General features: G+C 37.0%; 2 protein-coding genes across 10 annotated transcripts; both read right to left on the bottom strand.

Annotated features, from left to right (window-relative positions):
* Nucleotides 1-4,025: 4,025 nt before the first annotated feature.
* On the bottom strand, nt 4,026-4,651 carry LOC18422665 (zinc finger (C2H2 type) family protein). Its single transcript, XM_011625563.3, has one exon. It carries the CDS (start codon nt 4,600-4,602, stop codon nt 4,282-4,284), a length of 321 nt encoding a protein of 106 aa, XP_011623865.1. The 5' UTR covers nt 4,603-4,651; the 3' UTR covers nt 4,026-4,281.
* Nucleotides 4,652-27,747: 23,096 nt separating this feature from the next.
* Nucleotides 27,748-56,276, bottom strand: SUF4 (zinc finger (C2H2 type) family protein). Of its 9 annotated transcripts, none has more exons than XM_088860589.1 (7): nt 55,928-56,276; nt 55,096-55,196; nt 32,340-32,479; nt 30,985-31,433; nt 28,925-29,079; nt 28,714-28,767; nt 27,748-28,099 (listed from the first exon to the last, which is right to left on the bottom strand). In XM_088860589.1, the coding sequence occupies exons 4-7, from the start codon at nt 31,406-31,408 to the stop codon at nt 28,022-28,024; spliced, it is 711 nt and encodes a 236-aa protein (XP_088716715.1). In that variant the 5' UTR covers nt 31,409-31,433; nt 32,340-32,479; nt 55,096-55,196; nt 55,928-56,276; the 3' UTR covers nt 27,748-28,021. The 9 variants fall into 9 exon arrangements, with proteins under 9 accessions (XP_088716715.1, XP_006878607.1, XP_088716710.1 ...); XM_006878545.4 differs by having other exon boundaries at nt 32,356-32,479; XM_088860584.1 differs by having other exon boundaries at nt 30,985-31,430; nt 32,356-32,479.
* Between the last annotated feature and the right edge of the window lie 15,813 nt (nt 56,277-72,089).

Raw genomic sequence — 72,089 nt, 5'->3', positions numbered from 1 at the left:
CTGCAGAGGGTCAGCCCTCGATTTTGGGTGCTAATGTTGCGTGTATAAGAGTGGTGAGTATGGGGTCTTTCTTCCCAAAATTGAAAGAGGAAGAGGATTTTTTTTTTGGGTAAGTGAAAGAGGAACAAGATACAATCTACATAATGTCACCTGTTTCTTATTGTGATGATTCAATGAATTCACAATTTATTACACTTTGGATCTCATGATGGATAACAAAAAAAAAATCAATGCCTTGTATATATCTAACAGAATTGAGGTGATTCTATGAAATTGATTCCAATTTTTGGAGCAAATAAGATACTTTCCCCATAAAAAATACAAAACTTACAGGTCTTTTCATGCTGAATTGAAAATGCCAGTTTATCTTAATGTGTCGATAAATTGTTTGGCTGCTCAGAGGAATATTAATATGATATTTTATTAACATAAAGTTCTTGTTTGGATACTTCACAAAAGATTTTTATATGACCTCCTCCACTGAACAACCAGAACAGAGATAATCACACATGGAGAGAGATGTAGATATTGGATTGGAGTGAACATGTGTGTGTGTGTGTGAGAGAGAGAGAAAGAGAGAGAGCGAGACCATAAAGTGGGGTTTTTGGATTGAATGGAATTGCTAAAGAGAGAGGGTAAAAACTGATAAAGGCAGAGGCAAGATGCTTGTTTCTCTTTGAAAAAATGTCCCCACAGACATAGGAAAGCTGCTTCTTTCTCTTCATCCTCCTATTATCTCCATCTTCAAAAGGTATCTTCCATTCTTAGACATGTCTAGTTCCCAAGTGAACATAATAGCCTATTCCTCGTCATATCATTCCTCTCCCATCCTTACAATCAATAGTGCTTTCATTCCCAAAAAAATTTCTTTGCTTCCATCATAACTACACAAATCCTACTTCAACTGTCAATCCTAAGACAATCCTGCCATCTTTATTGTAAAAGCACTTCCTCAACATCTTTCTCTTCCCCTTGACAACTTCAACTTTGTACTCTGTTCTGAAAAGACATTTTTCACAATTAGAATCTCCTTCGCTTCCAAAGATTCCATTCTGGCCCATTTAACATCTCACAAAAAAAAACAAAATCCCAGTGGTTACTACTTTATTAGATTTTTCAGCCCTTTTCTTCTGAAGTTCTTTACAACAATAACCAGCAAATGTTGAAAAAGATATAAAAGACAAATTAAATCCAACATATTGTTTAAATCATTAGCATAATCAATATACTTGAGTCTTCATGCTGCTGGACAAGTAGGTCTAGGGTTTTCATGGGCTAGGTTAGAATTGAGATTTATGATTTACAGGAGATAGGATTGGGATGGACTGGAAACAATCTTAGGGTTCGGATGGATGTAGTTGGGTTGAGGGAGGTGTGGAAGAAAGTAGGTAAAGGGTTGATCACAAAGTTGGTTTGCAGTTTTGGATGGATGGCCAGGTAAGGAAGAGAGTAAAGTTTTGAAATATGCAGCAAGGCATAGATAGAAGAAGAGGTCTGCATGGTTTTAATGTTTTAGATGCAGGCGTGAATGAGAGGGTGATTACAGTTTCAGATTGAACGAAAAGTGGCTACTTCAGGTTTGAGGGTGATTACAGTTTCAGATTCAACAAAAGTGGCTACTTCAGGTTTGAGGGTGATTACAGTTTCAGATTCAACAAAAGTGGCTACTTCAGGTTTGAGGGTGTATATATTTGGAAGTGATGTGGCTGAAAATTGGATTCCAAGTAAGAAGGAAATGAAGGGATGAGATGTATGGTTGAAGCGGTACCACGAGGTTGCCTGAAGATGAGAGAGGTAACAGTGGATGGGTGTGTAGGTTAAAGCAAGAGGAGGGCGCAATGACAATGAGCAAGTAGGGTGCACAGAGAAGAGAGAGATTAAAACGAGGTGTGCAAGAACAAGAGACAGAAAGAACGGGATGGGACCCTAACATCAATGCAAAATCTCCTTCAAGAGATATATGGTTCTCTCCTCAATGATGGAGTCATGCCACCAAAACTGGAAGAAGTAGCTCTTTATTCAGACTTTTGCATGGTTCTGGTCATAGGCCATTACATGTATTTATAATGGTAAGAGACACGTATTGTCACCATACTTAGACCGCAAGTCAGCCCAAGATTGATGTGCAACACAAAAGGAAACATGACCAACAAATAGAATCCTATCTAACATGGGAAACTAAGGTTATATTTCGAAAAGGGTAATTAACGCATTACCATCGTGCATTAGGCCCTAAGGATCATATGGCAGCCAATAGGATATGATTTTTTCCATGCCTTTTTTGCAATTGAACAGGCATTCAAAATCCAGCTCTTTACCCCCAATTTACAATTGATCAGTAAAGGGCCCAAACCCTTTTTTTCTATTTACAAAGCTTAATTGGATGCCATATCATCGCGTTACTGATGTTAACGGGTGGCTCTCCCATACCCAGACCAACTCAAAGGAGCCAACTACGAAAGAAAATTGGGAATGGGGTTGGGGCATCGGTGGTTGAGGAGGCGGATGCCTCAACATAACATCCCTCCTTCCATTCCCACTGTTAACATATCCCCAAAAAAAAAAAAAAAAAAAAATTACAAAAGGAAAATCCAAATACATTATAGAAACTTAACTCAATTTGGAATCTAGAAAAAGAAAAGAAAAGAAACTCAAATATAGACGTCCTAAGCCTCATGGGATTCTTAGGGGAACCGATAGTATGATCCATAACTGAATCTAGGGCTAAAGACCCCAAATTCCTCTCAGTGGGTTCCACATGGTCCTCTCTTGCTGTTCCACGCTTTCTTAACGTTTTTGGACCAGCACCGTAATACTCCATGACCCAGGCTCACCTTTAGACCCGTGATGTTCACCAATTTACAACATAAATGGCAAGTATCAATTCCAGATGTGTGTTCCTAAGTAAAATATTTGCACTTTCATTTTTTAAAGATGCAATGACAAATTTGACCTTCTTAGCCAGTTTTTATATGCATTTTGGGATTTATACAAATGAAGCATCAGACATCCATATGGGGCTGCTCAGAGGTGGGTCCAATTTATCAACACCCACATGCCCACAGTAAGATGGCTATCAGGTAATCAGGTCACCGTATAAGCATTATGATATCATGTAGTTCAAACCCTCCCTTTTACTCTCTTTTTACAATGATTGGAGTACCGATTACTTCAGCCTCCCACGATATGTCAGCCATCCGAAAGTCAGTGTTCCCAATTATCTGAATCACCAAAGCGACTCATCCGGGTCTCTTCTAAACAAGAGGCAATATGTCTATAATTTGGGCTTATTCAGAATTCATATAATGATAAAGAAAACAGAGATCAACGTAATCAATGTCAGTGAATCACTCAAATAACTCAATCAAATGTAATAAAGCTCAACAGCTGGTTCAAGTAAACCCAGTAACATTATGACAGATATTTCTTTTCTTGTTACCAGACAACTAATCTTCCATAAACTTTTTTTTCCTAATACATAACTTAGCATCCATTGTCATATTTGAAATTAACCTACAACAGATGTTTCACAGTTTTAAAATACAGCTATTAAGATGCCCTTGGGAAAGGAATGTCATTGCACACATATGCATTCAACAATATTTTATATTTTGAGAACATCAATTACACATAGACCCCTAGGAAGATAAAAAATAAACCATAATTGGTACAAGCAAACAAAGTCCAAAAACAAAGAATGAGCAATTTCAGAAAAGATACTAACCATAATCACCGAATGCAAACCCCAAAAGGTTCTAGCCTCTAAAAAGGTGACATTAATATATTAATCTAATCCCTGTGATCATATCCCAATCCATTCCTCCCTAGTAATAATACTTACATTAATAATTACAAGCAGTCTCTTTTGGATCCCATTTTTCCTTGCTGAAAACTGACGTTAACTTATCATGACAACCCCAAAAAGGAGATATAGATTTGATTAGATTACAGATAGAATTCCATAATCATTCCATCCACCATACAGCAAGAAGACCAAAGAACAAAAACAATAAAAGAAATCAAGATTGCAGAATAAACATACAGGTCTTTCTTTTCTCATTTCCTAAAACTTAGGTCCAAACATCTTTCTATTTCCCCAAGCAAACCAACAAAGAGGCAAAACCAAGTCTTTTTCCAGGATTACAATAAGTGAACTTCACATAAAACAGTGACATCTCGACCTACATAGTAATAGCAGTAGTAATAACACCATTACCTCTCTCTTTCTCTCTCCCCCTCTTCATCCAAGGTTTTTTTAACAGTTCAAAGACACTCCATGCATCACTTCTTGAAGCTTCCACGGATACCCGGTTTTGGCTTTGAACACTCACTGACCTGGCCAGCATGAGCATGACGGTTCACGAGCTTGGATTCATCAAAAGGGATTTTGGGGTGCTTTGCATCATGGTGAATTTGCATGGATTTTATGTCAGGAGCTGTGGTCTTACAGAGAGGGCACTCATACTTGGCATGGCCGCCCTTCTCCTGGCCTGAACGATCGGCTTGACCGGCTTTTCCACCACCTCTGTTTGTTGTTGCAGCGTCAACTTTTGCTGCGATTTCCTTGGCAGTGTGCTTCTTAGGCTTTGCCTTTCCAGTCATGGCTGGTGGGATAACCTAGGGTTACAGATAGAAGATGCGTAAAGAAAAGTAGAGAGAAAAGGTTTGATTGGCAGGTCAATTCTGGAAAGAGAGATAGATGTATCAAATCGAATAATATGGATAGAGAGAGAGGGGGGCTTTGAAAATTGAAGATGAGGTAGAGAGAAGAAAGATGGGAATAAGTGGGAAATCATCCAAGGTTTTAGCTTTAGGGACAGGGGAGTTGGGAAGGGAGAGGAGAGGCATTTTTAATTATGAGAGATGGCAATTAAATAGAGGGACCGGGCCAAAGGGAAAAGGCGTTTAATACCCCGGGGGGAGAGAGAGAGACAATAGGGTGGGGTTTTAATGGGAAAGGCTTTTATGCTTCTCCTTATGTATACTTCCTCCGTCTGTGGGTCCATTTTATGCTTCTTCTGCTGTATATTTCACCCGTCTAGGCGTCCATTATATGCTTTTTTTTCTGTATGTTTCACCCGTCTAGGCGTCCAATTTAAGATTAAGTAAGTTCAAGATCCGACGTCTCAAAGTATTTTATTTGTAGTTTTTATTTTATAAATTATATGAATATGAAATTTAGTACATCCCATCATGTCTTTGGGGAGCAGCTAAAATATATATATAAAAATATTTTCAATAAAATAATATGACCAAAATACCACTAAAACTTTTAAAGATATTCTGGTTATTTTATTTTATCAAGAATATTTTTTTTATATGCTTTATAGGTATGAGAATAAGAGTGAAATGTACGCTCAAATTTGATGTCCAAGTGTTTGTTAGAAAAAAATTTAAAATAAAATAGTATAGATGTATGATATTGTAATTGGATCCATCTCAGTCGTTCGTTCATTCAGATCTGATGGCTAGATAAAAAGAAGTACATAATTTTCATACATTATGGGAAGTATAGCAAGCATGCCCGGTTTTAATAGCTTAGTGAGAGAGGGGGATGATATCGAAGGTTCTACTGTAGAGTCAATTTTTGGAAGTGTTGGTGCGCATGATGACCTCAAGTGGTTCTACCATCATGAACCCAGCATCATTTTTTTTTATGGAAGCGGTTATTATGAATTTCATTTACTAAAGAAGATTACAAGGAAGGATAAAAAAGGTGTAACCACTAACGTTGATTGGTGTACACCATCCTTTGCTAATAAATCAGCTTCAACATTAGTTTCTCTAAAACAATGACATATTTCAAAAGATCCACTTGTTAAAATTGTAAAAACTTTATAAAAAATACTGTTTAATTTTATCAAATACTTTTTTTAAATGGCAAAAGAATGTAACTTGTAAAGTGTGAACCTACGACATAAAGTTTGTGACACCTACCAAAACTAGAAGTTTTATGAGGAGAGATGGGATGCTTTGGAGTGTCTTACTTAGGAAGCCATGGCTACCGTGGCAACTCAGGAAGGAACTGGAGCTACAGAGATAGGAACATGAAGAGAAAATGGAGGGCTCACAACAATAGTGGCTATGATAAGGGGGGTCGTATACCATACAAGGTTCAGGAATGACGAACCTAGTTTACTATCTGGAAAAATCAATCGCTGCCCAACTTAGAGAAGTCGCATGTGTATGCTGGAACCCCAGCAGGTCGTTCTTTTGTGGATGTGGATGTGGTAGTAGGTGCAACTAAGGTTCAATTGGCCTCGAGAGGATCTCAGAATGGAGATGTTCGAGTGGTGGAACTAGGGGATTCGTTGTGAACCATGGAAAGTTATGCTTAAGAAAGCATTTGTTGGCTCCTTCTCCTGTGGAAGATTTAAGCATGTTTCAAGATTGGGATTCTAAATCGTGGAGGTGCTAATTAACTTGCACGAGGATTTTGGGGAACAAAGCTTTTACGGTCTTTGACAATGAGGATGATGCCAAGATGGTATTCAAACAAATATTCTTAAGATTCCGTGGTGCTCTAATGACCCTAGAATGGCGTTCTTCTTGCATGAACCACTCTTTGATTTCTTTGCCAACAACTTGGATCAGGGTAGAGGGTATCCCCATCCATGCTTGGACTAAAGAGGTTTTCTTCTTAGTGGCGAAGTAGTGCAGGAGGTTGGTTGAAATGGATTGATTCACCTCAGCGGGCCCGTCTTTGAGGGCACTTCGCATCAAGGTGCAGATCCAACAGGGGAAGCAGGTTCCACAATTTATAATTTTAAAGGTGACTTCTTTAAGGTGTCTATTTCTATGAGCAGGTACCCCCAACCATGGTGCTCTCCAATAATGAAGCTTCTTCCTCTTTTGTTTAATATGATGAGATAAGAGAGAGCCCGGTCCTATACGAGGATGGCTACAAGGTCATCGTGGAAGGGCCATGGAGGTTGGTTACCCATAAAAGGAAAAAAACTAGTTTCAATACTAGGCAATCCTTTCGCAAAAAGGAAACTGTTTGTAAAGTGTGGTGACAAAAAGAGACTGGTTCATTGGCTAGTCATTGGGCGAAGAGTGGAAAAGGCAAAAGTTTTTCAAGTTCAAACTCAAAGTAATATGCTAGATCACAACTCTGATCTAGCAGCACTTGGACAACCAGAAGGTCACTGCATTAGAATTGCACCCGTCCATACCGAGAGGCGTGTCCAAAGGAAAGGTTGCCGTGATTACAGAGATATTCTCAAACCAATGCAAGTTATGGCCTCTGGAGAAGATGCATTTTTGCATGTTGGTCATCAGGTTTCCCAACACCATCAAATTTGAGGATACGATGGCTACATAATCTCAATGTAGCATCACTGTCCGTTTTGATTTTGATTCACAGTGGAAGATTGATGACAGAAAGGTGGTGATCGTCAAGAGTGCTAAGGAGGACCTAAAAGGTCATATCTTTCCATAGAAAGGCATGCATTTTTCTGATTGATCATTCCCAAGAATGGTAACTCCCCCACGTAATCACCCTAGGCCTTCTTCATATACAAAGAAACACAAGAAGGTGGTTTAGATCCTTTTCTGAGTTTTCTGGTCTGGTAATGCTCTTGCCTTAACCAAAACATGGCTATGTAAACCCAAGGCCATGCCACACAAAGAGTAACCATCTTAGACTTCAAAAAACAACCCATTTAGTATCATCAGTCGGAGTCCATTACTGGTCTGCCAGCGAGGGCGGTGAAGAAGAATTTGTCCTAATGGAAGTTAGATATTAATTGAGGGCACATGTCCATAAGAATCCCGTTCATGAATACTTCAATTGAGAATCTCCCTCAGACTCTATTGATGGCCACTTGCCTGGGTACCCCTCCCATTCTGGTTACAGAGTCCTCTGACTCCTCTGAGAATGATCTCTTGCCTCATTCTCGAAATTGGTCAAACAAGCCTTACAACAGGATGGAAGTTTGGGGAAAGGCGATCGAGATGCTCAAGGGACTACACAAGCTCCATAGAAGTGATAGAGGATGCCATAGGCATCAGAGAGATCAACTAGCACCCAACGCCAAGGAGGAGGAGAGGCCGACAGAGCAAAATTCAGAGACTTGTTGCTAACCTCCCGTTCAACCCACCTGCTACAGGCCCATTGGGGTCGCTAGGGGTGGGATTGATTTCCATCTCCAAGATCTGCTCATGGAACTCAGGGGTTTAGGGGAGTCGAGGAAGAGAAGAGCTTTGAGATGGTTGGTGCGTGCACACAAATTGTATATTTTACTCTTGCAAGAAATAAAGATTGCTACCTCTAGTGTGTCGGACATGTGGTGCATCTTGGATGCGGTTGCACTGGATTTTTGCTTCTCTCCATCCAATGGAGCATCTGGTGGCCTTTTGATAGTTTGGGACCCTTTAGTCCTTAATGGAGCTATTTTGTCTATTTGTTTCTGCTTTCTTTTTTTTCTGGTTTGGGCCAACTTCGATATTTTGTGAAGAATATTTATGGCCCTAATATTGGTAGTGACAACCTTCTTTTCTTTATTGATATTTCAGTAGCATTATCTAATGTTAATGCGTTATGGTCCATTGATGGGGATTTTAATCAAACCAGAAGTCCAAGCGAGTCGAACTATGTGAAAAGATTTAATTTTCAGATGATTACGTTTGACAACTTTATCAACTCAAATGTCTGGTTGATGTGCAATATTGTGGGCACCAAATATACTTGGTCAAATAACTCAGGTGCAAACCCTCAATTGTCCAAATATGATCCATTTCTAGTATCACATAATTGTGATTCTATTTTCTTGAAGGTCTTGGTCAAAGCCCTTTCGCAATGGACTTTGTATCATGTCTTTATTATGTATATACTAAAGGGGACCAGTTTGGACTCTCGATGTGAACGACGTTTAAGATCATATTGACAAAGGTGTTGGGGTTTGATGCTTCGACAAACAATGAAATCTATTTTTGCATGTTCTAACTACATGTTTGGACAGTGTTGGCCTCATGCATTGGGTTGCTTTGGTAAACCGCGAGGTCTCTCCACCATTGGATGAGCTTGTCCACCGGCTTACCAGGCTCTTGAGTCATGATAAGGAGTTCGATGGCTTCAACGTCCCGTTCTACCTCATAAAAGCGCTTATAACATTATCGCTCCATTTTGGCCCAAGAGTGGATTGAGATGGGTGGTAGTTGGTGGTGTAGTGATCAATAGCTTAGCCATTGATGGTGTGTGTGGGTGTGTTTGAATGTGATGACTGACGACCTAAGTGTGGTGAGTGTATGGAGTGCAGTGATTAGCAGCTTATTTGTCGGTGGTGTGTATGTGTGTGAGGGGTGGCCTTTGGGCCACCCAAAATGAGTGCACTGACAGCTTGGCTGCCAATTAGGGAGATGGAAAGGGGATGGGCAGCCTTAGGGCCACCCTGAGGTCGACAGCTTGGCCACCAGTCATAGGAAGTAGGAGAGAGGGGTGGCCCTTGGGTTGCTATAGGGTGATGACAGATGGCCTGACCGCCGATTAAAGCATGAGAGAGGATGAAGTTGGAATTTGGGCCACCCTGATGGTGATGACCGGCAGCTAAGTCGTTGGTGACAGGGTGAGAGATATAAGGAATGGCCTTAGGGCCACCCCACCGGTCACTGATACTGAGAGCAGGGGGTGGCCTTTTGCCCACCCATGAATGATGTACCAGCCGCCAGGCTGCCGGTGATGCTAGCAGGGGGTGAGCGAGTGACCTTAGGGTCCCCTCTCGACTCGAGAAGGGCCGGAACCTTGGTTTCGGTGGTCATGCCACCACGCACAAGCAATATGGGAGTAACAATTTTGTTCGGAACCCAGTCCCTTTGGGTCAACCTTTCGAGTATGGGGATTACGAAGTCCCTAACCCGGATATAGGAGGAACATATGGACTCCCTAATCATAGTCTGCGCACAACTCAAGGAGCAAGCGCAATGATAGTGCAAGTGAGAGAGTTCGGGGTTACGTATCCCTAGTGGAGTCGTCAATTGGTCGGCTCGGTCTTGCACTTTGTGCCCCTCCGTGTGTGCGTTGGTGTGCATGTGGGTGACCTCGTGTGCCCATGCAGTTATATACATATAAGTTATGCAATGTAGTGTTGTGTGAACCAACAAATTTTAGGGTGAGGTGTTACTTACCTTAAGGTTTTGGATAAGATACGTGCGCGTATTTTGCCCTCTTAGATCCTGGTATGGCGTGATGTGGAAAGCTCACTGGTCTCTATCGAACGCGGTTTGACTCCACCCTCTTGTGCTTTCTTCTGCCTCGATTCTCTCTCACACACCGCTTGCTCGCTATGACTAGTTGTATCCTAGATACTCCTCGGCTTGACCTATCTTGTTTAGGTTAGATTTGGGGTTTGGCTTAGGATTTGATTTGAGTGGGTTTGAGGTAGGTTCAATGTTGGTTCAAGGTAGGTTTGAGATAAGTTCGATGTAGGTTCAAGGTAGGTCCAAGTAGGTTCGACGTATGTTAGATGTACATTCAAGATGGGTTCAAGGTAAGTTCGGGCCCGGTTTAAGAAGGTGGGGGAGTATGTTTCTTGTGTAGGCCCGAGCTGAATGTGAATGGGTTCATGGGTGTGAATGGTCCCGATGGGTTAGCACGCCTAGATATAAGTTATGAGCTAAGTTTGAAGGTGGTCAAGTTACTGACTAAGAGAAAGGTTGATTGGAATCCGACGGAGTTCCAGCAGCACCTATGCTAGGGAGTGGGTGGACCGCGGACAAAGGGTACCAAGCAAATGGCCAAAGTACCCCAGGGTATATTGGGCCATGCCCACCTTGACGCAGCACAGTAGTGGCTTCCTTGAGAAGGTTAGCCTAGGCTAGGAAGTGTAAGACGTGGAGTAGGTAACACTATAGACTAGGGAGTAAGGGGTAGTGTGGATTAGGGGAGTATGGTCTAGGTGTGAGGTATGGAGTACTACGGGCTTCTGGCATAAGATGATTTTCTCGATGGCGGATTTTGCCTGCCTGAAATAGAAGCCGGTAGAGGAAACGAGGAAGGACAATTGCCTGGTCCTATTGGATTAGCGGCTACGGGTTCATACATGTATTGATCCAGTCGAAGAACCTGCTCCAAAGCTACTACTCTGCCTAGCTTCCTGCCCACCCCTGTGGAGTCGACGTTCCAAAAGCTCCACTTGACAGGCCATGGGATAAGGTGGGGTTGGGTGGTTGGGTTAGGGTTTAGACAAACCGTGGTTAAGTGTAGAGACTTAACCAAGGTGGGTTAGGGTTTAGGTTAGCTTAATTTGAGAAGGCTAACCTAAGGTTAGAGGCAAGAGTAGGCTCTGTTTGTAAAAATATTTCTCTCTCATCTCTTCAAAGTAAAAGGGTATCAATAATGCTCAAAGCAAAAGTGGCCTTCACTCCCTTTCTCCCTCTATTTTTTAACCATTTTCATTAACCTCTCAAGCCTTTTGAAAGTTACTTATGGTGGGATTTATATAAAGCCCCCCCTTTGAAGTAGGATAGATGTTCAAAACCCATGGGAAATGAGTAAAACTAAAAACTACTAAATTAAAGTGGAAATTTGGGTAACATGAAAAATGATAAAAAAAAAAGTCATAAACAATACTCAAAATGACAAATAGGTCCCCAAAAAAGGGGCATGTTCCCATCCATATGAATTGAGGCCTTGGTTCGACTCCTCCAGGATCGGTTCAGACGATTTAACGCCGCGAAACATAGATCGTGTCAAAGCGATCGATTTGATATATGGTTTGCAACCATGAAGATTTGATGAAGTTCTTGACATTTTATACTTTCACGATTTTATGCGAACTTTGCTTTTCTTCTTTGATTGATCTATCTGAAAATGCGATGTTTATTGTATTTATTTTGGTAATAGATCAAAGGGGAGGTATCTATGGTAGTTTTGCACAAAAAACCATGAGAAATAACCTCCGATTGACCATTTTGAGATTTTGACAAGTTGTTGGAAAACCATGTTTCTAGTTTTTCAAAATCCATGTCCAATTTTGGGCCTTGGATGAGCACCTTTCTAGACTCTGATCGTGAAGTTTCTCACAAAAAAATTGAAGCGTGTTCAGTCACGATCGCAATGCACCAGTTTTGAGGTTGATTTGACCACATGACATCAAGTTGTGGCCATTGGAGCGCGGAGAGGTCACACAACTGTTTTTTTTAGTAAGCTTGAAATTTTTGCGAACTTCTCTCCAGAATATCACTTGCTTTGATTGTCAATCATGTCTGTGGCCGATACCAAAAGATCGTGCTCATCGAGGAGCACGACATACCCAAATTTGAGCTCGATCATACTAACGGATTGTGAGATTCAAGAGCGACAAGTTCGCCACCTTTTTGGATGAAGCATAATTGGATTTTGTTATTTATAGTAATTGGTTCAATTGTGCAAATCCTGAATAGCAAATAAACAACCTAGCTTTAGAAAGTGAGACTTAGGAAGGTCTATTTGGACTGAAATTCAAGGGTCGGGGGTCTTTCGACCTTCTGAAACCGCCTATAGTGGTATGGAGACCATATGAGATCAACTTCTAGGAGTTTTACTGTGGTGATTACTTGTAAACATATGTCACACAGTACTCAATGATTGTACTTTCCTCGTATTTCTTGGTAGCTTTGCCCAATTGGAGCAAAACTTGGGGAATATCTCCAGGGTATTAAGGGCCATTGTTGTGCATTTTCTGGGGCCAAGATGATACCTCATGGGGCTCTTCATAATCTGGGTGTTATTCTGCATATGCGTCTCCAGTCTTTCGAGCATATCTAGTGCCCGAAAGTAGTGGGTGCCATTGCCTCCTCTGTTATTCGCCTAGGGGATAGGTGCATAAAAAATATGTACAAATAAGAGGAACAAATTGAGCTAAAAAGGGATTTCATATTTAGAGTAGGTACATAACCTCCATCTGATCGTTGTAAGATTTATTTTTTGTATTGTTTTCACTATATTAGGACTAGAGTAGGTATATAACCTCCATATGATCCTTGTATAATTTAATTATATTATTGTTTCTGATATATTTAGACACCTACAATTTTTTCGTACATTGGTATAAGAGTGAATAAATGGAAGTTTTCTATTGGATATGATGATAGTGCACATCTCAAAGCAACTCTACTCAGTCTCACTCTTGAATCTAACTGTCACGAGTGGTATAAATAGCTCCGAATGCCGTGCTTTGCATATTGCATGATTTATTTTTCTCCCTTTTGTATTGAGAAATTGAATAAATATAGAAAAGCATAGGACAATCTTAAAACACATAGGCATCCATACTTTTCCCCCCTGTTCTCCACTTTTTTGGGTTTTCCTCACTTTTTTCAAAAACAAATTTGGCCCTTGCCGGTCAAAAAACATGATTGGAAGGGGTATGGACATTTTGGACTATGTGGTCTATCATGGTAGTTCAAGCAGTGCACTAGCGGTGCACATGTGTGGGGTGGGCTGGCATCCAATACCCCTTGCATGACCATTTCACATAGATGATCCCTTAGGACCATTGAAGAAGAAGAAAGAACAACAACAACAACATCCTCTAATTGATCATCTCAACATCAAGATGTATAAATATGAAAAAAAAGAAGAAGAAGAAGAAACAACAACAACATCCTCTAATTGATCATCTGAACATCAAAATGTATAAATATGAAAAAAAAAAAGAATATTTTGAGTTCCAGAAATAGTGCATCTTGCAACACATTATCTAGACAATCCATTTTCAAGATTTTCATATGTTTATAGATCTACTTGATTTTAATCATTTTTGTAAGTTACACTTTTATAATTAGATTTGAAAATAGATTTTCAGATAATCCTAAAAATGTTTTACACCAAGAAGGTCACAATTATTTGTACTCATTAGATGTCAAATTCGATGACTTGGGATAAGTGACAAAGTTTGAGAATTTATTTTAGAATTTTTTGTCTAATAAATGACACTCTTAGAACCACCCATTTTGAAATCTAAGAGACAATAACGATTGTGACCTTCTTGTACAAAAGGTAAATGATCACCTTTGTCGATAATCCCTAAACATAAACATATGCAACTATATTACATAAAGTGGATTCATTCAAACATGTGACATATAAAATATAGCATTGACTGCTTTTTTTTGTGAGCTTACCTCTATATGTCGTATCCTTATACGAAACACTTCTGGGGTGTGGTGAAAATTGAATGAATGATTGAACTTGAATAAAAGATGGGATTTACCCTTGCAACTCCGCTCTCTCTTTGTTCTTCCTCTTTCTTTAGCCCTTTCTTTCTATTCTTTTCTTTTGTCTTGGCTTTTCTTTCCCTTCTTCTCTTCCATCTTCTTTATCTCTCTTTTAATATACAATTATTCAAATATACCAACCCTCCTAAAGGCCTCACTAAACCCAAAACAACTGATACATCATTAATCAAACCATTAGTGTAAGACGAGGACAAAGAAAAGAACTGGATTGTCCTTTGTTCCACCAAATTGGCTCTATTAAGATGATAGGAAGAGAGAAAAATAGGCAATTAGAGAGTCTTAATACCTTGAGGTGAGATGCGGAGTTGAGTTCATTCTAGAGAGCACAGATAAACTTAAGTTTAACGCTAATAATAAGTTTGTAGTCTTAGCATGGAATATAGAATGGGGAATTTCTATGTTGTTTTGGATAGAGAAAGGGGAGAGGGGATGAGAGAGAATGTGGATTAAGAAATCCAGGAATAGAAAAAATTTAAGTTCAAATTTCACACATCATAAAGAGACTAAGAAGAGCTGGGATGGAATTGACATCGGTTGTTGGATTTGGAGCTTAGAAGTGGTTACAAGGAAAAGGGTGGCTACTGCCTCTGTTATATAAAAGTAGATCATCATGTTTGGAGAGGAAGTAGCTTCATTTCCACCCCTCTCTCTATTTAAACCCCTTTGTCTCTAGAACTATCTATTCATCTCTCTCTCTCTCTCTCTCTCTCTCTCTCTCTCCCCTTTTTGTTTGTGAGGCAACGAGCTCTTCAAGAAAATAAATCTGAACCTCTACCCCTAGAATCTTGGAGACCTCTATTCTGAACTATGAAACTTTTATTCCCTTTCTCTTGAGGCAAAACCAGGTCAACTTTATCAATAAATATTTGAAAGGTGAGCAATTTTGGAATTGTGGTATTAGGGCACATAGATGGACCAACTTACGTTAGAAAGCAGATTTCAAAATGATGATCACTTGAATTTCCCGCAAGCAATTGAAGGGAGAATGTCATCAAGTTACCAAAAATCACATAGAATGAGAACAAAAACCCAAAATTTTAACTCACAATAGGGGAACTCTCTCTCTCTCTCTCTCCCTCTCTCTTCTTAGGTAGCAGTAGCAGCAATAGTAGTATAATTAAATCACATCTGAGTCAATGTGGGGTAGCACAAATGTGTGGACACACGTATGGACCATGTGTGAGACGTGACCCCCTGAGCCTCTATGGTTTATGTGTGGTCGCGACCGAACACTATTTAGTGCAGCTGTAGGCATATACTTCTTTCTGTGGTTGTAGCCAATAATAGTAAATCACATGTGTAACCACATGTGTGTGTCGATGTGGGGTGGACACAAATGTGTGGACACACGTATGGACCATGTGTGAGATGAGTGATAGGAGTTTGAATAATGAAAAATTAAATCTAAAATAACAATGCAGAAAACTATAAGCAGAGAGAGAATGTACTTATCTTACAAATCTCACTTGCAATTACTTCAACAAAAAGCTTACATTAGAGAGGAAAGGCGGCTACATTCACTTCCACACTTTTTCTCTCTCTACACACTCTTGCTCAATCTCTTTCTCTCTCTCTCTCTCTCTCTCTCTCTTGTTTATCACTTTTCTTACATTCAATACTCACTCACTTGCCTCCCCCTATGACTCTCTATTCCCTTTTTATAGGGGTTGTCATATCAACTAGAATATTCTAGTGACCACCTACCCACATTTAATGGGTAGCTACTTTTCTTAGAAACTTCTACATGCTTTTTTATTTATTTTGTTAATATCTTATCTAAAAAGCTCGATCTAGAAAACTCTACATGTTTTCTTAAAGAAGTTTCTTCACCTTCTACTCACATCTAGAAAGTTCTTCTTTGTTAAGTTTAATTTTCCAACATTTCCCCTTAAATTTAACAAAGTTACATATATATCATCCCACAGAAAATGTTTCAACTTGTTAAATCTATTTGGTCTTAATGGCTTGGTGAAAACATCTGCAACTTATTCTTCAATGTTACAATATTTGAACTTGATTTTATTCTTCTCTATGTGATCTTGTATAAAATGATAATGTCTGTCAATATGCTTGATTTTTCCATATTGGATTGGAATTTATTGCTAATCTTCTTGTTGATAGGTTGTCCATATGGATCTCAGTGGGGCTTTCTTGTATAAATTTTAATTCTTTTAATAGGTTTCTTAGCCATAGTGTTTGTCTCACGCATGAGGCAGCTTCCACGTACTCTGCTTCACACTTTGATAGTGCCACCACTTTCTGATTTTCTGATGACCATGAGAATGCAGCCGTTCCAATGTTGAATGCAAATCCAGAGATGTTGTTGCTGTCATCTAAGTCTCCTCCCCAATCGCTGTCAGTAAAACCAACAAGTTCAACTTCTTTTGTTCTTGAATAAAGCGGGCCATGATTCAACGTACCTTTGATATATCGTAGGATTCTCTTGGCTGCTTGAAGATGAGTCAACTTAGGCGCTTCCATATATCTGCTAGTCAATCCAACACCATCTACAATATCTAGTCTAGTACAAGTTAGATGTCTTAAGCTTCCAACTAGACTTTGGAAATAAGTAGGATCGACCCCTTGTTCTTTTTCATTTTTATGTAGCTTCACCCCAAATTCCACAGGAGTGCTGATTGGCTTACAATTTTCCATGTTGAATTTTTTCAATATTTATTTTGCATATTTTTCTTGAGAAATGAAAATTCCATCATTTTCTTGTTTTACTTCTATTCCAAGAAAATAGGACATGAGTCTCATATTTGTTTCCTTGCCCTAGAAAATAGGACATGACTTAAAATCTTCAATCATTTCTTTGCAATTTTCAGTAAAAATAAGATCATCCACATAGATACAAATAATCATTATATCACCATTACAATTGTACTTTGTATAGAGTGCATGCTCATATGAGCATTTAGTAAAACCATTTTCCTGAAAATATTTATTTAGTCTAGTGTTCCATGCCCTAGGAGCTTGCTTAAGTCCATATAATATCTTCCTTAATTTATAGACCTTGTTTTCATGCCTTTTTTAATAAAACCAGGAGGTTGGTCTATGTATACCTCTTCATTAAGATATCCATTTAGAAAAGCTGATTTCACATCCATTTAATGAATATTCCATGAATTTTGTGCTGCTAGTGAAATCGTTAGTTTAATGGTTTCAATTCTAGCAACTGGGGCAAATACCTCATGGTAATTAAGTCCTGAGCATTATTTGTATCTTTTTGCAACAAGTCTTGCTTTATACCTTTCAATTTCTCCTTTTGAAATAAGTTTTGTTTTATACACCCATTTAACTCCAATTGATTTCTTACCTTTAGGTAGCTCTGTAAGTTCCCATATGTCATTTTTTTGAATAGTTTTAATCTCTTCATCCATTGCCTCCTTCCACTTTTTGTCTTGAACCGCTTCCTCAAAATTTAGAGGATCACAATATGCAAGAAGACAGAAAAAAATGAGATTTCTTCTTCATTATGGTGTTCAAATGTTAGCTCATAAATTTCTTGGAGACTTCTTGTTCTTATTGATCGTTCACACTAGCTTGAGCTTGGAGAAGCATTTCTTGAACTGGTGGGGTTGTTAGGAGGAATTAGATCTTGAGATTTTTCTTCTTCTTCTAGAAACTCCATATTTTTATTTTCTTTCTTCATTTCCCACACCCAAGAATCTTCTTCATCAAACTCCACAACACAAGAATCAAATACTTTTTTGTTTACAGGGTTATACAATTTGTAACCTTTTGTTCGTGAATCATATCCAATGAAAATGCATTTCTCACATTTGTCGTCGAGTTTTGTTCTCTTTTGTTCTGGGATGTGTGCATGTGCAATACAACCAAATAATCTCAAGTGCCCAACACCAGGTTTGTAGCCACTCCATGCCCCTTCTGGTGTTATGAATTTTATACTTTTAGTTGGGCATCTATTAAGAGATAGATTGCACATGCTACTACTTTAGCCCAAAAACTCTTGGGCAATTTTTTTCTTTCAGCATGCTTCTTGTCTTTTCAAGAATTGTTCTATTCCTTCTCTCAGACATACCATTTTGCCGAGGGGTGTATGCTACTGTTAATTGGTGTTTGATTTCATTCTCACTGCAAAATTCTTGAAAATTATTTGAGGTGTATTCTCCACCTCTATCACTTCTTAAAACTTTTAGGGGATATCCACTTTGCCTTTCAACATATGCTTTAAATTTTTTAAAAATCTCAAATACTTATGATTTTTCTTTTAAGAAATAAACCCATGTTTTTCTACTAAAATCATCAGTAAAAGTTAGAAAATACTTGTTATTCCATTTGACACTATTTCAAATGGTTCAGCCACATCAGAATACACAAGTTGCAAGGGCTTAGTTGCTCTCCATGATTGTCCAATTGGGAAACTGCTCCTGTGTTGCTTTCCCAATGTGCATCCTTCACAAATTGTATTTGGCAGCTCTATTATGGAAAATCCTTACACCATATGAGCTTTTGATAAAAATTTCAATCCATTAAAATTAAGATGTCCAAAGTGCAAATGCCATAACCATGATTTATCTTTTATGATCGAATTAAAACACTTCATTGAATCAACTTTAATATTCAAAGTGAGTAATCTATTCTTGGACATCTCTACCCTTGCAATCAATGTATTATTTTTATCTTTTATTGTGAGAGCAAGGTCTTTCAATTGGATATAATAACCTTTTTCCAAAGTTGTCCCAAGCTTAATATATTGTTTTTAATGCAGGAACATAATAAACATAAAAAATATATTGATTATCCCCATTTTTCAATTGTATCAAAAAATTGTTCATTTCTTTTTACTTAGGTTTTTGAGAAATCTCCAAAGAAGACATCTCCTTGAATTGATTCAATTAGATCTATAAATATTTCTCTTCTTCCACACATGTGATTACTTGCTCCTGTGTCCAAATACCTAGTATTATTGGTTCATTCATCCTTTTTATAAGGTAATAGCAAAGTTGACACGTTTTCATCATTTCTTTCAATAATATTTACTTGATCTCCATTTTCCTGTTCAGTTTTAAATCTGCATTCAGAATTATAATGTCCAAATTTCTTGCAATTGAAGCATTAGATATTAGATCTTCCATACCTTTGCTTATTGTAGGGACGTGTGAAATTTCCCTTACCTCTTCCTCTTGACGAATATGAACTTGATTCTCTTTCGTTTCCATTTTGAAAGTTTCGTCCTCCTCTTCCTCTATTTGCAAAACTTGTTCCTCTATTTCCAATACCTCTTCCTCTCTTCCTCTTGTCTCATATCTATCATCTTTTACTGTCAATTTGCTCTGCAATGCTTGCTCCAAAGAATCATTAACATTTTGATTCATCCGATACTCATGGGATTGAAGTGATCCTATCATCTCTTCTATAGTTAATGAAGACAAATCTTTAGATCCCTCAATAGCTACAACAATGTGTTTAAATCGAGGAGTCATAAATCTTAAGATTTTCAATTACTCTTTCATCATCAGTTTTTTCTCCATTTCTCTTCATTTGGTTTACGATAACCAAAATTTGAGGAAAATAGTCTGAAACGGATTCATTGTTATTTATGTGAATGGATTCAAATTCAGCTCTTAAGGCTTGAAGACGTGCCTTTTTTGCTTTCTCAACTCCTTTATATAATTTTTGTAAAATTTTCCATGTTTGCTTGGAGGTAGTCGCATCAGAAATTTTTTCAAATGCCGAATCATCAACTCTTTGATAAATGAGGAAGAATGCCTTCTTATCTTTTTTCTTTTCTTCTTTTTGCTTTTGGCTCAAATCGTCTTGATCATGTTCATCAAAACTAGTCTCTACAATCTTGAGAGTCCAAAAGAACTTTCATTTGAATATTCCATTTGTCATAATTTTCTTTGTTTAACTTAGGAATTTGTGGTTGAATCGTAGAAGACATTGTAATGGAGTAGCAAATATTGAATTGCTCTGATACCAGATGATGGGAGTTTGAATAATGAAAACTTAAATCTAAAATAACAATGCAGAAACTATAAGGACAGAGAGAGTGTACTTATCTTACAAATCTCATTTGCAATTACTTTAACCAAAAGCTTACACCAGAGAGGACAGGTTGCTGCCTTCACTTCCATACTTTTTCTCTCTCTACACACTCTTTTCAATCTTTTTTTTCTCTCTCTCTCTCTCTCTTGCTTCTCACTTTTTCTACACTCAATACTCACTCACTTGCGCCCTCCTTATGGCTCTCTATTCTCCTTTTATAGGGGTTGTTATACTAACTAGAATATTATAGTGGCCACCTACCCATATTTATGGGTAGCCACTTTTCTTAGAAACTTGTACATGCTTCTTTGTTTATTTTGTTCATGTCTCATCTAGAAAGCTCTATTTAGAAACTCTACATGTTTCTTAAAGAGGTTTCTTCATCTTCTACTCACATCTAGAAAGTTCTTCTTTGTTAAGTTTAATTTTCCAACAATGTGACACCTTGAGCTTACATGGTCTTATATGCGGCCGCTACTGAACACTATTTAATGTTGTTGTAGACATACACTTCTTGGTGGAGTTGCAGCCATACCCACATTTGGCGTGACTTTGGCCATACAATCCATGGTGCAGCTTGGGCCACAAAGTTTACTAGTGAGGCTACGACCACATGTTTTCATGTGCACTACGGCCTCACGGTAATTATCTGTGGCCTCAAATCCTAAAGGGGCATAACTTGGCCTCTAGGTGTTAGAGAGTGATATATAAAATATATTTTTTGGGCACCTAACGAAGCTAAACAACAGTGGTACCATTTGTTAATTCTGCTTCAAAACCCTGATTTAGGCCAGAAACCCATTTATACCTCCTCGACAGGCTTTTTCATGCGATATATGGATCCCCATGTTGAGCTTACCTAATCTTGGGGGATTCTATGGGCATAGACCATCATTAAATTGTATTTTTAGTGAGATTTTTCAATAGCGATGCAAACACTCGCTTAATGACAAGGGTTGTGGTGTCACTCCTCTAAAATTTTACTTGATGATAATTATTGACACTGGCCAGTATAGATGCACGAAATAATCAATTTGAGTATTTTCGAGTTTTAACTATCTTAATCATCAAAAAGACAATAATAAGTACAATGATATTTTATGTGATTGTGTATCGTGTATATAAAACTAAATCATCCATGTAGGCATGATCACTTTGTTTTTCATACGTATAAACTGCCATGACACCCAAGAATACGATCATCGATTTCCTCGGGGGAAGAAATTGGATGGCAAGAATTACAACATGCGGCATCATGAGATTCAGTACTTATTTGAGAAGCAGGGCGTGCTTGAACACTTGACCACTAGCATGACTCCCCCCGAGGAAGGGAGCGCTGCCCAAGCACTTCATAAATTATAAGCATATCAAGCATGGCTAAAAAACGATCATTGTGCACGTTTCATAATATTGAGTAAAATGACTTGATTAGACAATTGAGACATCTGAAGGCTAGGGAGATGTAGCAGGGATTGCGGCTCCATTTACCTATCACCTCAACCACTAGATTGCGTGCATCCACACTAGTATACGAGACATATATAATGCCACCAAATGTCTCCGTGATAGAGCATTTGAGAAAAATGCCACAAATGATATGTAACCTGAGTGTTGTAGGCAATGTGCTGAGTGACGAGCAATATATTATGTTATCCTTAGATCACTTCCTCAATCTTGACATGATATAAAAATTATGGTGACACATGAACAAAATGTTTAAACAGTTGCACATCTTTCTCATCATCTTGAATAGGAGGTTGAGTGTTGCTCTGCTAATGTAAGCCGGCTTGCCGTGTTTATCAAGCCAATCGAGCCCAAGAGTGGTAAGAAATCCAAGTGCAAGCCTAAGTGTAACAATCCTCCTGAAGAACTTTGCTCGTGAATGCGTTAAGCAGAATAAGGTACAAATTGGTCATTTTATTGAATTTATATTGTGTACACATAGGTGCTAGTTGCTCATCTGCTTTCCAATGGTTGGATTATGGATTCAAGAGCAATGGAACACATAACGAGGGATGCAGGCAGGCTCGTTGAGCATCACCAGGTTCTAGTGGAAGGTGTAAAGATATTCCTAGGGAATAGTTTCGCTAAGGATGTGGTAGGAATGGGGACCTACCAATTACATCCAATCTAATCAAACCGTGCTTCTCTGTTATGTTCTCTATACCCCTGTGATGAGGAGGAGCTTACTTTTAGTCCCTAGTCTCTCTCTGGAAGGATATTTAATTTCAATTTGGGAAAAAAATTAGAAATTAAACTTAAAAATAATTCTATTTTTTGTAGATTTTTGTTGATAGATATATTTTAAATATGGAATATTGTTCTTGTTCTCCTTCCTCTCCTCCACCTTTTTCTTATTGATGTATCTTCCTTCCCATCTTTTTTTTACCATTTTGCTTGTGCATGGTGATGACTTTGCATTTATCATGTGGCATGCCAGATTAGAGCATATAAGTAAAACCACTTCGCTTGTGCATGGTGATGACTTTGCTTTTATCATGTGGCATGCTAGATTAGAGCATATAAGTAAAGATATGAAGACTATATTAAAGAAAAAGGGATTATAGGATCCGTAGCCGAAGTAGATTTACCCACTTATGAATCTTATTTGATGGGCACTATAAAACCATTCTCTAAAGCTTAAGATCCAAAGAACCCTTAGAAATTTTGCACACATACATTTTTAGACCTTTTAATATGAAGGCCTGTAATATGTCTCACTACTTCATCAGTTTTATTGATGATTATCATGTGTACAATTGGATTCGGTACTGAACTCGCACAAGATCATAGCAAAATCTGCTCTTTACTGGTTAATTGAACTCAAGTAGATCGAGGTCCCGTCGAATTATGACCCAAAGGTGATCTGATCTCACATTAGAGATCCAACCCACCCTCTTTTGATCGTCGATATGGCCGACTTGTAAATCACATCAAAGTAAGTAAAATAGAATAAGAGATTCTAGGAAAAAGAAAACCAATGAAATAAGACAAAAAAAATGATAAAATCAAACTAAAAATCAAAATAAAAGCAAAAGGAAGAGATCTCATGACCCTATCGACAGCCCCATACTCGGAGTAGAGGCCTTTATCAGAGCTTAGATTGATTTAATGAACTGCTTTTAATGAAATGAATGATTGAACTTTTTCTTTGAATGAACTAGCTTGATGATGAGCCTAAAAGGTTCTTTGTCTCTAGAGTGTTGGCCATGGCTGCAAAAAAACTAAGGTTACTGAGGCTCTAGTTTGGGCTTCTTAGAGACTAGGGTTAGGGTATTGGATGGAGAGAGAAAATTAGGTTTTCTTGATAATGTGCGGCCCTCTCTTAGGAGGTCAGAAAATAGGAGCTTTTATAGGTAAATGTAACCTAAAAATGTGTGAGGTGGTTGTCTACACCAATCAGGAGTCGGTAGATGTTCATGCCACAACTTGCAAGACAAATTGCCTATATGGCACGCTGTAAGTTCCAGTGCAAAGGACAATCGAACCAGGCTGGCATAGATTTCTTTGAGATTGTGATTGTGGTGATCAGAAATTGCTATATTAGCTCACATTTCATGTTGTTTGGTAGTTTGACATATTATGTTTCCTTTTCACTTGTAAACATGCCAGTTTTTTTTTCAGAGTCTTCTAAAATGTGTTTTTGATAGAATATTTTGGATTTTCTAGGCATTCTAACTACAGTTTAGTGTGTTTTCGGTAGGGATATAACTATGATTTAGTGCCTTATAGTGTACTCGGCTAATATGGCCCTTAGGGCTTAAAAAAGGCTTATCTAGGGCTCATTTCATATGCTTTTGAAATTCAAAACTTTAAGAAAAATGTCAATTACAAAAATGGGATGTCTACAGCTACTCCTCTTTACTGCACCCAGCCTTTCGAAGAACAGGTGGGGTGGCAAAGATATAAATACATATAGTCATAAATAAAATGAATGGTAAAAAATGACTTAGAAACTTAGAACTAATGCTTAGAGGGTGTTTGTCCCTTCAATTTCGTCAGCACATTGACTGCCACCCATCTTGGTTGCCTGCCTAGGAATTTATGCATCTAGGGCTTACAGGCTGAGCATTCTCTGGGGTGCTCTTTGGCAGTATATGTCGAGATTGCTCTGGATTCACCATGTCCTTCATTCTTAATTTTGAAGCCTGATAAAATGAAATGGATGGTAAAATTGAAATTGACTTCCTCCTTTTAATCTCTTATTTCTCAGCTTTCCTTGCTGAGAAAGGACTCCTAAAGGTGATTCAAAGTCTTAAATCAACATTTCTTGCATCAAAAGAGTTTGCAAGGCTTAGTCTCTACTCTTTTGTTTCTGAAAATATTTTAGAAAAATTTTGAAAACAAGGAGAAGTTTTAGAAACAGAACTGAGCATTGAGTTACAATTTAAATCAAAATATATTAAGTTTTTAAAAACAACGAGGCACAAAATTTTGAAAACATCCAAACCAGGACTACTTCTGTATTTGAAGTTTGGAAATTGAAATTAAGAATCAGAAATTAAGAAATACAACTCAAGGGATTGGAACTAAGAATTAGAAATTAAGAAATAAATTATAGAAATACATAATTAAAATGAAGAACCAAAATTAAGAAATAAAAATTATAAAATTATAAAGAATATTTTGAAAAGAGGGAGATATCTGAAAATGGCTCAGTTAACAATTTTAGCTCATACAACCATAGAGCCAACTAAGCAGTTTAACGTCATGTAGTGATGGAGGAAGACGGCAATTTAATGTCTTGCTTAGGACATTTGCTCCTGTTTATTTTATGTCATATGGTTATATGTTTGAATTAATGAAATTAGCAGTTTACCCTAATGCATAGAGTTTACTGAATTTGATTGAAAATGGCAATTTGGATTCTTACCAACTGAGGAGATCTTTTATTGAAGGTGGTAGTTTGGATTGATGCCAAGAATAAGAAGAATTTTGACTGAAATTGTGGTAGTAGTTTAAGCTCATGCCACCACGTTGCACTGAAAGAATAGAGTGGTGGCAGTTTAGACTTATACCACCAAGTTGCACTGAAAGAATAGAGTGGTGGCAGTTTAGGCTCATACAACCAAGGAGCCCTAAAAAGAATTTTTTGAAAAATGAAGGGAAAATTATAGAAATAGATTGGTCTTAATTTAGCCTCATTTGACCAAGGAGCCCTAAGTAATTTTGGAAGGGGTGATGTATTTTTCTGGGATTGCCCTGAGAAGTTTGGCGCCTTTGCAAAATTTAAATGAAAGGGGAGGATTTTTATTAACTAAAGGGGGCTATTTGAAAATTTGTGAGAATAGGGGCTGATTTGAAAAGGTTTTGTTTTATTTTATTTCATTTCATTTTTCTAAGAAGGATGGATTAGTGAAGAGAAGCACGCCTTCATGCACTCAGAGTTACCTATCTTGGTGGGAGAAACCGCCCTTACCTCTGTCAAATGTTCCTGTTCGCCTGGTTCCTGAGGCAGTGGTACCCCAAGAACCAAATAAGAGAACTAGGCCTCAAAATTGGAGAGATCCTCATTGTATGAAAGGATCATTGTCGGAACTTTTTTACAATTTCCACTCAATTTTAGAGTAAAGAATAAAATTTATTTTTCTCATGTAAAGCAGTCTCCTTCTCTTCTTTCTTACCCTCGTATTGATTTTTCTGGCATTCCTAAAAAAAAAAAAAAAAGCTCTGGAATTCCTATCTACCCATTAGGGCTGGATAGGGCAGGGACAGGCTGCCCGGCCATTGCCAGAACTAAATAGAACATTGTTCTGGTTGCATAAGTGTTTAGGAAATAGTACGTTGAAGAATCATTTCCAAAAATTAGTTTGACTTGTGTATAAGCAGGAAGTCCAGAGAGAATAGATGATATTTATTAGGAAGGGTATATGATAAGAATTGGGAAATTGTTTGGGGATATCATATGGTTTCTGATGTAGTTATTTCACAATTGACTCAGATGTTACAGGAACTAAAGAAGATCTGTATTACCCTGAAAAGGAAGATTACGCAGTATTGGAGACAAGAGTCAGATGGTGCATTCTCGGTAAAATATTTTACATTGTTGTTTCATGCGAGCTTAGATGGGAAGAACCTAGAAAAATTAGGATAATATGGAAAGCTATTTGGGCAACCATTCCATGGGAAATCTAAAAGGAGAGAAATTGTAGGGTATTTTAAGAAGTCTTATTTAAGCGAGAAATGATTTAAGAATAGGATCCTGGAATCCTTATCCAATTCTGTTAAATTGTCTATTAAAAAAGATTAGTGGTATTTATAAGTGGGAATACCTAAAAAGGAAGATTACGCAGTATTGGAGACGAGTCAGATGGTGCATTCCCGGTAAAATATTTTCCATTGTTGTTTCATGACGAGCTTAGATGGGAAGAACCTAGAAAAATTAGGATAATATGGAAAGCTAAAAAGGAGAGTAAATGGAATATGGGTACTTCCTCATGTAGAAATAATTAAGCTTAATTTTTAACGCCTACCTAAAGTACAAAATAGACATGATGAACAAGAAGACTGGTCGGCGAATCACATGTTGAAGCTGCTGATGGCTGCTTAAACTTTATTTCCCTTAGGCAAAACGTGATCAATAGATGAGCTCACATGTCAAATACCCAGTTTTCACAAAATCGAACTGGAACAGCTAACCGGATATAAGTCCAGGTACAGTTTAACCGGCCTAACCGGTAAACTGGCCGCTTCAACAGTTCTAACCGGACAAGTCCCTAATGCTAAAAAAATTGTTCAAAAAAATAAAAATGATACATAAAATATCTACTAAAATATGAAAAAACATATAAAGAATGATTAAAACAAAATCCATTCAAATAAATTTGAAAATCAATGAAAAATTTGGATTTTAAAGAACCGATTTGCGCATGTGCCAAGGGGTATTTTTAAAATTTTTCAAAAAAAGTACAAAAATATAAAAATGAGTATTAAAGACCAACACAATTTCTAATCTTTACCCTAATGTAAAGAATATTAAAAACTGTATCACAAATCAAATTTTTTATTTTGAAATTTTATATACATTTCTTTTGAAATTTTTTGTTAAAATACCGACCGATCACCAGAACCACCCAAAACCCGAACTGGCCAGTTCCAATCTTACCAAGTGGTTACAGGATAGATCGCCCGGTTTCCAACATGGATCATACCTAATGGGCTAGAAAATGGGTTTTGAGTGCACATGTATCATCACTTTGCTCTTCACTACTCATACCGTAAACTATCCAAGTGCCGACATAAAGGCCGAAACAACAAACAACAGATCCTCATCAGTCTGCCAGGGCAAAGTTACTGCAACAGTCTACTTCTACATTTTTGGAATTGGCATTATGTTGCATGAGAAAACCCGCACATCAATAACATCGTCGAGACTGGAGGGTTAATCATATAGTAAAACGGCGGAGAGAAACAAGAAGCCCTAACAGATCAAAACGAAAATGACTCAAAAAGTCATTTCCATAACATTCATGTTAATGGCGATGACAATTTTGAGTGAATTAACTAGAGAGCATCTTTGATTGGAATATCACATTTTTTCAGGAGCAAAATTGATGAGCAAATCTTTAGCAGTCGTCCACATGAATCGACCATAAATAATATCAGTCTCATGCCTCTCCTGTAGTTCACATGGTGTCCTACAATCCTAACCATTCCGACAAAGAACAAGTTTCATATAACAATAAACTGGTTGGCTCGAACAGAGGTGGACTAATATGAAACGGAAAACAACTGAAAATCGACCCTGCTAGTGAGACCAACATTTTTTCTCAAGAAAAAACATGAACTCTCATAGTCCAAATGTCATCCGACCAGCCAGCCTGCTTTCTGATATCCTTCTGTCGATGGCCGCATTAACCGAGTTCATCTGAAACAACAAAAATGACCAAGCATAAATTATCAGAGAGCATGTAAAATTATGTCATATCATTCATGATAAAAACCTTTCTTCATGCAATAAAATACCAAGCTTCTAAAGCTGAATAAGAGCTGACCTGTGCCAAGCCTGAATGCACGAGTGACCAAAAAAGATAACAACAAATGCTACGAATTTGCAAAAGCCTGTTGGCCATATTCTCGTCTCACCCAAACCCCCACGCTCGTTAAAATCAGAGGGAGATGAATACTAAATGGCAATTCAAATTTCCAGTATAAACAGAAAACATTCATACTCCACACAAGTATATTTGAATGTTGGACACATTATAGAGTTTAGCCTGTGGATCCTTCTCACCACACTATACTATGAGGAGGTGGGAGAATTGATTCCACAAGAGTGTACTATTTTAGATATGTATTACTTGCCTTCTCAGCTATCAAGAGGGAAATAGCAGATGGTGTATGGTCCTCAGAGATGATTTAAGTTGTCCCTTAAAAAAATAAACCAAAAAGCAGAAAAGAACAGCCTACCAATCCATTTGCCGAGCAAAGCAACTTGCATATCCATTGGAATGAATGGGGAATGAGATAGTGGTGACTTACCTGTGATGTCTCATCATGCACCTGATATTTTGGTAAAGACATTCTCCTTTCCTCCTAGACAAATTTAAGAAAACAGTGCCACCACCAAATATGAAACAGTTACAAATTTAGATACACAAAAGTGGCAAGCAAAAGCAAATCAAATAACAACCAAAGAGAAAAGTGCAAAAATCAAATAACAGTTCAAGAGGGCAAAGATCAGCCAACTAACCATAGACATTGCCTCATCATCCCATACCAAATAGACCTCATTAGCGCCTGGATGAGAAGCTGGGACTTTATTGGCTATCACAGGTGGGGGACCGATGGAAGGACCACCAGTATTTGGACCAGAGGCATACATATGAGAATTGGTCATTGGAACACCTAGCAAAATAACCAAAATTAGAGGGAAAACAAAGTTAATCTTAATCAGATGAAGCTATTTGGCAATACAAGTCAATATCAGAGACAATTCTAGTGTCTTCATCAGTCAATAAATAAACGAGTAGAACGCCATCCTTCAACTGATAAAAGTCACTTATCCTCTTCTTTGTAGCAAGTGTGAATGCACTATGTTGTTGACAACTCTTTTTTGTTGTTTTTTAGTTGGCCCTTTTTTTAAAGGAAAAAGTTTATACAAGGGTGAGGCCCTAAACAATCAAATTACAGCACACATCAAAAATTCACTAGAAGAGGTTGTATCAATGCCCAAAAATCCTCAAATTGATCATCTCGACCTCAAGATGTATAAATATGAAAAAAATCGATTTCAAGTCTTGAAAATAGTACATCTAGTAATGCATTTTCTGGACCATCAATTTTCAAGATTATCAATTATTCGTACATCTGCTCGATCTACACTATTTTGAAGCTTTAAATTTTATAATTAGAGATGAAAATAAATTTTCAGACCATAAAAAAGATTTTCAGTACTGACATTTTTCGACACTATTTCAAGATGCGCCTTACTTTGATTGTTTAGGACCTCAGACTTAAACAAACCACACCTTTTTATAAATGCTGATTTTATATAATGATTTTGTCATTGACAGTTTAGTCAATGGCCACCACCCTAGGGAATATGGAGATCCTCCACACCCAGGGAACCACAAACAGATCCATCGAAAGACTTAAAAAAGAAAAAATTTCCAGATCATAAGTTCCACACTATTCCATCTGTCCCTCTACTAAGGGCAGAAACACAACCAACACTCCATAAGGATGATCAACTCTACAACCTCCCATGATTTCATCCCTCCAAAACTAAAGTGCCATACCCCCTCTACTCCTCTTTGAGCAATAAAAAACAAACCATAGCTTCATCAACCATGACCATAAAACCATTTTGGAACTCTAGACCCACCCTAACTACTACAGTACCAAACTCAAAACTCCCTGAATTCAGGTTGATGTATTGCACTAGCACTTGAGATGATTATGGACAGAAATCAAGAATGAGATTATGGAACTAGCTAGAAAGGTAGTGGATAGAGAAGGGGTGCAAGTTTTTTTTACTCAAATTTATTATGCTCCCATACTTTGCACTGTACATCTAGCATGCATTATAATCAGCAATCAACAAAATGAAGAAAAAAGTTCTCCAAGGACTGATCCAATAAATATCTTCATCACAGCAAAGAGCATGGTTGCTTATAACGACTATTATTATATCTAGCTTACAAAATTCAACAGTAGATGCATTAATTTTTAGTATGTTAGCCTGTATTTAAACTTTAGATATTGGACAGTGAGGCTAACACCATAACCACCGAGTCAAGAGCACCAACCCCCAACAAAACATAAATTGTGAACAAGGCAATTTTTTCTTTCCAAGTTCCAAACTAGCACTAGTCCGTAAAGGACTGCCATATCATTTAAAATTTTGTTCACATGCCTGCCCATACAATGCCCTGTGCAGGCCACACAATGCAGCCTGGATCACTGGCACCGAGGGAAGCCCCATGCCACGCATACTGATAAGGGTGAAGGTCTCATCCTGCATGCACCAGTGTAGTTAGAGGCTAATGCCTCACACTAGCTGTCTGCAAAGGCCTCAAGCAGCAGGCCCAATTGAATGGAACTGCTGAGCCCAGCAACGTAAGGGCACACAAGGCCTCCCTCAGGCCCCGAACCAAAATGAGGATGCTCATGAACCAAAAGACCACAAAGTGTGATGGGATGCCTCAGGGGCAGCCGCTATTCTGCTTAAGGTTCCATATTGCAGCTTAAGATGCAATGTTGTGAAGGCCTAAGAAAAAAAATTTAATTGATACTTAAAGCATTTCTAACCTTGGGTACTCAGAGAGTGCAAAGCTGTTCCACCATAGCTAGTTGCCGTGACAGGGCTTGAGACAGCACTGGTATCAATTGTACTTCTTAATTCTGCAAGAGAACTTGGGGGGATGCTAATAGGAGGTGTGACAGCCGGGTATGGTAAAGTTAGGCTGAGTGTACTGCTACTGCTACTGATAGGAAATAAAGGTTGAGAAACAGGAGGTTGGGGTGTTGAAGTTGGCAATCCAGGTGGGTTAATTGGGAATGATGCTGGAAATGGTGTGGGGTTAGTAGGAGGTTTTACATTCTGGATTGGAAACAAAGGTTGCCCTTGGGGTCGTGGTGGCAGCACAGGAACAGTGGGAGTTAAAGCAACCGGTGTTTGTTGTGGAAACCAAGGTTGGGGATAAGTAGGAACAGTGTAAGGTGGAACATGCATTGGTATGGAGGTGGCATTGTAACTGCTGCAAATTGCACACAAACACATGCGTCAGTCAATAAATTCAAACAACCAACTCAATGAATCAAGCAGGTGATATATGAACCTCATCAATGTTATGCCACAAAACTGTCCATAATAAAGATGAAGCAGAACAATCTGCCCATAGATACACAACAAATGCGCAATTTGGAAACTTTCATATATTCTCGTCAGTAGGGTATGTCAATACCCTGTCAAACTAAAAAGATGCGAAGTCAGATTTCCAGTGCAATTTTTGAATGGTGAATGACAGTCTGCTCCCACAGGCACGCCATAATTGGTGCTGCACCACACCTCAAGAACCACGTTTCAGGAGCAGAGGGATCCAAAAGTCCCAAATCTCACCAAGTTTGATTTGATAGAGAGATTCAAAAGCATCCAAGCATCTTCCATGGGAATGGATGCTACCAATATGATTTTGGGATCGTGTAGGATATGGAGCACTATTTGAGCTCCAAATCATTTTTTTTTATGAGAGAACTGATTTCAGAGTGTGAGAGAATAATTAGGAAGTTGATTAGCACGCCCCCTCAACCAACCACCACCACCCCGTGCTCCCAATGAGCAACAAAAAAAGAAAGAAGAAAAAAAAAATCAACAGAAGGCAATGCAAAAATAGTTTTTAAGGTGGGGTGAAAAAACAAGTCTGGTGATCACCAGACAGAAGAGGTGGGGTGCAACACCAAGTTTGGTTAACACCAACCCTCAACAGAAGGCAATGCAAAAGTAGTTTTTGAGGTGGGGTGCAACACCAAGTCTGGTGATCATTATCAATTGATGGTCAGAAATAATTTGGATTTTCCCAAAATGGTTCATATTAAAAAATAAGGCCAAATAAAATGCGAATTCGCCAGCACAAAACTGATGGGAATGGTTCTTAAAAGTTTACCAGGTATAATTCTTACTTTTGTTGTCCAGCAGAATAAGCTGGTTGTGGGGGAAGGCCAATCACTGCTGACCCCGGTAGAATGCCTCCAAGCCTGGTGGGGGGAACCTCCACTTTGGAGAATTTTGCTGTAGCCTCTTCATCTACAAAACCATTTTCAAATAAGATGTGAAGCAAAATACACTCTTCTAGACAAATCCAATTCGCTTATCACCTTATACTCTCATAACCATCATCAAGATGCCAAAATTATGATCACAATCATCTGTCCATATACAGCTTAGGCAAGAATTCAAATACAAATGTCCAATGAACAGTCAATTTGTTGCATGAAACACAATGTCTTCCATTTAATACAGTAGAGACAAATAAAACTGACTTGCGGATAATAATGGAAATTTTACCTTGAGTAAATAATCTGACATAACAATTGGAGAAGATGAAAAATACATAGACTAATGTGACAAAATAATTGTACCCTGAAATTTTAATTTTAAATTGTTTCGTGCCATCAACGTTTATCAGCATTGAAACACATGTGGACACTTCTAGTTTAGACCGAGACAAGTGATTACTTCTGAAGATTCTAACTATTAGTCAGTGCAAGATGGAAGCACAGAAAGGATACGAGACAGTAGGTTTCTTTCTGGGTACTCTTTGGTGATAGTGTTAGAAACAGTATCAATGAGTAACTGGCACAGATTCAATCGAAAACCTTATGACTTAACGTTCAAAACAGTTGAAAACCTTACGACTTAATGTTCAAAACATTTGAACTCAATAATTAACTAATGAAGCATATTTGGAAGTGCCTCCACCGCACATCAGCTTGCATTTCATAGACATTCCCATGATCTTCTTCCAATTAGGAGACTCTCAATATATGAAATGATATCCATGTTAGTAAAATTTATAATTTTCACCCTATTTTTAGGTTGTTAGGAGCCCTATCAACAAATTTCATAAGAGAGTCAACTCATTTTTGTATCGGATATTGAACAATTCTAGCCATATTTTCCTCTTAACAATTGCTCCAGCTACCTTTCACAAAAAACTAAATATTTGCTTTTTCTTTGACCAAAGGAAACCAGAAAATCATATTTTTTCAAGTTTCAAGCCTATCAAATCCCCTAAAGGCAAGCAAGCCGTGTTACACTGGAATTTTCTTTGCATGCTTGAATTTTGACAATTTCTTTCATTTATTTCTTTATTTATTTTTTGAGAGTTAGTTGACCATTTTCAATTTTAAACATGCAAAGGCTTGCATGGAAAGGCAATGTTCCAAATTGATGATGGCCTTTGTCCTCAAATGACATACAAAACCACATTTCCTATTGGATCTCATCAAAGGTAATTTATTCACTTATTTTAAATATTTTAAAATCTTAAGATTGAATGTAGATTTTTGTAGTGAATAGAAAAGCTCACTTTTCCTATGCCTTGCCTTGGATAATTCTATGACATCACTTGACCAACACCATACCCATGGCAACATGGTGATTGTTGGCTTGGGCCGGCACAATATTGGGCAGTCAGCTTGATGCAGCCCAATAGGCCCCATGCTGAAAAAATAGGGCCTAGGCCACAAAATGTGGGCTAGCAGAGCCCATTCTAGCCTAAACCACAACAGGTTGGCCCGGCCAGGCCCTGTGTATTTCCTAATTTTTCTTTCTTTCTTCTCTTGAATCTATTAAGCCCATCCTGACCAGGGCAGGACTTGGGCCCCTTTGGCCCGATCCGTTTCACAACCTGGCTCTCTTCACAACCTGAGCTCTGATACCATGTTGAAATTTTATGGATAAGGCTTTGATACCACTGATAATTGAAAGCACGCACTCACTTTCTTTCTTGGAGAGATAAACACAAACACATTCATAGGTTACGTACAATTACATATTGGTTGCCTCCATAAGTTGCTTATATCTACAACCACAGGCACACATTACTTCAATATATGGAGCCCATATATATAGGCATTTACAACAAAACTAGCCACTACCCACGCGTTGGATAACTACCCATTACCTACGTGAAGAGATATATAACTTCCCACTATCATAACTACCCATACATTCCACTTTTACATAGAGAGATAGACATAACTTCCCATTATCTTAACTATCCCACATTCCTATTTTTTGCATCATCTTTAACAGCCTGCAAGTATTGTCCAGGCATCGTATACGTTGTGCCCAGCGAAGGGGCATTACTGTTGTCCATCATCAAATGGAAGACAGATTCTGCCACCAGCCACATGCGAGCAAGTCATGCTAGAGACCATTGCTCTCGCTCCTGTTACTGTTGTTCGTCAACAACAAAGAGGCATCGTCGACGATGGCGGGGTACCGACAAGCGGCGGATGAGAGAGAGACAAAGCATGAGAAAGGCGGCATGGGAGGAGGAGAGAGAAATCCCATAAAATGTCTTATTTTCAATTTAGAGACAGAGTATTGTAACACCTCAGTTAAGAGGTGTCAATTTTTGATGGAGAGAGTGGAGCGTATAAAGCGCATGAAAAATGTGTTTAACAGAGAGAGAGACTATTGTAACACCTCAATTAAGAGGTGTCAAAATACAAATCAAATGTGTTAAGATGCCACGTAATACGTAAAAACCAACCTCCTCATGAAAAGTTACAAGTATAAGATGGTGGACCTAAAGTCCACCCAAATAAAATTGGACCATCCAAATATTTAACAAATTAACTAATTGAACTCCATTATACAAAATTAAGTTGTATCATATATAACTAAATAAATCATGTGTAATAATTTACAATTAGTACACAAAATATTGTAATGCTAAAATTTATTATTATTATTATTATTATTATTATTATTCAATTTCAAAAAAATTAGGGTCATCACATTCTCACACATCCACGGTCTTTGTGAGAGGCATAGGTGCAAGCTGCAAAGTCCTCATTTCCTTCACGTAAGATCAGTATCGGAGTCATGGTTAGTCTCCCTTTTAGCCCTTGGAAGGTATTCTCATAGTCATCTGACCATACAAACTTCACAGTCTTCTGGGTCCGTCGTGTCAGAGGAAGACCTATTTTCGAGAATCCTTCTATAAGGAGCCTATAATATCCTGTTAACACCAAGAAACTACGAACTTTTGTAACGTTTGTCAGTTTTCCCCACATGATCACGGCTTCAATATTTGACGGGTCAACAACGATTCCATCTTTAGAAACAATATGCCCAAGAAAGGCCACACTAGAAAGCCAGAACTCACACATGCTCAACTTGGCATACAATGTTTGACTTCAGAGTCTGAAGCACTTCTCTCAGGTGTTATTCATGCTCGTCTTGACTCTTTGAATACACCAAAATATCGCCAATGAAGATCACCACAAATTATCCAACACATGATTTGGAGCTTGCGGCTACAAAATTCGCCCTAAAAATTTGGAGACATTATCTCTATGGAGCCAAATTTGAGGTGTTAACGTACTATAAAAGCCTCAAGTATTTGTTCTCCCAAAAGGAGTTGAACAAGGTAAAGGAGATGGAAGGACCTGTTGACCAATTATGACTGTACCATCCAATATCACCCGGGTAAGACTAATGTAGTACTAGACACTTTAACCAGGAAACCCATGATATCTATGGCTCATCTAATGATTCAAGAGATGAAGATGTTAGAAGAGATAATGGATTGGCATCCGACACCGCCCTTAATAGGGTAGTAGGTATGATTGCTAACATAAGGGCGAAACCCCAACTAATTCAAAAGGTTTGATTGGCACAAAAGATGGACCCTTAGCTTATGAAAATTATAGAAGAGATGAAGCTGGGAAAAAGAGACGAATTCTCTATAAGTAATGATGATTTATTAAGATTCAAAGGTCCGGTCTGCATCCCAAACGACAAGAGTGTGAAGAAAGCTATTTTGGAAGAAGCACACCACTCCCATTATACTATACATCCTGCGAGTACTAAGAGGTACCAGGATCTGAAGAAAACCTTATAGTGGAATGACATGAAAAGAGAGGTAGCACTATTTGTATCTAAGTGCTTAACATACCAGCTAGTAAAAGCTGAGCATTAGAAGCCCGCCAGAGTGGAAATGGGAGCACATTTCTATAGATTTCGTCTCCGGCTTGCCTAGAGGGTATGACAGTATTGGGTCATTCTGCATTGGTTGACCAAAGTTACTCACTTTCTACCGATCCACACAACCTACACTTTGGATCCAATTGTACATCAAGGAGATAGTGAGGTTGCATGGAGTTCCGGTCAGCTACATTAAGTTCCGGTCAGCATTGTGTTTGACAGGGACACTCGATTTACCTCTAGATTTTGGGCTAGTCTGCAATTAGCCTTAGGGACGTGACCCACCTTTAGCACTGCCTTTCACACCAGACTGATGGGCAATCACAGAGGACCTAACCTTCATTGAGCGACCAATTCAAATACTGGAGAGGAGGGTGCAAGTGTTACATAACAAGAAGATTCCTCTAGTCCGTGTATTGTGACAGTACCATTCGAGGGAGGAATCGACCAGGGAACGAGAAGATGAGATCCGAGAAATATACCCCCACCTTTTTTAACAACACGTACAAAAAATTTAAAGGAGTAATTTTCTATAAGGGGGGGAGAATGTGATGACCCTAATTTTTCTAAAACTGAATAATAATAATAACAATAATAATAATAATAATAATAATAATAATAATAATAATAATAATAATAATAACAATAATAATAATAATAATAGTAATAAATTTTAGCATTACAATATTATGTGTACCAATTTTAAATTATTACACATGATTTATTCAATTATATATGATACACTTAATTTTGTATCATGGAGTTCAATTAGTTAATTTGTTAAATATTTGGATGGTCTAATTTTATTTGGGTGGACCATAGATCCACCATCTTTACTTTTAACTTTTCATGAGGAGGTTGGTTTTTACCTATTACGTGGCATCTTAACACCTCATTTGATTTTGTATTTTCACAACTCTTAATTGAGGCGTTACAATAGTCTCCTCTCTGTTAAGCACACTTATATACGCCCTACTCGCTCCATCAAAAATTAATACCTCTTAACTGAGGTGTTACAATACTCTCTCTCTCTCTAAACTGAAAATAAGACATTTTATGGGATCTCTTTCTCCTCCTCCCATGCCGCCTTTCTAATGCTTCGTCTCTATCTCCTCCACCACCTGTCGATACCCCACCATCGTCGATGTCTCTTTGCTGTCGCCCACCAACAGTAACAGGAGTGAGAACAATGGTCTGTAGCAAGGCTTGCTCGCATGTGGCCGGTGGCAGAATCTATCTTCCATTTGACGATGGACAGCAGTAATGCCCCTTCGCTGGGCACAACGTATACGATGCCTAGACAATACTTACAGGCTGTTAAAGATGATGCAAAAAATAGGAATGTGGGCTAGTTAAGATAGTGGGAAGTTATCTCTATCTCTCTATGTAAAAGTGGAATGTATGGGTAGTTTTAATAGTGGGAAGTTATCTCTCGCTTCACGTAGGTAATGGGTAGTTATCCAACACGTGGGTAGTGGCTAGTTTTGTTGTAAACACCCATATATATAGGCTCCATGTATTGAAGTGATGTGTGTCTGTGGTTGTAGATATAAGCAACTTATGGAGGCAACCAATATGTAATTGTACGTAACCTATGAATGTGTTTGTGTTATCTCTCCAAGAAAGAAAGTGAGTGTGTGCTTTCAATTATCAGTGGTATCAAAGCCTTATCCATAAAATTTCAACACGGGCTGCAAGCGCACCGTCGTCTTCGATGTTTTTGTCGATTACTTCACCACCTGCACTTGCTGCGAAGGAAAGTAATTCTTCCTTAAACATATTTGTCCTTTTATAGCCGTAATTGCAGATCATTCATGGCTTCGTCTCTCTTTCCGCACTGCCTTCTTTTCCATCGTCTTCTTCTCTTTCATCTCTTTTCCCATTTCATTTGCAACCAACTCTCGGAAACCATCAAATGGTCTTCGATTAGCATTTCTAAGGGAATCAGCCTCATACTAAAGGCGACTGTTCGTGAAAATAGTGCTCGAAGAAACAGTTGCGCTTGGGCCTTCAGAGAAGGAAACCCAGGATCCAAATGACAACCTCATTGCCTCGTTGAAGCTCAAATTACTCGTAATCCAAAACCCCATACCCATCTATGATACCTATGGTCATTCCTATGTCCAAGAAACATGTCTTTATAATGCACTTGGTGATTGCCCAGATGGGGATGTCTGCCCTAAATTGGAAACGGCTAGAAAAATAGATTAAAATCTATTCACAACCCTTAACAGTTCTTAATAGGCATGACAGAATCCTTTAATGGTATTACTGTGAAATCCTTGGAAAAAGAGACCGTGCTTGTTCATTGTGAGTTTCTATAGAAGAGACATGTCTCTTACTATCAACAATCACTGTTGATAATAAGCAACAGTAAGCTCTCTCTCTCTCTCCATATTATCTAAGGTTCGTGGATGAATATCCCATGGGCTTATCGGCATCATGAAAGTAAATGGTGCAAGGAAATATGCTCACTATCAGATGTATAATTTTCGCCTTCCAATATTTATCTGGCATCTAGAGGAGGATATTTAGCAATCATAATGCCAAAACCAGCAGATTGGCTTAATCCGAAAGTACTTTAATAAACATAGAAAAGTACAAGAAGCTGAGAGTAACAACACATCCATTTCAAAATAAGACCTCATTTTCCTGTAAAACAGTTATTTCGAAATTGGTATTTCCACTTTTAATAAAATTGTGATATTCCGTTTACTGTTATAAATTTTAGATACTGTAAATTATGGTATTTCCTCTTTCAATAAAATTGTAATATTTCTGTTTAGTGTTATAAATTTTAGATATTGTAAGTTTTATGTATAAGTAACTTCATTTTTCCTGTAAAATCATTATTTGAAAGACTAATATTTCTGTAATATTCCCAAAGATATTTTTGCACTTAATTGCAATATTTCCAGCATCAATTTTAAGTACTGTAAGTGTTGTGTGCAAGCGTTCTGTGCAATTGTTCTGTGCAAGTGTTGTGTGCAAGTGTTATGTGCAAGTAATTGCTATAAATTGCTTCATGAGAATTTATGTTAATACTTTCAAGGCTATTTTGAAAATACGATAATATTGTTTTCTGATACCTAATACATTCATGTATGGTCTGCAATTGACATAATAATGTCTTTTGAATCTACGTGCATAGTAATAAAATGTGTGCATGATAGCATGCTTCTAATAAGATGTGTGTATGGTAACATGCTACTGATATGATATATGTGCATGGCAACATGCTACTGATAAGATACGTGTGCATGGTAGCATGCTTCTGATAAGATACGTGTGCATGGTAGCATGCTTCTGATAAGATACGTGTGCATGGTAGCATGCTTCTGATAAGATACGTGTGCATGGTAGCATGCTTCTGATAAGATACATGTGCATGGTAGCATGCTTCTACTAAGATACGTGTGCAAGGTAGCATCTTCTGATAAGATACGTGTGCAAGATAACACGCTACTGATAAGATACGTGTGAATGGTAACATGCTTCTAATAAGATGTGTGCTTGGCAACATGCTTTCGATAAGATATGAGCGCATGGAGACATGCCTATGTTGTGATCTGATAAGATATTTGTATTGGTAGATGTGATTTTTTCCTCACTCTCTATGATAGGATGAGAGTAAAAGTGTGTGTTTAGGTGGTCGCTCCCCCAAAATCTACGTGAGGCACTACTCATTGGGACCCCTTTGGTAGTGTAACGCTCTCTCGCCAAAAGGGCACATGAGAGGGTCATGTCTTGCAAGGCCAGTGCCAATCAAAAGCCCCAAAGCAAACCGCCCAATGCCTAGGTGGCCACCTAGGCGGTCCAAAAGGCCTGGGTGCATTGCCCAGGCCTAGGCAGCCAAACTAGGCGGCAGTCCGCCTAGGCAGTACAGAACCCGCCTAAGCGGGCGCCAAGCCCAGGGCGAAATTTTTTTTTTTCATTATATTGATTTTTTTGTAAAATATAAAGGGTTTGAAGGATGGGTTTTAGGTTCATTTCAAACCTAAACCCAAAAGAATCCCTTTTAGAGAAAAAGAAACCTCAATAAAACTAAATTTTGTGACTTTCATTGGATCGAACTGTTTCTCAAAGTTACAGAAAACGGATCCAAACATTACCCAGTAGATTTGATTTAGTTTTGGAGTTTTATAATCTTATTAGAGGGTGGTGTTCTATATTATTTTAGCACTAGAAAACATCTCAAAAATGAGAGTTCGGAGTTCAAGCAATCAAAGTGCAAAAAATTATTTTTCAGATTGCTTGCTTTTTTTTGAGACGTCTTCTTCAAGATCTAGTCGAAGTAGAGATCCGGGTTGGAAATATGAATATAACCCGAATCCAAATGACAAAAATTGCATTAGATGGAATCTAATGCAAGTTTTGTGAAAAATATCCAAAAGGGGGCATAAATCGATTTAAGAAGCATCTTGGCGGTATTGAGGGGGATGTTGCCTCTTATAAAAATGTTCCTGAAGCTATCATATCATAGAGGAGATTAAGCAATATATGAGTTCTATAAAACAAAAACAGGAACAAAATCCTTGTCATTTGAATAGGTTTATTTCTGTTACTTCTAGAAGAAGTGATCCGGGTTGGAAGTATGGTTATAACCCAAAACCAAACGATAAAAATTGTATAAGGTGTAATTTTGATGAAAAAGATACCAATGAGGGTATTAACCAATTCAAGATACATCTTGCAGGTATTAAAGGGAATGTTGATTCTTGTAAAAAGATTCCTGAAGGTATTCAGGATGAGATTAGACAACTTTTGAATTTAAAAGAACTAGAAAATGATGAAAATGAGCCTTGTTATGTGGAAATATCGTCTTTAGGTTCTTCTAAAAGTGGTGATCCGGGTTGGAAGTATAGTTATAACCCGAATCCGAATGACAAAAATCGTATTAAAAGTAATTAGTGGAAAGGATATTAATGGGGGCATTTACCGGTTTAAAAAACACCTTGCCAGTATTAAGGGGGATGTTGTCCCGCGTCAAAATGTTCTTGAGACTACCAGGGAAGAAATTATACAATATTTGAGTTCAGGGAAGCACAAAAAGATAGAAAAGTGCAGAGCAGCCAAGACTACTAGGGCCTCATTTGCACATACAAGTATGAGGGAGGTAGAAGAAGAGGAGGAAGAGGCAGATTCAGAAGAAACAGAAGAGGACGAGCATTATATTAAAGAGGGGAGATGACTCTGATAATGATGGCCTCGATTCTGATGCATATGATGAAGCTTACCCTATTCCTTCTGATGATGATGATGATTGAAGAGTGAAGACTCTTGGTGTTGACTATTGACTGTTGAGTGTTGACTATTGTGTCCTAGACTATATATTTTCTGAATTTTTGTATATTTTCTTTTCTTATTTTTAGTTTGTAGTTCTACTATCTACTTTCTAGTTCTACTATCTAACCTTTGTGTGTGCCGTCTACATTGTATCAGACTAGCAATGTATACTTGTATGGTTTTACTGTTTTAGCATTGTATGAAAGTATGGATTATGGTCTCATGGATTATCAAAATTCTCTTCTCGGCTTCTATCTTTTTCTTTCTTTTTGTTTGATAAAAGTTAGCATTTGTATTGCCATATAGATTTGCCCGATTACAATAGCTTTACAACGAGATTACAAAACATGGGCTTATAAGTTTGCCCCTTTACAAAGAGATGTACTACTGCATGTACCCTCTGTGGTCCTAAGCAAAAAAGGAGATGGACCGGCCCAAGCCCCATCCTTTGCCAAGAGATCCGCTAACTCGTTTGACGTCCTCGATGTATGCATCCATAAGATGACCATATCCCTGCAGACGTCTATCTTCTTTTTTTTAACGGGGATTATGGTCTTATGGATTATCAAAATTCTTATGGATTATGGTCTTATGGATTACCAATATTCTTATAGATTAATCATTATCAGTCATCAATTTTTTCATCAATTTTGTTTTTAATCAACTGGGCCGCCCAGGTTTTGAGCACCCGCTCGGCCGCCTAGGCGCTAGGCGACCTGGCCCCCCTTGGCCGCCCGGGTGCCGCCTAGCGCTTTTTGAAACACTAGTATCATAGTAATGTGTTTTGTAGGTTAGTGTCAACTAGAATCTTCAACTTTCAACTTGAGCCTTCCAGGTATCAATAGTAAGCACTTAACTAGTTAATCACTAACATCGGAGTTTTTCAAAAAAGCCTCAAAGAAAATAGCTCTCTTAGTGCTCGAGGTCTACATCTCAAAGGCTCTTTTGTAGTTAGAAATTGCAGTTCCTCATTTCGTCCTCAAAATAAGCATGTGAAAGATATATGACATTGTTATCTTGGAGTTCTAGAAACTCTGAGAAAATAGAATAGATACCTAAGGAAGCTAGACATTGTTTTTATTACTATTGAGAACTACATTAAAGGGTACTCAATACACCAAGACTATTATTAAGGGGAGACTGTCAAAGACATCAATCCAAATAATATGGGAGCCCTAGATAATCATACTCAATATATGCAATTCAGAATTAAAAATTATAAATAATAGAAAACTTTAAATTTTTTCTTGCTTAGAACTTTTGGAATGGTTCTGAGTGGATTGGTGTGTGATTCCTGAAAGGTAGGAATCTTGATTCCAAAATTATGGGACAAAATTCCTATAATATAGGAATCATGATTTATTGGATCACAATTCTAGATGACATTGATCAAAGTGGATTAATGCGCGATTCCAAAAAGGCAAGAAATCAGATTCCAAATTTATGGCTCACCGATTCCAACAAGCGGGACACATGAAACCTATTTTATGGGATTGAGATTCTGATATAGTGGGGAATCACACAACATATGATTTGCATTGTACGAACGTTCTATTCCGACTATAGGAATCATTTGAAACCCACGATTCCACGATTCTGATCCATGGAACAATGCGAAATCATAGGTGTTTCCAACAATTATAATCAACATAGCATTCAAGGGAGACTTAAAGGAGATGACATGGAAAATTTTAAATTGCATTTCAGAAGAAAAAATAATCACCCAAGGAATGCAAGAGTAAACTCATATACAAAAGATAGGAAACACAAACTCTCAATTGACCTTAAGTGATATAGAGCAAATATTTAATAGTATGTACCATAGTTATCGGAATCTCTCCACCGAGCTCGCGTTTTCGATTCCGAAATCCGACTCCACGTTTCTGTTAAGGCATCTCCACGAAAACCGTTTTTCAAAACCAAGGAAACTCGATTCCTTTATTTCATAATCTCGATTCGACACATCTTTAGATACCATTTTTTGAAACCAAGGAAACTTGATTCCTTAATTTCAGAATCTCAATTCAACACATCTTTAGAAACCATTTATCATAACCAAGGAAACTCAATTCCTTAAATTCGGAATCTCAATCCAACACATCTTTAGAAACTTGAACCCATTAATTGTGGGTAGACGTTCCCAAATATATCGAATCTAGATTCCAACGAGGATTAAATCTTGATTCCACGTCAATTGGAGTAGAAATCTTCCTTCGAATGCTTCTAGTGGTTGCAAAGGTTTCATTATTTTACTTGCGCTACCTTGGATCGCCTTTACTTTAAATATAAAATATAACTGGCAAATACAACACATACAATTAAAAGTGAAACCATGGTGTAGACGATAGCTACCACAATCTCTCCATCGGCATCGCGTTTTCGGTTCCGAAGCTCGATTCCACGTTTCCGTTAAAGAATCTCTACGAAAACCATTTTTCAGAACCAAGGAAACTTGATTCCTTAATTTCGGAATCTCTATTCCACACATCTTTAAAAACCATTTTTTGGAACCAAGGAAACTTGATTCGTTAATTTCAGAATCTCCATTCAACACATCTTTAGAAACCATTTATCGAAACAAAAGAAACTTGATTTCTTAATTTCAGAATCTCGATCCAACACATCTTTAAAAACTTGAACTCATTAATTGTGGATAGACGTTCCCAAACATATCGAATCGGGATTTCAACGAGGATAAAATCTTGACTCTATGTCAATTGGAGTAGAAATCTTCTTTCGAATGCTCTTAGTGGATGTAGGGTTTCATTATTTTACTTGCGCTACCCCAGATGGCCTTTACTTTAAATTTAAAATATAAGTAGTAAATACAATACATACAATTAAAAGCAAAGCCATGGCGTAGACATAATTCTATTTTGTCTTTATAATAATGAAGCCAAAATAACAATTTAGAAATACTTGTCTTTTGTATATAATGGCTGTAAGCTCAATAGTCAACACAATCACTTTAAAATTTGGGAAACCTTTGACTAAGAGACATCCAATATAGGTTCTAAAGTTGATGAGGCTCAAGATGTGCTTGTGGCTTTCTTCTCCATAAAAATGAAATCTCGATTCCCAGTAGGGGTTGTCAAACGCATTCCATAGTCCATATTATTGTAAATCTTGATCTCAAACTAGCATGGATCTCTGATCCATATACTTCAGAAAATTGATTCCCAATATGTTAGAACCACGATTCGAAACAACAACATATCTTTGTTCCACATATGTCAGAAACAAGATTCCATAGATGTCGGAAACTCTCGATCCCACATATTAACGAATCTTGACTCTTGGGGTGTCGATTCTAAAGGGATGGGAATCTTGATTCTAAAGGAATAGGAATCTCGATTCCAAGAAGGACAGAATCTTGATTCCATATGTGGATGAAACTTGGATCTATTTTGGTCGAAACACGTTTCTCAAAAACTAGGAATCTCATTCCTAGTGATTCCTATTGTACGGACAACAATTCCTAAGACAGGAATATTCTAGCCGGCCACGATTTCGGTTCCCAAAACGATTCGGGTTCCCAAGCATTTCCAACAACTATGGCGTAGACATAATCCTATTTTGTCTTTATAACAATGATGTCAAAATCACAATCTAGAAATACTTGTCTTTTTTATATAATGACCATAAGTTTAATAGTCAACTCAATCACTTTAAAATTTGGGAAACTTTCTAATAAGAAATATCCAATATAGGTTCTAAAGTTGATGAGGCTCAAGATGTGCTTGTTTGCTTCCTTCTCCATAAAAACAAAATCTCGATTCCTGATAGGGGTCGTCAAATGCATTCCATAGTCCATATTATCGTAAATCTCGATCTCAAACTGGCATGGATCTCTTATCTATATACTTTAGAAACTTGATTCCAAATATGTTAGAACCACGATTCGAAATATCAACATATCTTTGTTCCACATATGTCAGAAACTCAATTTCATAGATGTCGGAAACTCGATTCCGCATATTAAGGAATCTTGACTTCTGGAGTGTCGATTTCAAGGGGATGGGAATCTCGATTCCAAGGAGGACAGAATCTCAATTCCATATGTGAATGAAGCTTGGATCTATTTCGGTCGAAACACGATTCTCAAAAACTAGGAATCTCATTCCTAGCAATTCCTATTGTACGAACAACGATTCCTAAGACAGGAATCTTCGATTCAGTCGCGATTCCAATTGCTAAAACGATTCGGATTCCCAGATGTTTCCAACAACTATGGTATGTACATAGAATGATAGAGGGGAACTTTGAGTGAGACACACAACACATATTATTTTGCGCAAGGACAAACTCCTTGCTTATTGTAAATTTTTCATGCAAATTGAACAAATGAGTAAGGTTCCTGCATAAAGCCCCACTAATGTAGGAGAAAAAGAAGTCATCCCTCATAGACTGCATATCTAACCAACTCTGCCAATCAATTACCCTATCTTTCCCACTACAGACATGCCACTAGGAGGGGAATCGATTTTTAGGGTGAACACTACGAAGAGAATCTTGATTGCAAAAAATCTCACCCCCTCCCCAAAAACCCCCCCAAGAAAAAAACAACCTTTTGAAGACTTAGCACTCAAAATTTCCATGAGAATAGCCTCCCTCTCTCTCTCTAGATCCCCTAGCTCTCTCAGTGAAGAGGCCTTGTGTGACCCTCTAGAAGCACATCTTTTCCATGCTTGGTGACCCCAACTAAGGCATACACAGTATTGCTTCTCTCATCCCTTAAATCTAGGAAACTGAAGCCCAGGATGTTCCATCATACCCATTCATCTCTCTCTAGAAACATGCTTCTAAAACAACAGATAAGAAGAGCACATGATGAAATGGATATCATATCAATAAGGTTTGTAACTTCTTTTATTAGAAGATATCCCTTCCCACATTGAAACCACATAACTTTCAAAAGTTGATATGCCTCATCCAAAAGTAACTTTAGCTCATCTAAGTCAATGCAAAATTCAAGCTATTGTAGTTTTCCATAAAACAAAAAACCTTAATTGGTTAGATTTTTTTTTTTTCTCCTCTTTGGCCCAATAAAATACTTTGTCGTCATAGCCTCCACTTAAACCACAAACTTACAAATTTCGCCATGAGTCTCTCTCAATAGAACATACAAGCCACCACCTCATACTAAACCTGAACCAAATGCCAGCTGTTTGGAACCAAACCTTCTTGTCTCAAAGAAACAAATAACACATCGAATCGAAAAACAACCACAAACGCTACTATAAAGGCTATTAGAGAATAGTAAATAAATAAACTACAAGATAGACCACAAGACGGAGAACTCAAATTTATTTGAGAAATCCTTCAAAACAAAGAAAAACCACATGACAATAATGTAATCCACTAAGAAAAAAGTACTTATAAATGTCTTCTCAAGCTCTTTTCCTTTAGCTCGAGGCTCCACTTCCATTTTCTCTCTCAAGAAACCCTATAGAAAGGCACTGCAAAAGGGCTCAATGAGTTTTGGTTTTGGCCTCTATTTTCCTCTCTCTAACAATAAAAAGTTAAAACCCAAAACCTTGTTTTAATTAGTATGGGTTGCTCTGTTCCCTTTTTTTCTTGAGAAGCACGTAATTCTAAAAAGCGTAGGGAACATTAATAGTATACGGGATTTTTTATTTTTTATTTTTTTACTGATGGTGGAAAAATGAGTATCTTTGAGGTGCCATATTCCATTTCCACTATGAGATATAGAAAGGGGACAGATAAAACCCCTATTAATTAAAAACAAGGTTTCTATTTTATATATAGTTCTTGGAAACACCTGCGATCCCAAATCACTTCAGGAATTGGAATCACTAAATCGTGGGTGGTTAGAATTCTTATAATCACAATTGTCATCCGTAAAATGCATATTACATAAAGCAGGATTCATATAATTTGGGAATTGTACTCCAATCCGATAAGAATTGAGATTCCTACCTCGTTGGAACGCGGTCCCACAAATTTGGAATCAAGATTCCTAACTTTCGGGAATCACACACCAAACAGCTTGGAACCAGGCCAAAAATTATCAATAAATGAGTTCCAAAAGGCAAAAGATTTAAGATTTAAGATTATCTATAATCAAGAATTCCTTAGTATTGGAATCCATACATTGAGTACGCTTACACAGGTCTCCCCTATTATTCGAATCAATGGAGTCCATGTATTGAGTGCCTTTATTACAGTTCTCCACAAGCATTGGAAACAAGGCCAAGTACCTTTAACTAAATATTGTCCTTGAGTCTTTAGATTGAATAAAAAGATAAAATTACTTTATTTTTAAAATAATTCTTGAAAATAAGAATGATGTTAACTAGAGTTTGTAGACACCCATCATATATCAATTATTAATAAATTTTCAAAAATTTTCAAATTATGTATAAAAAATTCCAAGCATTCCATGACATTTTGGCAATCATTTTGATGTTGTAGATCTAGATTCCAAGTATCTCTGATCGCTGTTTCTAAAAATTGGAAGTGAGATCTCATATTAGTTAAAATCACGGTCTCGTGCCCATATCAATCGCGAAAATTGGTGAGGTAGAATCTAGATTCTGGAGACATCGGAAAAAGATTAAAAAATGTGGAATTATGATTCCCAACTTCTAAGAATTGGGATCTATGACGATTACTTCACAGAAATGCGGAATCACGATTACAAGCCAAAATCGTTACTTAGAGAGTTTTTGCTTAGGTTTCTAGAAAGAGATGTATGGCCTCAAGCCAAAGAAAAAAGGGCCTAGGTAGACAGTTGCACTTAATTTTCTTGCTTGGATCACAATTTCCTCCCACTGTCTTTTCCTTCCCTGAAGTGTTTTCTGCACAAATAAAATGCCATCTCTATTGCTTTATTTTATGGTTTGCTTACATTTTGATTCTATTACAAACACACACACACACACACACATATATATATGACTTAGTTAGCGGTTGTTTTTCCCTATTACCTTTGTCGCATTTCATGTATATGCTTGTTTCCCAACAATCCCCCGCACCAAAAAGAAAACCGCAAGGAATGAAATGCTAGATTTGAATTTTTTCAATTTTGCTACAACAATGAATAATTAAGCTATACCAGTGGATTCAGAAGACAGTAAAGGGTCCAATTAAAAAGTATTTTACATTTTCAGGCAAGTTGGATCCCCAAATCTTTTACTTCAATGTCTTCATCTTCTTCTTCAATCTTTTACTTGTTAGCTTATTTACTTACAAATGTTACTTATTGTGTTGGTCTGTCGGATGTGTTTGTTTTGAGTTTCATAAAAAACTGCCACACTGGCATATTGGCTTAAAACTGGTCTTTTCTACTTTTTTCACCCACAAAATGATGTTGCTTTAGGTGTGTCCTATGTGTCAGCATCCACACCTAATCATGGGTAAACCGTGGCATCCAAAGATGACACTGGAACCCATTCTGGTTATCACCTAACCAGAAGTGCTAGGAAACATACTGAAGCAGCTTCTAAACAAGCCATTAGTATATCATTTGTTTGTTTTACAATTTGATTTAAGGACAATGCCATTTTGCTTATTCGCAAAATGTAAATCTACGTGACTCCACCAGCAATGAGATATCGTATATATTCAAGGCAAATACTAAATTAAAATGTCTACGATCGTATAAATCACATATTTGTGCCAGTTTTAACATTCTTATAGTTTAACGAATTTTTGTAATTTTTCTATAATTATTGCTTGCCTGGGAACGGATTGCTCACTTGACACGTGCCCAAGACCACCTAGCACATTGGACCCCAAACTACCTAGAGTCCTCCTACCCATCTGTTCCTAATAACTATATATGGCACTTACATGTCATTTTTCCACAAGCATAAAGCCATACAGACCTACATCAAGTAAAATTAATAATGTCTATAACTAGTTCGAGTCAAGAAGTCAAACAACACTCTATATGATTACTTGCATCATAAATGGTCCCTAACTTGCAAACTAGTCCTTGCTCCCCCAACACAAGAGTCTTGTGAGAAGTGGTACGTACGGCCATATTTCATTACGATTAACATCGAAGGAGACATTCTTGAGGTCTTCTTACAGGCAAGCCAATTGTTAATAGTTTCAACAAAGACCATTGCGCTGATTGTGGTCGATTTAACAACAGGTTCCAAGGATGGTCAATTCTTTGACAGTAGAGTGGGCCTTACATCTCCCTATGCAACAATCTTCTTCATACTTCATGCAGACCTACGAGCATCCAACCCCATTTCCATCCTCAGCTACACTACAATTTTGCACAATCTATTTTTAGTGCTTCTATCTTGTAATAGTGCCTTTTCTCACAAATTGCAGTGGAAAGTTTATCAAGGTTGATGGAGGACGATCATATCCAAAAATGGTCATCGAAAGTAATTATTCTGCCCTAATCTCAACCATAGCAAGTCGGGGAAAAACAATATATCGGCTCACTACAAAATCGGGATTAAATTGATTTTGGTTCAAAAAGTGGGATGCAAAAATTCGGGCAAAAAATTCAGATCCAGAAAACTATTGTAAATAAAAACATCGTGAATATATCGGATAGGGATAAAAAAAAATAGGACTGAAAAAATCAGATATGTAAAATTTTAAAATTTGCAATAGCCATAAGTAAATAATGTATCCATGACAATTGTACTACTCTATACCTCTAATATAATAAAGTCAATTAATTTAGATGTCTCATCCCATGATCCAATATTAAATACAAAACAAGGCAAAAAAAATCATAAAGCATAACAGGGTCACTAGATCCAAATTTAAATACATGAAAAAGGCAACACTAAAAATTATTAGGTATGGTAAATCATCAAAATTAGTAGAAAGGTGAATTCTTGCTAGATAAAAACTTCAAATCTAGGATAAAATGATCATAAGAGAAAATCAAGTAATGTATAAGCCAAGAAAAGTAGAATTTTTTTTTCCCATTGTTATCTTCTTTGTGATGTTCTTTTTATGTTTTGGATACACAATTGTTTCCCAAGGAATGCTTTTTTTTTTTTGGGAAAATAGGTGTTGGATTTTTTTTATTTTAATTTTTTTGGAAATAGAGAAATAAAACAAACTGAATTGGATTTGAAAGTTGTTTGGAATGTTTTTATCCCAAAAAAACTCAAAATAAAAGGCACAGAAAAGGCACGTTCCAAAATTTTGGAATTGAGGATAAAATCAGAAAGTTGAAAAAATTTGAATTGGATAATTGAAACTTCCTTAGGACTTTTTTATCGAAAAAAAATCAATATAGATGGAAATTCAAAATAGAAGGGATAATAAAGAAGGCAAGTTGTAAAATTTTGAAAGTGGGTGCACAAAAATAAGAATGTTTTTTAAAAACAGTTTTCTTTGGAATAGAAAGAATAAAGACATAACTTTCCAAAAAAATTGAATTTGGATGCAATAAATGGGAAGTTCTTTTTTTAACCGTTTTTTAGAAAAAGTCATTAAAATATGTCTTTAACATTTTTATCAAAATACACGTGTTTTTTCTCGATATTTTCAAAATAACACAGTTTAAAACGTATTAGGACAAATTGGTGCCTTTTTTCAAAAATCGAGTTTTTAATGGCGACTTGCTAACCTTTAGTCTCAACTAGTTGAGATCCTCCTCTATACTAGACACAACACAAATATTGGACACTAGAACACTTGAAAACAAAGAAAACAAATCCCAAATAATCTAGGAAAACATCTAACCCAAAAGTTCGTAATCCAATCAGGATCTGAATCTTACTTTCTAGAACCCAATAACTTAACTACTTAAGTAACTAATTTAAAACCCAACTACAATGAGGACTCCATAATGAAAAGAAGGAAAACTAATGCAATTGGGAAATGAAGCACGTGCTAAGTTTACTAGCAGGCCTTCAACCATGATTTGAAGCCCAAAACGTCAAAACAACGTAAAACTCATAGATATAGGGGCATAGATGTTGAAGTGTTCGTTTTAAGATTTGGATCACCCAATTCATCCAAGTGAAAACTTATGCTTCTGGAAAATGGTATGCATCACTTTTCCCAAGTTGGGAAGAGAGAAAACTCATCCTCAAGTTCTAAAATGAGCTTGAATGTATCCGAATTTAAGTCAATTGTTGCCTTGATGCTTTTCTTCGGTGCTTCTAAAATTTATGATGGTACCTCATAGATTAAGCATATTATTCATTTGGAAACTCCTCGAGAAAAGGATCAATGTATGTCAATGGGGGAATTGAGAAGTACACATTCAATTCAATTGGTTTTTAATACCTTGTTGCCTTCATTCTCTTGTTCAACATTATCTTCACTCGAAGATGATCATGACCTCAACTTCATTGTGAGTAAGGGGATTCGTTATTTCCGTGATGAGCAAATTGAATTAGAGTTAGGTCAGGAGTCCTAGTTGGGTCAGAAAATATAATTGAAATCAGAGTTTTGGGTTTTCTAATTATGTCACGAGTTCTATTTGGGTTAGGATTCTTAGTAGAAAGAAATAGGAGTGTCAAGAGGTTTAACGTTACTCCAAAATTTAGGAGACCACAAGGTTTTGGGATATCTAAGTTCTCCAATATTGAAAGAGATTGGGGGATCAAGGTCTAAATAGGATAGCATTGAAGGTAAGGTTATAGGGAAGGGTCAGATAAAGGAAAGTTTGAGGTTTTTGGAAAATTGCCATTACAGCAAGGTAGTTGATGGATTAAAGAGAAATGAAGTGAGATTAGGGCTAATTTTGGGTTCATAAGGGTATGGGTGATCGGTTTGGGAAGGAGGTGGGACATGTTATTCAGGCTTGGGAAGGGTTGATTTTATGGCATAGAAGAAGGGTGACGAATTTGGTTTCGTCGAAAATGAGCTAACGGGAGAACCACGCAAAAGGGACAGGAGGCTATAACTTAGTGGGAAGACTCCCCCACTCTTAAGCTAGAGTAGTAGAATCACTATCTCCACCAAAACTTTTGAGGAACCTGTCCCCTAAAGGTAGCCTCTCAACACCTTGAAAACCCAACTTTCATTACATAACTTGATAATGAGTTGACCATAGCCCTAGCTAAGTATCTTTGGAGGGTTGGAAATAGATTTTCAGGCCATAGTAGGGGTTTTCAGCACTAGAGGGTAACACTTTATACAAACTACACCTTAACACTCTATACACCTTCTAGCAAGGTCTGGAGGTGCACCTTACTTTGATTGTTGGAAGCTAGCACCTTACTCAATAGCAAATAGAAAAGAAACCTAACACACTTAAGAAAATAAAATTCGTCATTGATCCTTTCAGCAGGCTTTCAACCACGATTTCAAGTTGACACATCAGAATTACGAAAATTAACAGGGATATAGGTCTAGATCACAAAGAGAGAAGCTTTGGATCACCCTAAACAAACATCTAGATGTAAAGTCATGCTTTCAAAGAGCAGAATGCATCACTTATGACTCTATAGTCTATAATATTTGAATATGAACAAAGCAGACAAGTGTTTCATTGCCTTTTTCTTGTTGAACACTTTCGACTTAGCTAAGCTGATTTCTCGACTCGGATGAGCCCCAATCTCTTTCTCAAGATTTGGATCACCTCAGACAAACATCTAGATGTAAAGTCATGCTTTCAAAGAGCAGAATGCATCACTCATGACTCTATAATACTTGAATATGAACAAAGCAGACAAGTTTGAAAACTTGATAAAGAGATTGGGGGCTCATCCGAGTCAAGAAATCAGCTTAGCTCAGTCTAAAGTGTCTAAAAAAATAAGGACATGAAGAACTCATATAAGAATTTATTATAAGCTCAAAGCTTTTGATCTTAATCCAACACAACCGAGTCTAATACAATTCTAGTTCCAAGCAATGCCTGAAACATTTTTCGATCCTTAATGAAGCCCCTAACACCGCAACAGAACTGCTAACAACACTTATACTACTTGCAATAAATCTGGATAGAATCAGGCAAGTCCACTTGTCTATAAACCAAGCCACGGTGGGAAGCTCCTATCATTTCAAAGTTAACAGCTGAATGCACCAAGATATTCTAATATAGGGATATATTTTGCCCTCTGTATTCAACATCTTCCCATGCAAGCAAGTAATAGATAGTTTTGCTCTATACAGTAATCTAGCTTTATAATTCCATTTGGGTACATTAATCATCTTAATATTCTTAAAAAATCCATGTCATAAATACTCTGAAGGCATTTAAAGATGATAGGCTGCAAGGATTGTTGTGCCCGACGCTTGATTTATATTCTCGGCATCCTTCACTACTCATACATGAGTGGAATAACCAAAGGACCCCTATAGAAGAAATAATGGATTCCTTTTTCTTTTTCTAATAGGTAAGAGAGAAGGAATTGTCAATGTGAGTTGCATGCTTTATTTATTTATATATATATATATATATATATATATATATATATATATATGAACAATTGGATAACACTGAAGGTAAGAAAGACCAGGCTCTAGAACTGGAATTACCAAGGCAAATGGTCCTAAAAAATGTATTGACAGCAAACATTGTTTCCTGGCATATATAACTACCTTTGTTTCATGGAAATGATCTTAATATTGGTAGTTCAAAGTAAAGAACTCAATTCCCACTTAGCTATTAAGCAGTCTGCATAATCATAAGTTCATACATAAGTCTATTTCTAATTTATACAAGAGTAATCAGATAGAAAATAAATCTATATGAATATTGTATGACATCTCTAACAGTTGTTCAATCATGGTTTTGTTAAGGTAACTAAAAAACAATATGAAAAACGACAAATAATGCATTGGATAAGAATGCATCCAGTGGTTCGTATCCATAAAACATAATCTAACTATTGTTAGGACACATCCCACATTATTAATGTAGACCTGTTTTCTACAAGGATATCCTCTTTTACAAACATAAATCTACAAATTACTCTGTTACCAGAACCAGTAAAAGTAGAAGTCAGAAATAACTAATAAACCACAAAAGACATTCTACCCGGGAATATTTATTCTGAAATCAAGACAGGAAGTCCCCAAGAGTAGGTGTCAAGAGAATATGATGTCCACATGGAATCTGCTCCAAACTACAAAACATCAGATTTGGGCTCAGGAAGTATTACCATGAATGAAGTTTCCAAGCTTTAGTGATTCATTTAGGCATTGCAGTTCAACAAACTCTAAAACAACAAACCGAACTTGTGTCGTCTTTGACAGCTAACAACGAATGAAGCTTTATTCAACGAAAAATGACAAAATAACTTCTCAATGAAAATAAGGAAGCAATGCAGATAGATTATTTGTTGAAAGCAATAAGGATCTTCAAGGGCATATCTAACTACTTAGATTGATGTTTATTAAGAGGAAACAGACAATCGAACCAGCAAACATACATGTCGTTCATCTAGAGATGGAAAGTTCCTATTATTCAGAAAAATTAGCTCCACCAAATAAAAGCGAAATTTGTATTTTACCTTGTTCACCATAATGAGCAGCCAAAATTTCTGGAGGGATTCCTTGCATTCCAAAAATTTCGATTTCTGTTGATTCCCTATCAGGTTTAGCATTGGGAACCCTGGACAAGTTTGTTTAAGATAAGCAAATCAACGTATAAAATATCAAAAATCAAGCTGACATAGAGAAAAAAGAAGTTCACTCACTAAAGAAAATCCACATAAAGGACTAATATACATTTAGTTCCCATGATAAAGCACAGAAGCAAAAAAATAACTATCCAATAAACCACACTAAGAAATCCCTGACAATGAAAAATTCAAAAAAAAAAAAAAGACTATTTTTCCTCCTGTAGTTGCCTTTCAAACAAAGAAAACCAGATGAAGGAACTATTATCATGTAGATATAATCAGAAAATGACAAACACGTAGAGACAACCTTCCGATAGAAATATATGAGTTTTACTGACAATGCAGATTCAAAACAAAGATTTCACCTTTCCTTCTTGAAGTTGCCTTCAAAACTGAAGTGAAGCAGAACAAAGAGAAAAGCAATGCGGATAAAATTGAAAATATTAATCAAATAGCAAACTCCCAGAGTATCAAGTCCAATGGCCCGAGCAAAGGAAAAAGTAAAAGCGTTCCATTTAGAAATACCATATCATGTTCCCAAGACAATTCATGTGCACCGTGAAATAGAAGAACAATGAGAAGAAGAACAATAAAGGAGTGCACAGATCAACCCAAAAAGCTTTGCAGGGTAAAACCCTAATATAAACAACAAAGAGAGACTGAGAACATGGCACAGTAACACATGTGAAAAATTAGGGTTTCTAGGTATTAGTGTTAATACTTGGTGACAGTCTCTTTATGGACTTGAAGAACATGGATGGCCATGCCACCGGCCGTTGAGAGCTTCTTGTGGCAGACATGGCACTTGAAGTGCTTCGCCTTTTGGTGCTGAACCAGGATCTTCTCATCGTCAAATTCACGATCACAGTAATAACACCACACCTTCGACGCCCTCTTCTTCTTCTTTCCCATCTCCTCTTGCTTACTCTAACTCCAACGCCTCCCCCTCTCTCTCACACTCTCTCTCAACAACAAAGCCCAACGCCCTCTTACGAGAATCGAAATCAAAATCCTTACCCTTTCTGGCTCTTAATAACTCTCTCTCTCTCTCTCTCTCTCTCTCTCTCTCTCTCTCTCTCTCTCTCTCTCTGCCTTCTCCCCTCACTTGTCCCTGGATTTTTCTCCTCTCTCTGCTATTGAGACCCTGTTCTGTGAAATCCCAACTCTTCTTCGAGGGATTACTGGAGAAGCTTCAAATATGGGAACTTTTACATGAACAACTATCTTTTGCCCTTTATGACAGAGTCAAACCACCTCAAATATCAATAGGGCTTTACCCTTATATAGGTCGTTTTAAGGTGTGTACCGTACAAAAATAAATAAAATAAATAAAATAAAGAATTTTGGGTCCTAAACATGGGAAAGCTTTGTACGTTCCCCCGAAACATGCAAGTGCTATCTTCTCTTTTATTCAACCGTCTATTTTTTAATTGAGGGTTTAAGATTGCTTCAATCACAATGTCACGTTTTTACATTATTTTATTTTTAATTTTTTCTATAAATTATTTTGATACCAAATTTTGGACGTTTATTTCTCTATTAAACTCGCACTGCCGAAAAATATATATAAAAAAAAAAATTTTAATAAAACAAAATGACCAAAATGCTTTTAAAAGTTTTAAAAGGTATTTTGGTCATTATTTTTTATCGATAAATTATTGTTAATATTTTTTATAGGTGCACCCCAATGAGAAGATAGCACGTACCAAATTTCATATTCATAAAAATTGTATTAAAACAAACTAAAAATAAAATACTTTGAGACGTCAAATCTAAGATCAAACGCTGAATGGCTCTCTTGATAAAAAATAGACGGCTGGATGGTAGAGGGAGGATAGAACTTCTGTGTTGTAGGGGGAACATAGAAAGCTTTCACCCTAAATATAGTGCATCTAGCGACAAGTTATTTAGATGAGCTATTCTTAAGATTATTAAATATTTATAGATTTGCTTGTTTTATAACTAGGGATGAAAATATATTTTCGAGTCATCATAAAGTTTTTACACATTAACTACATTTTCAAGCCAAATTTAGAGATATGAGTTACTTTTAAAATGGAAGGAGGGTTCCTTATATAAACATTGGTTTTTTTATAAAACATTTGACTAAGGTAAATCCTCAATTATCTTTTTTAAAAAGTGCCAGTATCTCTTTAGAATGACAATTGAGATGTTAAAGTTACTCGAACTAAATAACTAAAGGAAAAAGTTTTATAAGGTTACAATCATATAATGTAGACTTACATATGCACCACAAAAATCAATTAGAAAAATGTTGTTTTAATGTTGAAAAGACTTCTAATTGACCATCTCGACATCGAGATGTATGAATATGAAAGAAAAAAAAAAGATTTTGATTCCCAAAAATAGTGTATCTCGCAATATATTATCTAGATCGTCTATTTTCAAGTTTTTCATATATTTATAAATCTGGTTGATTTTAACCATTTTTTTAGTTTAAAGATTTTATAATTAAATATGAAAATAGATTTTCAGATAATCCTAGGAATTTTTTCACCAAAATTATATGTTATGATAAATTTTGGAGCTGCGCCTTAATTGGATTGTTTAAGGTTGCAGCCTGATAGAAACCACACCTATGACTAAAATATCCTTGTTTGTTCCAAGTTGTAAGATTGGAATATGCTTTCATAAAAAATCATGTTTCACGCTTGCAACCCAAAATAAGAGAGGGTATGTGTGCCTCTTTGCTCCCTCACTTACCCTTAACATAAATACCCTACCTTTTTTTGTTGTAAATCCATTTTGATGAAAAATATATTATGAGTTTGGAGCTGGAAGAAAGAGGGGCATTTTAATCCTTTGGCTCAACTAACTTAAAGAAAATATACTAAAATACATTTACTTATTCAAGGTCACAAACCTAAAATATAATAGTTTGGATATTTTTAATAAAATTCATGAGGAGGTACCTAATGAAAGGATTTTTAAAAGTAGCCACTTTCTTTGTAAAATTATTGATTTAATCATTTAGCATTCTTTGAGATGATTTGACCATTTTAATCATATTTTCTCTAAAAATAGGCGTGTATGGCATGCTCTCAACGAGCACATGTGTACTTACCCCCTCAAGTGAAAGACGTACATAGGATTATTTTTGCAATTTAAAATTTCGTGATCCACTTTAGAGTAAATAATGTATATTTAAAAAACTGGAATTTTGAGTTTCTAAATATTTAGAGGTAATCACTCACGAGTTGGACATTCAATCTCATGATATTAATTTTTTCAAACACATAAATCCACTCTTTTGATTAGTATTTAGGTTGAAAAGTCATAAAAGAATTCCTAGATTCTTGTATAAGATAAAAACACGAGATTCTTCTATGCTATTGCTAATTCAATGAAAATGAGTAACTTAATTCAAAGCCTTTGTATTGAAGAAATATAATGTGACAACATTTCAGTGGCTGAAAGGGCCCTGGTTGATCATTTCAAGAATTCTTATGAAGCTGATAGTGAGATTCAATTATCCATTCAAGATCTCCCTTTTACTAGGTTGCCGTTAGAACAAGCTCAGTGGTTGGAGAGAAAATTTGAAGAGCAAGAAATCAAAGATGTAGTCTTTGACCTGGGCAGAGATAAGGCTCCTGGTCTAGATGGATACCCAATAGTTTTTTTTTCAATCTTTTTGGGATATTTTGAAAGACAATATTGTTCAATTACTGGAAGAATTTTATTGAAGAAGTAAAATTAATATTGCCATAAATTCCACTTTTATTGCTTTAATTCCAAAGAAAAATTTCATTGCGGAGATCAAAGATATCCGGCCTATCAGTCTTATTGTCAGTCTATATAAAATCATAGCATTGCACTAAGTGCTTCACATGGTTATTAAAGGACGACAATCAACATTCTTGAAGGATAGGCAAATTATGGTTAGCATTTTTGTTGCACAAGAATGTATCCACTCAAGAATCAATGATGACAAACCGGACCTTATTTCTAAGCTAGACTTTGAGAAGGCATATGATAAGGTTGATTGGGGGTACTACAAAGCATCATAGCTACAATGAGTTTTCGTTTAAGGTGGAGATTGTGGATTGATGGTCACATGTCTTCTACCCATTTTTCAGTTCTTCTTAATGGTAAAACACTCGTTTTTTTCAAAGGATCGAGAGGATTAAAACAAGGGGACCATCTTTCACCATTTTTATATACTTTGACAGTTGAGAGCTTTAGTATGATGCTTAATGGATTGACAGTGCAAATGATCATATCAGGTGTTAATATTGGTAATAATGAACTTATAGCATCACATTTACAGTATGTTGATGATACTATTATTTTTTGTGATCCCACGGTTAAGGAAATCACTTGCCTATGGATTTTCTTGAAAAGTGTAGAACTCTCAATTGGACTTAAAATTAATTTGAGTAAAACTAAGCTCATTAATATTGGTTGTCCGCAAATGGTACTATCAATAATGACATATTTATTAGGTTGTGGGGTTGAATCTTTACCTTGTACTTATTTGGGAATTCCCTTAGCAGATTCAAGGCCTTCAAGATCAATTTGAGATCTGGTAGTGAAGAGATTTGATAAGAAACTAGACACTTAGAAAGCTAAAATTATTTCTATGGGGGGAAGATATACTTTTCTTAAATCCACTTTGTCCAACCTCCCAGTATATTTTATGTCTTTATTTAAGATGCTAAAGAAATTGAAAAACAACTAAAGATAATTATAAGAAATTTCTTATGGGGAGATGACATAAGAAGGAAAATATTTCGCCTGTTGAGTTGGGAAAAAGTTTGTAGATCAATGAAATATGTAGGATTGGGTGTTAGGAAACTGAAACATATGAACTCGGCACTTTTAGTAAAATGATGGTGGATGATCCATACACAACTTGAGTCTTTCTAGATGCTTGTTCTGAGTGATAAATATGGAATGGATTTGAACTTTGGCCTCATTAAAAGTCCAAGAAATAAGAGAAGTTTGTCTCATATTTGGAGAGGTATTGACTATGAGAGATCTATGTATCTATAGCAATTTCGAAAAAAAAGTGGAAATGGAGAATCTACTCTCTTTTGGTTTGACAAATGGATTGGAGATGACTTGTTTGAGATACCTTTTCCCTGACCTTTTCCCTAAGGTTTGCTCAAAAGTTTTAAAGCTGCTAGCATCTGTCAAGAAGGCTAGTGGGGGTGTTTATACTAATATTATTTCGTCCATTCCTTGCAGATACATAAGAGGTACAGACAAATTCATTGAGAAGTATCAAACATTGTTGGAATTATTGAATGACACATATTTGACTCCAAATATAGATGCTAGCTTTATTTGAGAATCTTACCCCTTCGAGAGATTTTTTGGTTAAGTCAACCTATAATCTAGTATTTTCTAATCGTTGTAAAGAGTTGGATGTTGGTTTATTCAAGATTAAAAAATTGCATATGCCTCCTAAAGTGCAGTTATTCTTATGGATCATGTGACAAGATAAATTAGTAATTGTTGACAAATTGAGAAAGAGGGGGTTTATTATCACTAATGTATATATGCTATGCAAAGACAGTGACGACACTTCGCAATATCTTTTCCTCTCATGCCTTTTTGTTGCATATCTTTGGGATTAGGCTCGGCAGTGCCACAATCTGTCATTACCTTTGCCCCAAAATGTCAGAGCTCTTATTGACCAATAGATCACACCCGATATTTTAAAGATAGGAACTATTCTTTGGAGATCTATTTGGGTTAGCCTTCTTTAGAGTGTGTGGAAGGAAAGAAACAGAAGAGTCTTTGATAGTATAAGTATAAATCTGTCTATATTAAAATCGAATATTTTGGCAGTTGCAGCTGATTGGTTCCTTACACATAAGGATAGTGGCTTTATTCCTAAAAGTCTTATCATTAATGATTCCTTGGCAGTGGCGACTATGGGTGTCACCACCAACACTCATAGTGAGGTTGTTTGGATACCACCACCAATGAATTCATTCAAACTTAATTTTGATGGAAGTTTACTTGGCAATTCAAGGCTAGCTGACTATAGTGGTCTCATCAAAAATAATTTGGGTCACATTATATTTTCTTACTTGGGTCTTTGTAGTATCACAACATCAAATGAGGTAAAAACATAAGATTTATTAGAAGGTTTGAAATTTTTATGCACTTTAGAAAGGGGCATCATTATCGAAGGAGACTCGAAAAATGTCATTGCCTAGAGTAAGAGCATGTCCCATACTCCTTGGAGATTAAAGACTATTTTTCATCAAATTTGGGATATTTTGTCAACCTCTATGGCAACGGTCCAACATTGTTATAGAGAGGCAAATGAAGATGTCAATGTACTTACCAAAGGGGGAGTCCATACTCCCTCTCTATTGGCTATTTCATTTATGTGATCTTGTTTCTTTGCTTGAACATCTTGTATTTTATATTTGAATTAATGATAAGTCGTACGTTACCGTTCAAAAAAAAAAGGAACTCCTGAAGATAGGTTTTTAACTACAAAGAGCATATGCTTGTGCAAGCAGACAAAAAGGCATACTCCCTTAGGACTACATTACACTTATTTCCTTGGATGCAAAGACCTACTCAAGGATATTTTATCGATTTAAAAATTTGTAATCAATGTTAGAATCACTAGATGAGTATTTTGAAAAAAAAAAAGATTTTCAGTTTCTACATATTTAGATTTGACTGTCAAAAAATTGGACACTCTCTCAATCTCTTTCAATATTATGACATTATTGTTTTTATTCACAATCTCTATCAAGCTTGAAGTACTAAAAGAAGTCAATTAGCTCGAGCCAATCCTTCACCGACTCAAACCATGTTCAGAATCACGTTCGAAATCATTTGATAACCTTGGGAAACTGTTGAGGAACCCTCCCTGCAATGGAGAAATGGACGTACAGGAGGGAAAGAATGTCCAGAGGATTGCCCATCTTTAGAAGGATTATGGTCCCTATAAGCCATGGATATCTTGGAAGAAAATATTAAAAGAAAAGATTAGAAAAGAAGAGCAAGAAAGAAAGATTGGATCAAAGGCACAGGGTAAAATCCCGTTTAATAGGCTTAAATCAAAGCTGCGATAGAATTTGCGGAGCAGTAGGAAAATAGAGTATGCTAGAATATGTGGCATAGTAAAACAAAGAAGCAGCAAGATTCACATAATGATTTTTGGGATCCTTATGACGTACCCTATGGTTCATGGCCTTAAGTAATCGATGATTCTAAAGAACTCAAAACCAGGTCACATAATCGGTACTATGAAAACTTGAGTCAAGACATGCGGGTAGTTAAAAATAGTGCATAGATTAATGACACATTTTCACATGTATATAAAATACTTTCAAGACCCAATGTTTTTTCCTTATATCAAAACTCTTGACATGGTATATTTTCACAAACAATAATAAGAAAATAGTACGTTGGTTTAAAATGATTTTTCTTAAATACTTAGTCGACCTCGTAAGACTATAGCGTTTTCTCAAAACCACATCCATAGACTTAGGTTTTTCACCAATGATCCAATTTAATTTTAAATACATGCTTGTCTTCATAAATCGTGTTTACTGCATTCTTTTAATTACTTACCAAGTCATGTTTATGGCCACAAAACAAATCATAAAATCCATCTTATAATTTTATCCAGAATAAAACATGACTAAAGAATGGTTATCAACCAAGAGTGTTTTTTTATTTTAGATGGGGTTTACGTACTTGTTTCCCCGATGTGAATATAAGAGGAGGCGGTAGCAACCAAAACCTGTAGGTACCATACATGCCTATGGATTATAGAAGCCCACACGTGAATAAGCCTTATTTTGAAGAGCAACAGTAATGATGTTATCTTGGCCCCAAAATATTTACATAAGCCTCTTATGAAATATTAAGAGCGTTCCTCAAGTTTTGCCCTGATCTAATGAAAATACAAGGGAACGGGAGAAGAATCAGTTGGAAGTACATCACTCGAATGTGCATATGATGCACTATAGCTAAAACTCCTTGTTATTGATCTCTAATGGTCATGAAGCCACCACAGATAGATTCAAAAGGCCGAGACCAGCCTACCTGTCAAAATTCAGCTCAAACGAAACTTTCCAGGTCTTACTTTCCCAATATAGCAAGGCTTTTTACTACTCACTTGCAGCCATTAAGAACCTGTGTTTTTTAAAAATTGGCATTCTTGTGAGAGCCATATCTCATTCGTCCTAAGTTAAATCACGCTGAAATTTTAATATGATGTTCCCGTTGTCGAGATGAACATTTTGACATATGGTCGTCTCCAGAGATGGGAGAAATCCTAGAGAAAATATTCTCTGAAAAGTACTTTATGCATAATTTTTCATACAAAGATGTCTCCTCGCTTCGCCAGATATTTCTCGAAGCCTCGAAATTGGATAATCCAAAATAATAGACCCATTACAACCGTGACTCAAAGGGCTTCGATTTGAGAGAAGATTTGCTTGAAGTGAAGGCCGAGAAGATACCGAACTAAAGCGCTCTAAAGAAGCCATGATTTTCCGGTCGCCGGAAAACCATTTTTTGGTGACTCACAAAATTCATAAAGTAATCAATTGGAGTCCAACTAGTGTAATTTTTTTTTGCAAAATGATCACAATGATTTCCTTCGATTGACGACAAAAAATTAGACCAAAGGTGCAACAAATCAAGCTAGATCAAAGATTCAAGAATTCAAGTTTTTGTATTTGGCCAGCATTTTGAAACCATAAGCAAAACTCCCTGTTAAGACGCAAATCATATATCAAAACAATCTTCTCGGAACGATCTACGTTTCTACGATGATAGATCACTCGAAATGTCACCAAATCGCAAGGAAAAAGGGTCTGAACCATATGGAAGAGAAAGAGCCCCTTTTTGAGTGATTATTTTTTCTTTTTTATACTTTATAAGGGTGTCAAATTCGGGATTCCCTTTTTATTCCTTTAATTTTTAGTTTTAAGGGGTAGCTCTATATAAGCAAACCACTTGTAATTTATAATGAGTTTTACAAGAATGAGCTTTTGCTAATAAATTTGAGCCAAAATTGAATAGAAGGCGTCCTTGCTTAACTCAAAAGAGAAGAGAAAGGAAACTTTTACCCTTGAGAGACTACCCCTTCCCACCATACACACTACTCCCTACTATACACCATATACCCTACTCCCTAATCCTTACAATACACTATACAACCTACTCCCTACTGTACACCATACACCCTACTTCCTACCATACACCCTACTCCCTATCTCCCTAGTCCTTACCATACACCCTACACCCTATCTCCCTAGTCCTTACCATACACCCTACACCCTATCCTCTACCATAAAGCGAACTCTCAACTATACACCCTACATCCCATTCCCTAAATTCATACACCAACTCATATCTCTCTCAAGGCCCCAGTCTCTCCAAGCCATTGGATTCTCAAGCCTAGGTGTCGGTCCCTAGTTATCGGTCTATCCCACCTAAGTATTCTCTCTCTCTCCTCTTCTTTCCCCTCCCTCTCTCTCTCCCTCCTTGCTAGAACGGTAGCTAAGCCGCCAGCCTCCCTACTCTCTCTCTCTTTTTCTTTCTCTCTCCTCTTCCTCTATCACTTAGACCGACGACCAGGCCACCGGCCTCTCTCTCTTTCTCTCTTTCAAACCGGTGGCCAAGCCGCCGACCTCCCTTTCTCTCTCCTCTCCATACCAGTAGCCAAGCTGTTAGCCTCGCTCTCCCATTCTTTTCTCTCTCTTGGGCAGACAGGTGACAAAGCCGCTAGTCTCCCCTCTCTCTCTCGTTTCTCTCTTTCTCCCTCTTTTCTTCTCTCCCTCTCTCTTCTTTCTTCTCTCCCTTCCCTCTTCTCACTCCCATCTCTCATTTTCTCTCTTCTCTCTTTATCTTCTTTCTTTTCACCTTCTATTCCAAGGAGACTTGCACTCGAGTAGAATGTCAGAGAAGAACTCAGTATATCACCCTAGACTCGTCTCCGAGGAACTCTCTTCTCTCTCCTCTTTCTCTTCTCTTTCTATTCCAAGGAGGCTTGCACTTGGGTAGAACGTCAAGATAATAGCCCTAGACCCATCTCCAAGGATCTCTTTTTTCATTCTCCCACTTCTCTTCCTCTATCTTCTTTATAGTCTCTTTCCATTCTAAGGAGGCTTGTGCTAGGGTAGAACGCCAAGGGAAGACCCATTATATCATCACCTAGACTCGTTTATGAGGAACTTTCTTCTCTCTCCTTTTTCTCTACTTTTTTATTCTAAGAAGGCGTGCGCTAGAGTAGAATGTCAGAATAAGACTTGGTATATTGTCCTAGACTCGTCTCCGAGGAACTCTCTTCTCACTCTCTCTTTACCTCCTTTCATTTTCTCTGTTCCCTTCATCTATCGTCTTTCTCCTCTTTTTATTTCTGAGGAGCCTTGCGCTCCCATAGAATATCAGGGTAAGACCCAGTATATCGCCAAAGAGTCGCCTTCGAGGTATTTAGGCCTATTGCCAACCCTTATCCCGTCTCCTGTATTGCCTCCTAGGAGTGGCAACGCAGGAAGGCTTGCAGATTTTATTCTTCTCTCTTCTCTTCCCATCCTCTTTACCCACTTCTTTCCCTTCTCTCCACTCTTTCTCCTTTCTCTTCTTTTATTTCTCCTTCTTAACCTATCCCTCTATCTAGCCCCTGCTCTCTAAGGAGGCTTGTGCTTGGGTAGAATGTCAGGGTAAGACCCGGTGGATCGTCCAAGACTAGCCTCCAGGGTACGTATGCCTAGTGCCTAGAACCTTCATCATGTCTCCAGTATTGCTTCCTAGGGCAGGCGATGCTGGAAGGCTAACATATTTTAGGGAGCAGTAACCCTTCTTACCTTGACCTATCAAACGTAATGTCGCACCCTCTAACCCTTCCAAGTTTTACTCACCACTATCCCATCTCAACTTTCTCTCAAGTAAGCATAGCCGTCCTTTTCAAATCCTAAAGAGACGAATTCAGGGCTTTCAACCCGGACTATATAAGCGTGTATAGCAAAGTAGGGCCAACGAGAAGGAGTTGGTCTCAAGCCAAGCCGAAAGACCAGGGGGATTTCTGCCGGTGCCTTTGGACACCGAGATTTAAGAGGGCACATATACCTTGGTGCATCCCCAATCACGAGGTAAGCCATACCTAACAAAACTTTCTTTTGTTGGTTCGAATCGCACACACCGCACCGCCTAATCCTTATCTTAGTGAACATCAAGGTCACCCTCATGCTCACACGTGCACGAACCCTTGGGGGAGCAACACACACTTTTCTTCTCTCTCTCTAAAAGAAAAAGCACCCCAGTTTTAAGAAAGGGTTCCGCTATCGCGAGACATCAAAACTGCGGACCGACCAGCTGGTGACTTCATTGGGGATGCGACACCGCAAGGTTGGACCATCTTGTTTTCAAACCCACTTTGCTTCTGACACACAAAATAAAATGGTGTTGGAGTTGCAATAATCCTACTTTTGTCTTGGGGACTTTATGATCCCCACACCCAAACCTTTGTCTCTTGGGAGCCGAGTTGCTAGCCTACCCGCACCTCCCACTATCCTCTTGCGAAGTGGTCCAACAACTCGCACTCGGGCTCCGGCCCAAACAGGGTTGAGAGGGGACTCTCAAGTCCCTTACTCCCCATCTCTCGACTACACCAACGACCTACGCGTTGGTGCTGCATGCATTGGTGGCCCAAAGGCCACCACCCATCATAAACACCCCATTGTCAGTAGCTTAGCCACTAGCCCTTGCTTGAAGAGTGGCCCTAAGGCCACCCCTCACTTTGCCATCACGCATTTGGAAGTTTACCCACCAATGCTTCTGTGGGTGGCCACAAGCCACTCCCCGCTCTTTCTACACTTGCCCTAGTGCCTCACACACTCGTGCTCTCACCCACAAGCACATCGAAGGCCTGACCGCTGATCTCCCTCACAAAGGTGGCTTAAAAGCCACCCCAATGCAACCACTTACTAGGACCAATGGCCTGGCCCATGGTCACACACCTAGGGGCACCCAAAAGATACCACTTCTCACTCTCACTCGCTGGGCCGCTTGGGCCTTAGCCCCATATACAAGGGTGGTTCAAAGGCCACTCGATTTTCACTTCATCCCTTTGGTGGGTTATCTGCTTGGGGCAGCCCTAAGGCAACTCCCCACTCACCGACAAGTCATCGATGGCCTAGCCATCTATCACACCAACACATGCACATCATGAATGGTGGCTCGAAACCACCCCACAACATGCACAACACCGAGAGATCGGCATCTCCGCTGCCGAATCTTCTCACCCTCCTTGGGTCGGCCCCAAAGCTGCCCTTATATCACCTTTGAATTGTGCAGACATGACCTAGTTTTGAGGGGAAACGCCGACGCAGCAAGCTTGTTCACCCCCATCATACCTCCACTCGGCTAGGGGTGTCTGGACCTAGGTCCACCTCGGTGCGCCCTCTAGTCTGTCTCTACTCCAACCCCAAGAGTGCCAAGAACGGGGAATGGGGTTGCCGCATGAGGATGTTGCGAGGGCTCGAGAGGGCTATACACTACCGGATTCCTGTCAGCCCAAACCAGGGCAAGGTAGGAAGAGGTATGCAAACACCTGATCACTTGAACATTAAAACTCGGGAGTTGGACGTCCATGTGCGTACACACCACCTAAACCCCTCACCACATGGTACTCGAAGACCTTCCCTTTGAGTACCCTTCTCTCATCACCATCAATCACCCATATGCGCACCGGCTCCGAAGAGGAACTCGGGACAAAATACTCACATCAAGACAGGTTGAGCAACCTCCATGTCCCTCAATGAAGCCTCGGCCTCTTGAAGCAAACATATCGTCCACTGCTTCGAGCTTTCATACATTGTCCAAACTCATGGCCTTCGCCTTTAACTGCTTAAGAACTTTTTTTACCATTTATTTAAGTGGTAATAAAAAACAAAAAAAATAAAAATTACTTCATGGACTAAAAAATTTAAATTCAAAATTTTAGAATTTAAATATTAGAAACTGGTATGTTTTATTAAAATATTTGTTAGTTTTTATAAAATCACCAAAAATAACTAACAAAATTTAATGAAAAGGTTAAAAACACTCATAAAAATTTCATGAAAATTTTAAAGTTCATAATTAATTGAAAGAGGCTTATAGAAAAACAAAACAAAAGACTTACCAAATAACTCTCATTTCCAATAGGGTTGGGAATGGGTCAGGTCAGGTCCGGACCCAGACCCGACTCGAAAATACATACATGGGATCTGGATCCAAAGTTTATTTCGATGACCTGGACCCAGACCAGATGGGATATACATAAAAAGTTAAAAATAAGATAAAAATTAAAACTTACCAAATAACATGTACCTAAAATTACCAAAAAATATTAAAAATTATCAAACACATATAATCTAAATTACCTAAAAGTCTAGTGGGGATTAACTTTTTTAAAAGCTTAAAAAAGTATACATATTAGTATATATAACCTTTATTAATTTATATATAAAAGATTATAACATTAGAATATCGGGGTTGAGCCCACCAATACCTAGACCCAACCCGATTTATTCTTTGGGTGCAAGATTTGGGCATGAGCTCGACTAGTTGAGTTCAAATCTTGGAACCATACACATAACGGGTTAGGTCATTGGGTCTCTAGTTGGGTCGGGGTAAATTCCTTGTCCTAGTTGTTGATGAAACATTAGTATTTATACATCTTCTTCAAAATTATATTACTTTAGAAGATTTCTATATGTGATAACAACATCAGGCATCAAATAAAAAGTACAAAATTTTCATCAGTACAAAATTTCAAGAATAACAAATGAAATTTTTGGAGTATAAAATTTATTAGCAATTTTGAGACGTCATATGAGTACTCTAAAGAAATAGTTCTCACAATAAGATTATGAACCAAAAAAATGTAAAATAGGTGATTGTGAAATTCAAATAGAATAACTGCGTACCTTCAAGTGGTAAGGTTTTTCTACCACAATCTCACTCTGAATCTTGTTCTACTATGCACATGGAGTAAAATACAACTTACCTCAAAAGATGAAATTGTTCATTGAGCTTCATAGAATGGTGAGAGTAACTATTCAAAAATAATATAAGTACAAAATTATGAACATAGAGAGCAATAAAAATTAATACAAAAAATAAAAAATAAAAAATAAATAGAAAAAATTATAGGAAACTATATTCAAATAATATAAAATGATACATTAATGGCATAAGTAGAAAATATCGCTATGTAATCTACTCTACATATATGAGTGATCGGAGATGCTATCTCTCAAGAATTCTTGGATTCCTATCTCCATTCATGCTTCACAAGTTATATATAATGAAACCCAAAGCTACTTTGCCCATAAGTTTAATATATTATTAAAAAATTTGATTTATTCCCTTGGAAGACACAATTGGAAATTTTAGAAAAATTTTCCTGAATTTGCTTATGTGCGTATTCTTCTATTCTTTTGAAGTAATTTACTGTATTCAATTATGGGTTTTGTTACGCCACACCGCTTGTGGTGTATATCCTTAAAGTTCTCAATATTTTTGGACACTTTAGATGCCATTATTTTATAGTGTAGTAACTTTTTGTCTAAGGGTATTTTTACTAATTAATCAAAGGTAAAGTAAAAATTTTTAATATAAACAAAAGTATTTATTAACAATAGTGGACAATGATAGCACCGACATGGTGTATGACATCACCCACATGATGTATTAATTTTTTTTTAATCACTAATATAATGGCATTATTTTTATAAAAATTTCTATTTTACCCCTCTAAATGACCAAAAATGCCCCTGCTTAAAAAAATTTGTATTACAATTCGAGGGTATCTTTGTGTCAAAAAATGTTGAAAACTTTAAGAGTATACACCATAAATGGTGTAGTGTAACAAAACCCTTCAATTATATACATAAGATAAATGAACGTGTCATCTTTATATAAAATTATAAGGAATCATATATATACACCCAAAAACATATTCAATGATCTCTTTCCTTGATTTCTCTCCAACTCCTTCTCACACGTATTTCTCTCTCCCTAAAATCTATCTATTTCCTTGATTTTCTTCCTATTTTTCTCGCTTTATCTCTCGCTCCCAACGTACTTTCACTCTCATTGTCCTCTCCGTGTCTCTCTTCTTTATAGATAGGACTACGCACCCTGGCTTTTTCTTTCCCTCCCCCACCCTCTAAAAAATGAAAAGCTATATATACCCATGAGTCTCTCTCCTCCTAAATCTGGTAAGCATCTTTTTCTCTTTCTTTAATATTATTTTCCTATATATCTAAAAAATGGAGCTATCTATCCCATGACTCTCTCTTTCCTCTTAAATATGGTAAGCATTTTTCTCTCTTTTTTTAATATTACTTTGATATTTCCTATATCAAAATAAATATATACTCTCTCTCTCTCCCACCTAAATAGGTATGCAATCTATCTCTCAAAGATAATGTATCCCACAATCTCTATAGAATTAGGGATCCTTCTTATTTTTGTCACATGTGTCCGCCCCTTAATTCTGGTTTAATAATGTAGTATTCATCAATAGTCTCATGACATATAATTCCTATTAACATGCATAGAAGTTTCTATTTTGTATTAAGAAAATATGTTAATGTGATATTGATTTTCGTTTGGCTTAATAATGTAGTATACATCAATAGTCTCATAACATACAATTCCTATTAAAATACATAGAAGTTTCTATTTTGTATTAAGAAAATATGTTAATGTCATATTGATATTCGTTTTGTTCAGAACTATATCATAAAAATAGTTGAAAAACTACTCTTACGGGAAAAAAAAGAAAACTTTCTCCAAGAATATAATATTTTATATTGTGAAAATTCTTACGAAATATGCTAATGTGCCATGGACAATTGAAATCATTTAAAATTCATAAATTAAAAAATATGAAAGATTTTAAAGCAAACTTTTATTGTAAAACTTTTGATTTGAAAGGAAAGTTTAAAAATATGAGAAAGTAAAAGTAGAACGGAAATAGAAAAAAAGAAAAAAAAGAAACTTAGCCATAAAAATTTTTTTATACAAAAATAAAAAAATAGCCATAAACTATTTTTTAAGCATAAAAGTATGCACTTCAAATTTTCAATTTTTTGAAAATTCAAAGAAAGAATAAAGTTGGTATCCTATTTTTTTTCCTATTTCCTATATTTGTATTTTATATAATATTTTTTTACTATTTATTTACGTGGTCATAAAATGCAAAAAATTTAAAATTACTTTAAAGACTAAAAAACTTTAAATTCAAAATTTTAGAATTTAAATATTAGAAATTGGTATGGCTTTTTTATATATTTAGTGTTTATAAAATAACCAAAAATAACTTACAAAATTTAATAAAAAAAAAAATAAAAACCAATCATAAAAATTTCATGAAAATTTTGAAATTCATAATTAATTGAAAGAAACTTATAAAAAAAACAAGACAAAAGACTTAACAAATTACATTCATTTCCTATCGGGTTGGGAATGGGTCACATTGGGTTGAGTTCGGTCCGCATCCAGACAGGGCTCGAAAATACATACATGGGACCATATCCAAAATTTGTTTCAACGACCCGGACCTAGACCCGAAGGTTTATACATAGGAAAATAAAAAATTGCATAATAATGTATGCCTAAATTACAAAAAAATATTAAAAATGATCAAAAACATATAATCAAAATTACATGGAACTGTGGTGGGCATTAAATTTTTTAAAATCTTAAAAAGGTATGCATATTAGTATATTTAACCTTGATTAACTTATATATAAAAATATTATAACATATTAGAATAACCGGGTTGGGTCCACCAATACCCGGACCTGACCCGATTTACCCTTTGGGTCCAAGATTTGGACTCGAGCTTGACACGCAGTGTCCAAATCTTGGCTCGGGTCCAA

The sequence above is a fragment of the Amborella trichopoda genome, chromosome 3, assembly GCF_054954075.1.
Source record: "Amborella trichopoda isolate Santa Cruz 75 chromosome 3, AtrichopodaSantaCruz75HAP2 v2.0, whole genome shotgun sequence".
In the NCBI taxonomy this organism is placed as follows: domain Eukaryota; kingdom Viridiplantae; phylum Streptophyta; class Magnoliopsida; order Amborellales; family Amborellaceae; genus Amborella; species Amborella trichopoda.
The sequence above is the reverse complement of the archived record's forward strand: the minus strand, read 5'-3'. Positions and strand labels throughout refer to the sequence as shown.

What these genes read in the sequence shown, in the direction of transcription:
- LOC18422665 (XM_011625563.3), bottom strand. Translation starts at nt 4,602, where the DNA reads ATGACTGGAAAGGCAAAGCCTAAGAAGCACACTGCCAAGGAAATCGCA.
- SUF4 (XM_020668078.2), bottom strand. Translation starts at nt 56,118, where the DNA reads ATGGGAAAGAAGAAGAAGAGGGCGTCGAAGGTGTGGTGTTATTACTGT. An exon ending in TGCTCATTATGGTGAACAAG is followed by an intron (nt 32,480 to 55,095) that starts GTAAAATACAAA and finishes ATGGTTTTGTAG; the next exon opens with ATGAAGAGGCTACAGCAAAA. An exon ending in ATGATGAGGCAATGTCTATG is followed by an intron (nt 28,768 to 28,924) that starts GTTAGTTGGCTG and finishes AAATTTGTCTAG; the next exon opens with GAGGAAAGGAGAATGTCTTT.